Here is a 72,089-nt window from a genome sequence, read left to right as displayed (position 1 = left end):
TAAAGATTCAAACCACTCTGCAGTGTTGGTGTTTCATTCTGTCGCCAGCAAGTAACACAGAAATTTGAACTCAATGATAAAATAAAAAAATACCTACAATGCACAAAACAACAGTGCAGCCAATAGCCCCATAGATATGAGAATGTGAACTTGGACAAAGTTGTCCTGGGATAAATTCCCATACCATTTACAGAGGCTAAAATATATGGTCCTTGACACACATCAACAACAATGTCATGGTGCCCTTGACAGAGTCTCCAAAGCCAGAAAATAACCTGGAAAGACGTATCAGGCTCACATGATACTTTCTCTATCATAATCCTAGAACATACTGACCACTCTACTGGATAGCATCAAGTGGTGACTTTGTACAGAGCAAGAAAATAACATTAGGAATACTGTCTCCATCACAGTTTTCTGTTACCTACTAAATCCACTCCACAGAGACTCACTAGAGGCTGCCAATTAAACATAGGTGGATTATCACAGCAAGGAAACCAGATAAAATTTCAGACCCTCAGGAATATATTTCAAAGAAAATGAAGAGGTAAAATGATACGAAGTAAGGAGAATGGAACATCAGGAACAGTTGACATTCCCAGACGGGGTAGACCAGCACAAGAGTAAAACTAATACAACATGAAGGTCAGACATTACAACATCTTGAGATGGGACCATGCGCTCGACCTACAGATGGCAAGCTAAGAGCCTGCGAGATTCATATATGCTCCCCTCGTAGGATCTAGGATCAAAAAGACGATCTCTCTACCCACTCTTCCATTTTCCTAAGTAACAACCACAGAGGATCCAATCCACCAACTTGTCCCACTCCTAAACAGAAAAAAAACAGCCCTTTTGAGATACTCGTTTTTCTTTATATGTTGTATTTTTGGCTACTTTTACATCACTCCCCACTGTCCACAGCTTTTTCTCATGCTCCAATGTGGAGATAATATTCAGATCAGAAACAGAAATTCTGGGTCTCCCCTGGTGATCCAGTGGTTAAGACTCTGCATTTCCAATGCAGGGGGTGCAGGTTTGATCCTTAGTCAGGGAACTAAGATCCCACATGCAGAATGGTGCAGCCAAAAAAAAATAAACAAGCAAGCGAAAACAAACAATTAGATATTTAGCATTATCAGAAGAAAGAAATCTAAAGTGCTGTGCATTTTTTTAAACACTGAGCCAAAAGTCAAAAGGTAGAAAATAGGACATTGGGTTGTTTGGTATTTTTTTTAACATTTGCTACTGAGCTTTGTAGACAACCTCAGATATGACATGAAACAGACACAGCATCTGAAGAGGGTCAGTTTAACCTTCTGAAGCTGTGTCATGCCCCAGTCACCAGAATGCTCAGATGGAGGACATCAGCGCCTCCCAAGGGGCACACAGGGAAAATGCAGATACCCAAAGGCAGCTCTGGAAGGAAGTCATCCTTACCCACAGACAGCAGGCTCCTATAGGTCTCCAACATCACGTCCCTATACAAGGCCCTCTGAGCAGGGTCCAGGAATTCCCACTCCTCCTGAGTGAATTCGATGGCCACATCCTCAGAGGTCAGCCGTTCCTGAAATGAAACCACATGTCACCAAAAGGGTCATGAAAAGTTCTCATTTTCATGCAAAAGAGAAAGGATGGTAAGGGGCAAGGATTGACTTGGTTGAAGTATGTGTTCTAACAGATCCCTGCAGGGGTATCTGGAGAAAGTATGGATCTCTAATTTTAATTTCTTATGCTTTTTCCTAAGACCTTATGAGATCCTCCACTTAACATGGATTTTTTCATCATCATTGAAAATCCATGAAATATATAAAAATAAAGCTCAACACTGTTTTGGCTATATAGAAGTGTCAGATATTATGTTCTACCCAGTGAGTGCAACTCATTTTCTAGATGTGTACAGCATGAGTGGTGTCTTCAGAGATGACAAAGTCCACGGCACTTTTAATGGAAAGGTCAAAATTTTCAGGTATGATGTTGATAACAGCAGCAAGGACTAACAGTGTCTGAAGGCTTCCTGTTGCTCTAAATTACTGTAGTATTACTCTAAACATTAAATAAGTACTTTACAGGCAAGAATCTGTCGTCAATATAATAGCTCATTAAAGAACCATCTGTTCCCACCTTAGAGAAGAAAACCTGTGTCACAGACACTCTGAGAAACTCGACTCAGATCAAGAAGGTAAGAAATGTTACATGAAGCACCTGAACTCAGAAGCTTGGGCTCAGCAACTGAAGCTTCAGCATCTAATAGTTAATACAGAGAACATTACAAGTCCTTTGACAGAGGGCTCCTAAAGAAAACTTGAAAGAAGTCCAAGGTGAGCCTCCGCCCTGCCCCTCTGTCTTCTCTGCAGGGGGTGCAGCTCTTGGGCCTCGGGCCTTCATCCCTTGAAAATGGACACCTGTGACAAATTAGTCTCTACCGCCTCCCTGATTGGGAGAACCTCCCCACTGTTGAGTGATCACTGTCCACAGTGGTGGTGAAGGATTGGAGACACTGACCCATGAGAGCCACAGCAACTTGGCAGCCCCAGGTTCCCAGACCATCTCACTTATTCCTAGCCAAGCTTCCAAACCAGTGCCATTTCAAAGGACTTTGACACAGCAGCCAAGTTCCCTGGAGCTGGAGCTGCCACAGCAGGGGTGGCTGGCTCCAGGGCTGGAAGTGGGACTGTGTTTGGGAGCTTCATCACTGTTATGCCAGGAACCCTTCTCTGAAACAGTAGCTCTACTATACTATGCCATGGGCTTGGCCCTCTCAAAGGCCATGGGGCTCTTTTGCCTGATGGTGGTCTAGCTCATCTTCTTCATGATATGAAGGAGCTGTTTCCACCTCCCATAGTTTTCTCCTGTGTCTGCCCTGTATTTTCCCTTTCCTGTAACTCCCCAGGCAGCCTGGGGAAAGGGGTGGGCTCAGGGTTCGACAGAAGGAAAACAAATAAATACTGTATTAATATGAAAAAAAAAAAAGTCCAAGGTGAACAATGTGGAATGGCATGAAAGGTCATTATAGACGTGGATACAGAAACATAACTGTTAGTAACTTACTACTTAAAACACTAACACGATTGTTTAGAAAATTTCAAGGCCACAGATTATACTGATAACATAATTTCAACTGAAAAAAAAAGGTGATTTAAAAGGTAGTTTCTAAATCATGATGTCTTCTATCTAAACCACAGACTTGCACATGCATGCGTACTTATCTATAAAAAATTAACTGACATGAGAGGATTCATCTTTTGACAGATTTTGTCAACAATTTTATATCATCCTTTTATTCACATGTATTTCAGTATCCTTCAGATAATAAATATGTATCCTTTGTACTCAGCTGACTTTGTCAACAGGATTCTATACTAGGCTACAAAAAGAAAACTGGTAAAAACATTAAAAAAAAAAAAAAAGAATACTTGAACTCAATTCATAATAAAATTACCATATACAAAGATACAAGTTTATCCATTTAAATTTACATAGCAAGGCATTAACAGAAGCCAAAGACTTTCTTTGCTTTTTTTCCCATTAATAAAACAGTGATTTGAAATTAGAAGTCATTAGATTATGACAAAAAAGAATTAAAGTAAAAAAACTTCTCAGAGAATTAAAAATAATGGCAAAAAAGAATATGAAAAAAAAATTCAGTTATTAAGCAAGACTATCTGAAGAAACATCATGATAGGAAGGAAACATTCAATACATTCCCTCTGAAATTACAGTGGCACAAAAGGAGCTGTCCAGGGTGCCTGTCTTTCACCACCATAGGATGCACAAGAGCAGGGGCCACTAGAAGAAGTAAGAGGAGGTAAAACACAGGGCAAGAGACACAGAGTTTGTCAGAAAGTTGAAACAGGTAGTACTCACAAACCTAAGGACATGGAAAGGTGAAAAGTGAAAGGATGGAAAAAGACATTCCATCGTAAAGAGAGCAGGGGAGACTGTTATATCAGGCAAAATAAACTGAAGGAAAAAAAAGTGCAATGAGAGAAATATTGTATGATGATAAAACGGTCAATTTACCAAAAAGTTGTAACAAGTAAAAATATATATACATCTAACATTAGATATCTCAGAAAAATGAAGCAAACTTTGAACTGGCATGTACAGATCACACGGCCCAACAAAACCAGAAAACACATGTATCTCAAGGACACAGAAAACATTCTCTATGAGAGACCACGTTAGGCCAAATTAACCATTTTAAGAGACTGATACCGTAAAAGTATCTTCCCTAACAACAACGAAATAAACACAAGAAAAAAAGAAAATTTCTCAAATGTGGACATCAAACAACTCACTCTTACACCACAAATGGGTCTAAGAAAAATAATCACATGGAAAAATTTAAATATATGGATAAAAACGAAAAGACAACATTACAAAATTTATAACACAGAGAGAACACTGTACTAGAAGGAAAGTCTGAAAGGTTAAATGCTTACAGTAAAAAAGAGAAAAGATCTTAAACCTGAAATCTATTTTTAGACCTCTAGGAAGCAGAAAATGGAAAACAAACTAAACTCAAGTTTAGCAGAAGGAAACATGTAAATAAGAAAGATTAAACCAGAGATACAATAGAAAGTAGAAAAATATAAAAATCAACAAACCAAGAGTTGATGCTTTGAAAAAACTGTATAGGAAAACCCCCACCTAGACTAAGGACAAGAGAAAAAACTAAAAACAGATATGAAACAGGAGGGATTACAACTGAAAAGAAAGTTTCTAAAGATAAGGAAGTACTATGACCAATAATGCCTATAAGTGACAGTATATAGGAGATACTGGCAAATTCTTAGAAGCATGCAAACTATTTTACTTATTAAGAAATAAAAAAATTGAGAAGTGTTGAAAGTGAAAGTGATAGCCACTCATTTTGTGTCTGACTCTTTGTGACCTCATGGACTGTGGCCCACAAGGCTCCTCTGCCCATGGAATTTCTCCAGACAAGAAGACTGGACTAGAGAACAATTCCTTTCTCCAGGGAATATTCCAACCCAGGGAGAGAACCTGGGTCGCCCACAATGCAGCAGATTCTTTATGATCTGAGCCATCAGGGAAGCCCATTATAACTAGAGAGATTTAAAAAGTAGTCAGAAACCTCTAAGAAAAATACAGGACCAAATTCTACCAAACATTTACAGAAGAATTACCACTAATCCTGCTAATTCTATGGAGCAAGCATGATTCTAATAGTTTGCTGATTTCCCAAAGACACAAGAAAGGAAAACTAGAAACCAATACCCTTGATGAATACTGATGCAAAATTAAAATACTTGCAAACCAACTTCAACACATATTATAAAAATCTGGAGAAACAGACACAGAGAACAGATGGAGGGTGAAGGGGAGGAAGGAGAGGGTGAGATGTATGGAGAGAGTAACATGGAAACTTACATTACCATATATAAAGTAGAGAGCTAATGCGAATTTGACGACTGACTCAAGGAACTCTAAGGAGTCAAGGAGCCCCAAACAGGGGCTCTCTAACAACCTACAGGGGTGGGATAGGGAAGAAGATGGAAGGGAGGGGACATATGTATACCTATGGCTGATTCATGTTGGTATTTGGCAGAAAACAACAACTTCTGTAAAGCAATTATCCTTCAATTAAAATAAATAAATAAAAAGATCTGACACCATGACCAAGTGGATTTTATTCATATAAGGCAAGAAAAAGTCAACATACAAAAATCAATTAATATGACACACTACATTAACAGATTAGAGGGGAAAAAAAACAGGATCATCTCGAGGCAGAAAAAAACATTTGACAACAATTGACAACCTTTCAAGATGGAACACTCAACAAACTACAAACAATAAATTATACCAACATCAACATAATAAATGCCATTATGAAAAGAGCACAGCAATGGAGAAAGAATGAAAGCTTTTCCTCTGAGGTCAAGAAGGCGGCAAGGATGCACACTCTGCACTGCAGTTCAACAAAGCACTGAAACCCTTAGAGCAAGTAGATGAGAAAAAGAAATCAAAGGTCCCCAAATTGAAAAAAGAAGTAAATGTATCTTCTTTCCCACATGACAAAGTTTCATCAGTAAAAATCATAAAGATTACAAAAGAAAAATGTAATATCAAAAAAGATTCTTTAATAACCACACAAAGGGTCAATCAACCAATTAGCTCATTATCAAAACTGCCATGGCAATCTTTGTAGAAGCAGAATAAAACATCGTGAAAGTCAGAATTATTCAAAGAGCAAACAGCAAAACTCTTGAAGAAGGAAGATGGACGTCTTTCTATTTCAACACCTATTAAGGTAATCAAGGTGATGTGGTACTGGTATAAAAACAGACAAATAAATCAACTGAACAGAACACAGTACTCAGAAATAATTCTTTGTGTATATATATTTAAGGTATATTCACAAGGATGTCAAGATACACAAAAGGGAAAGGACAGGCTCAATTGATCTGATTCCCAGATTTAACCAGCTATTGTGCATACTAACATCTGACTTTCATGTGCAGTTTCCTTACCCTGGTTGACAGAGCAGACAACGCATCCAGATAGGCCCTAAGCAATCCCTGCTGCCCAACAGCACTGAGACCCCAGCTCCAACCCATGGGTGAGAAGCCCAGCTCAGGACGGTGCCCAGGGGAGCCTCCTCACAAGGGCCAGGTCACTGGGTCATGGGGAGATGGGATCTAAGTGGAGACGACAGGGCTGAGGGAAGGCCCCAGGTGAGTGTGTGTGTACAGGAGTCACACAGGACACTCCAGAGTCAGACACGATTAGTGAGTCCTGAGAAGGGCATTTCAGGAAGGACAGACTAAATATGACCTTACCTGAGATACAGCCACGCCTCACTCCTTTTTTTTCCTCTTCCTTAACTTCAGGGCTTCTTCAGGCAACACGAGTCTTCAGAGGTCTATCATGAAAGTTGAAAACATGCTGTTTAATGCTTAGAGTCAACACATTCCCTTCCTGAGCCCCAACCACACACACACAGGGAAGCCCTCACCATGAGGAACAGACAGTCCCCTGTGGCCACTGTCTCAGGAGGGACTCAGGACAGTCAACTTCCACAGAGAGATCAACATGGGACTTTCCCACACTTTCCCTTGGATCACACTCCCCTCCTGCTGAGGCCTCATGTACACAGCAGCAGGAGACACCTCTGCTGACCAGGCAGTCTCCTTCAGGTCACACAGCAGGCCCGATCCATCCCCACTCAGAACAGAACACCCCCTCCTCAGCCCAGATCTCAGCCCTCAGGACTGGGAGGGCTCAAGAGTCCTGATGCTCAGTGAGGACCCCAGACTGGAATCAGCTGGGCCATCTTAAACATTCTCGAGCTGTGGACCAACACAAACTACCTGAAGGGGAATCTTTGGTCAGAGAGTACAAAAACATGTGAGTTGGGAGCCACGATAGGCATTATTGACAAAATGGAGGCACGGCCCCAACCCCCTCTCCTTGTCCCGCAGGCACGGACCCGGGATGAAGGAGTTGGGTCTTGTGATTCTGACTTGTTTTTTCCTTTCCTCGGTTGAGTTGACTGAAAAGAATGTTAAGGTGCTTATTGCCCTTGAGAGGAGCATGAGAGGGCACAAAGCCTTCTGCAGTTGTGCCCAGAGAATAATCCATAAAGTTAACCATTGACATTTGTTCAAGGATCTTTACAAAGAGTGTTCCAGGATGATCACGTAGGCTGCAGCTTGAGGCCTTAGGAAGGATTGTCATCTGAGACCTATTTGTGAGGGAAATCTTTATGGCAAAGGAAGTTTGCTGAATTTAGGGTTTAGGAAAAATAAATAGTTAGAAGCTGAAAACTGAAGGAATGTGGTAGTGCTAGCATGTTTTACTATATCTTATACAGATTAGGAATTTCAGAGATATTAATAGCTGCTGCTGCTAAATCATTTCATTCGTGTCCGACTCTGTGTGACCACATAGACGGCAGCCCACCAGGCTTTGGCGTCCCTGGGATTCTCTAGGCAAGAACACTGGAGTGGGTGGCCATTTCCTTCTCCAATGCATGAACGTGAAAAGTGAAAGTGAAGTCACTGAGTCGTGTCCAACTCTCAGCGACCCCATGGACTGCAGCCTACCAGGCTCCTCCATCCATGGGATTTTCCAGGCAAGAGTACTGGAGTGGGGTGCCATTTCCTTCTCCTTATTAATAGCTATAAGTCTTTTTAGGAGATAGTGAGCTTAGGATGCTAGGGGCAAACAGGATTTAGAAAGATAAGAAACAAACTGAGGAATGTGGTATGCAGCCCAGACATAAGCATGAGTTACAATGTAATCACAAGTTAAAGTAACCAGGATGCTGAGAGAATCGCTGAAGCAGAAACTCTGTTTGAAGGGCAACAGTGTTTTATGGAGCCAATAAATCTGGGTGAGGGGAAACTGAAAATGCCAAACCTCTGACCTAATGCTTTTGTCAAAGTATAAAAGAGAACCTGAAGCTTGAAATAAACATGTAGTCCTGTACCTTGAGTCAGAGGCTGCATCATTCTCTGCCAACACCGCTCATCTCTTCAGGCTGATTCCTTGGCTGCTAGTGCTGGACTTGGTACATGTGTATGCAAAATGTGTCATCAATGAAACGTGAAGCCTGGACTGAGCACCATTCAGAGGAGAAAAGCACCCCCCCCCCCAATTCTTTTTATTTCCCAGCCTTACTAAGGTGAAACTAACAAAAATGGTATAAATGTACTGTGTACAAAGTGATCATGTGATAGACTCATACACTGAATAATTATTAATAACTGTGGGGGGCCAATCCATCGATTTCCTTTTAGATACTGGGCAACTTACTCTGTGCTTACTGAAGCCCCTGGCCCACTTCCTTCCTGATCCGCTTCTGTATTGGGACTGTCTGAACGAGCCAAAGGGTATTATTTCAGTTATTCTTTATGTTGTAACTGAGATTCTGTGCTATTTTCACACGAGTTTCTGATTGTGCCAGAGTCTCCCTCACCCCTTTTGGGGAGGAATATACTGAACAAGGTCCATGCCTCTGTTTTCATAAATATGGACCCCTCCCTTTCTCTCCCTCTAGTTGAACAAAATCCTAGAGAATGGGATGATGGAAAATCTGTGGGTCGAGCATAAAATGCTATTCCTCTAGTTGTCAAGCTCAAAGACCCACTTGTTTCCACATAAGAAGCAGTATCCACTGAAACCTGAGGTTAAGGTTTAAAGCACATCATCGAAAATTTAAAGGAGCAGGGACTATTAGTTCCCTGTAATGGTCCGTGCAACACTCCTATTTTGGGTACAAAGAAATCGAATGGTAAATGGAGACTAGTTCAAGATTTACAAATAATAAATGAGGCTGTATTTCCTTCACACCTCATGGTGCCTAATCCTTATACTCTATTGTCTGAAATTCCTGAATGACCCAAATACTTCTCAGTAATTGATTTGAAAGATGTTTTCTATTCTGTGCCTTTGGCGGAGAAAAGTCAATTTCTATTTGCCTTTGAAGACCCTATGCAGCCAGCTTCTCAGTTAACCTGGACAGTTTTGCCCCTGGGATTTCGTGACAGTCCTCACTTATTTGGACAAAGATCACGGGATCTACAAAACTTTAATAGCTCTGAAGCAGTGGTGTTACAATATGTAGATGATATTTTGCTCTGTGCTGAGACAGAGGAAGCTTGTTCAGGAGCCTCAGAAGATTTCTTAAGCGTTCTGGCAGGCTGCAGTTATAACGCATCAAGAGAAAAGGCTCAGCTTCATCAACAATCTGTTAGATATCTGGGCCTAATCATATCAGAAGGGACTAGGGCCATAGACCCTGAGAAAATTAAACCCATACTAAATCATCCCCTACCTATGACTTTAAGACAATTGAGAGGATTTGGGGGAATCACAGGTTACTGTTGCATTTGGATTCTAGGTTATGGGGAACTTGCCCGGCCTTTATATAAACTTATAGCTGAAACTCAGCAGGCCCAAACAGACAAACTGCTTTGGTCTTCAGATACTCAAAATGCTTTTACGGTTCTTCAGACTGGTTCTTCAGACTGACCTCCTGAAAGCGCCTGCTTTGAGCTTGCCCACAGGGTCAGGATTTAATTTGTTTGTCACTGAAAGAAAAGGTATGGCCTTGGGAATTTTGACACAAGCCCGAGGGCCTCACCAGCACCCTATTGCTTATCTAAGCAGAACATTGGGTGTAATTTCACGTGGGTGGCCCCACTGCCTAAGAGTAATTGGGACAGCAGCTTTATTAGTACCTGGAGCTTTAAAAATAATTAATTGATGAAATCTTACTGTCCTGACTTCTCATGTGAGTGGAATCTTAAATTCTAAGGTCACTATTTGGATGACAGACAGTAGGCTTCTTAAATATCAGTCATTGTTGTTAGAAGGACCAGTAACTAAGCTTAAAGTCTGTGGACATTTAAATCCTGCCACTTTCCTTCCTGAGAAGGAAAATGAAACACCTGATCACAATTGTTCCCAATTCCTAACTTTAAACTATGCAGCTTAGACAATCCTGACATGAAAGTATTTACAGATGGCAGTTCTTTTGTTCGGGATGGAAAGCATAAAGCAGGTTATGCCATGGTGACTGCTGAACAGGTTTTAGAAACAAAATCTTTCCCCCAGGGAACCAGTGCTCAGTTAGCGGAGCTTGTGGCTCTGACACGAGCTCTAGAGTTAAGCAAAGGGCAGCGAGTAAATATCTACATGGATTCTAAGTATGCTTATTTGACTATACATGCTCATGCTGCAATATGGAAAGAAAGACAGTTTAAAACAGCAACAGGAAAATCTATTAAGCATTTCAGAGAGATTGAGAGACTTTTAACTGCTATGCTGCTGCTGCTGCTGCTAAGTCACTTCAGTCGTGTCTGACTCTGTGCGACTCCATAGACGGCAGCCCACCAGGCTCCCCTGTCCCTGGGATTCTCCAGGCAAGAACACTGGAGTGGGTTGCCATTTCCTTCTCCAATGCATAAAAGTGAAAAGCGAAAGTGAAGTTGCTCAGTTGTGTCCGACTCTTAGCGACCCCATGGACTGCAGCCTACTAGGCTCCTCTGTCCATGGAATTTTCCAGGCAAGAGTACTAGAGTGGGGGGCCATTGCCTTCTCCGTTTAACTGCTATATATTGTCCTAAAGAAGTAGCTGTTTTGCATTGCAAAGGGCACAGTAGGGATGGGAGTAAAGCTGCTGAAGGTAATCAGTTGGCTGATTCTCAAGCCAGAAAAGCTGGTACTTTATGAAACCCCTTCACTGTAGACGCCTTTGATCTGGACAGATTCTGTGGAACAGGAAAAACCACAATATACTGAGGAAGAATTAGAAAGATATGAGAAAAGATGACCAAAGATTACAGATAAAGGATGGTTACAGTCTGAGGATGGAAGATTAATAATTCAAGTGCTCAAAGGAAAATTCTTAAGGGTTTACACCAGAGTTTTCATTTGGGTGCAGAGAGTACTTACCAGATGGCTTCTCGTTTGTTTGAAGGTAAAAATGCAATGAAAACCTTAAAGAACATTATCAAAAGGTGTGCGGTTCATCAGAAACATAACCCAAAGACTGAGAACCTAGCAATATCTGGATTACAATGAAGTGGAAAGTATTCTGGAGAGGGCTGGGAAATTGATTTTACTCATATGCCAAAAGCTAATTGATATTCTTGCTTACAAGTTTGTGTAGATACTTTTACTGGATGGATTGAGGCTTTTCCCTGTTGTAGTAAGCAGGCTAAGGAGGTTATAAAGATTTTAATCCATGAAATTATTCCCAGGTTGGGGCTGCCATGGAGCCTTCAGAGTGACAATGGCTCCGAGTTTAAAGCTGCTGTAACTCAGGGGGTATCTAAAGCTCTAGAAATAGAATATCACTTACACTGTTCCTAGAGACCCCAATCTTGAGGAAAGGTTGAAACATCTAATGACATTATCAAAAGACATCTGCGCAAATTAACTCAAGAGACGCAGGACAACTGGATTAAAGTCCTACCCACAGCTTTAATGAGGGCTTGAACTGCCCCCCAAAAGGAGGGACTGTCCCCCTTTGAATGTAGTTATGGAAGGCCTTTCTTACGCACAGACATCGTTATAGACACTGAGCCTTGGAATTAACTAGTTATGTAATTCAGCTCTCAGCTTTTCAACAGGGATTAACAGAACTCCAGGAGACGACTCCTGACCCAGCCTCTGAGTCAAGCAAGCCTCTATTTGAGCCAGGAATCGAGGTCCTCATAAAAACATTGGGATGTGGGGGCCCATCCCTCGAGCGGCTCTGGGAAGGCCCTTACCAGATTATTCTTTCTTCTCCCACAGCTGTCAAAGTGCCAGGAATTGATTCATGAATACATCACACTTGAGTTAAGAGGTGGCACCCTGACCAGAACTAAGTGACTTCACTTTACGTCTTTACTTTCTATGCTCTGACTTTGTACTTTTCAGATGCGCTTGATAATCTATGTGAGCCTACTTCTGCTGACTCCAAAAATCCTGAGTCTGCCGTCTGATCCTCAAGACAATGCCTTCCTGTCCTGGGCTCACTCCTATGCTGCATTCCACAATCGGTCTAACTGCTGGGTCTGTGGAACACTCTCCGCTTCATCAGTGGAAGGCTTCCCGTGGTGGACATCACCACTTCAAGGAAAAGACTTTCGCCAAGTGTGTAAATTCCTTCAACGACAATTACATGCGATACCTCTTCTTCATCTGATGACATCTACCAACCCTAAAATGGACTGGTGCAGCACTTTGTACTTTACCTATGGACATAATATGACTTTTAATTTTGATTATACATTGTCTCAGTTCAATGACTATTTTGCTACACATAAGGCAAGTAGGTCTGGATCTAATGGTTTTTTACCTGACGTTTATCAAATATGGGATGAGGTTATGTGGCTACCTCCTGAAAAAGGACGTTTAATATCTACTGCCCCTATATGCTGAAAACAAACAGAGCCATCCCCAAAAGTTAGCCAACAACTTAATTACAATGATTGGAAACAATTGGGATTTTTGCCTCAGGAAATATGCAACGTAATCATTCCCGTGTTTTCCAGCCCCAGTTCAGGTCCTCCCTTTGTCTGGCCAGGCACTAATTGGGACTGGATATCTCAGTCAGCTGGCTTGCTCCAAATGGGACTTATTGGATATGTGGCTCTTACCTATGGAGATGGCTTCCCCTTGGTTGGACAGGGAGATGCACCCTGGGTCTAGCCTTTACTCACGGCTTTATATTTTCAGAGCTCCCAGAAAAGCCTGCTAATTTACCCCACCTTAAAACTCGGTGGGCAAGGTCTGTATTTCACTGCTATCATTATTTGGCTGCAGTCTTTGTTTACTTTTTGGGAACTACAGATGTTATGCTACGAGTGGATGCTTTGACTAATTTTACTCAACAGGCATTACAAGATTCTCAAAAGGCTATTTCAGGTCTTAATGCTGAACAAGCACAAATTAGAAAGGTGGTTTTACAAAACAGATTGGCTTTAGATATTCTGACAGCTGCACAAGGAGGAACGTGTGCTATTATTCATACCCAATGCTGTACATATAAACCTGATATGAGCACGAATGTTACTCATTTTACTAAACACATGAACAGGATGATTGAGGCCATGGATACTCCTGAAGCCTCAATTGCCTCACTTTGGGAGACGTTAACTCGTTCCCCATGGTGGAAAACTATCTTAATTACAATAATTCTGATTGTTTTGTTTTTACTATTTGCTCCCTGCATCTGTAACTGTATAACTGGATTTGTTTCTAGCCGCATGAAAGCTTTCAAGTTACAAATGGTTGCTCAAACTCCTGCTACTGTTGCAGCTGCCTCCAGCTACTATTTGGGGCCCCTGGATCAGATATCCTCAATATGAGGATTAGGAGAATATGTTGCCTCGTCAATTTAGGGACAACGCCCCTTCTCAGCTCGGAAGCAGTTATGGAACGAAAACGATGCCCCTTTTCCCTAGGCAACATAATTCTCCTAAGAGTAAATGGGGGAATGAGAGGGTAACAGGCAGGAAGGCCAGGGGTCTCCAAATGGAGGAAATAGCCTGCAAGTGTCAGACATTTTATCTCCCTTAAGCGGCAGGAGGAAACAAACGCGATATTTTTTTTCCTTCTCTATACAAATTTAAAAGGAGGTTTCTCTTAAAATTTTGTGTTGCCATGATACCTGGTTTCACCTGAAGTTAACCAATGCCTTTTTCTTATGGAAATGTTTATCTTCGGCTATGCTAATGTCCTATGCACTTACCCCAAACTCTGTCTTCAAGGCGGTTCCGCCTTTTGGGCTCAGAACCTACTTGATAAACCAGTATGTTATACTCCGATATTGTTCCTCTAATCTACGTAAATGACACTATTTGTATGGTGCTCTGCCCTTCTTTAAGGTTCAAGTTAATCCTTTTACGGCCCAAGATAAACCATTTGGTGCCAACATTATCCCAAAATACATCTTATGGGCGAGGGGCCTGGTGCCATTCTAAGTTTTGAGACATTCCTTTCTTTCATTAACAGACTGCTGGTGACTATATAACATCCAGCTAAAGACTAGCAGGGGGGTACTCTTTCTGCCCCCTTCTGATGCCTATGTCAGAAGCTTTCTCTATCTCCCTTATACTTTAATAAAACTTTGTTACACAAAATCTCTGAGCGATCAAGCCTCCTCTCTGGCCCTGGATTGAATTCTTCTCCTCTGGGGGCCAAGAATCCTGGCGTTGTAATTCAACAACAACCTTTCACTGGTCCCAGCACCCTCCCCAAGATGTGGGCACAACATTTGCTAAGATCGATCCCCCCACAGAGGCCTGTGGGGGCATGTCCACATTTATTAAGGGATGGGGCCCCCTCCCTTTACGGCCATCAAGGAGGCTTCCTTCCCTTGTACAGAGAAGTCTTCTTTGACCTCAGGAGTGGGCCTCTTATCTCTTTACTCTCGCAGACTTCAGCTTCTGCCACTAGATTTGTCCTTGGAGTGTGTGAGTGAGAACACAGCTTCAGTTTCACTCCACTTGACAAATACCAGCTGTTCAGCCCAGAGGCCCTTCTATCTTCTATGTCAAATCCTGCTGAGAGACATGAACCCCAACAATCTTTATTGGGAGGCTAAAGGGTGAAGGTCTGTCTTCTGTAGCTTCTTCAGGCTGGCATGGGGCTCATAGACCCTACCTAGCTGGGGTCATGGAGCTCTCATCCTGCCTCATTCAGGGGCCCCAGGGTGACCTCTGTTGTTATCCCCACAGGATCTGTTCCGAAGAGTAGCTGGAACCATTATCTTGATGTCAAACCATCGTAATCTGAGTCAAACATAACAAGTGGATTAAAAAAGTCAGGGGCCAAAGATCTGTAATTAATGATCACAAATTATTGTGAGCAGGAGCTACAGCAGGAGTAAGAACCAGCTTACATTTTTTAGCAATTTTGATCCTGTCCAGATAGAGTCAGCACTGGTGGTACCCTCTCCAAAGGCATGGAGCCTTTTGCTCTGGTCTTACACACTTTTGATGTCATTGGTATTAGCCCAGAGTGACTGACATAGGTGTGACAGACTGTTTCAAGCCGTTGGAGGAGTGACAACCTGAACAGTACTGTAAAAAATCAACCACAATTTTTTCCCAGGAGAATAAGCTGGATTCCCAGTCCAGACCTGGCACTTCTAGAAGACCTGTTGCCCGGTAGCCAGTTGTCAGTTTTGTCTAAGTAGGTTCTAGCCGCTGACGTGGTATTCACATATTAATTCACATATTAGTCAGAGCAGTTGTCACTGTTACTGACTCTAGTGCTCCTCTAGGCATGAGAAGAGGCAAGAATCTGGGCTCATGAGACTGTCTGAAGGCCTGTTCTGCCAGCTTCCCCGGAGCATGGATGCGCCGTTCCCGATCTCCCCGCTCAGTGCCTTTCAGGGCTGCTGAAGGGCAGCCGCTGCAGCGGGTCCTGATTGAGTCCTAGCAGAGGCAGACGGCAAGTGCCACTTTTCCGTTGGCATGGCCACTTTGTAGCAATCTGACCATGGTTCTGGGGGTGCCTAATGTCCATTTTCTCCCATGGTGCTAGGAATGCTCATGCCTAGATCTGGCAAAGATTCTGCTGACGGGCCACTAAGTGCACTGTTACAGGACTAACAAAAAACATGAGCCAAGAGACGCTGGATCACCTGCCTCACCAGCCTCTATGGTCCATGAAAACGTTTCCTCTTGTTGCTTCTTCCCATAGCTAGAGTTTCACCGTTACCCTCACTGATCGTATATCATCATTTTATCAGAGGCTCACTCACACATTTGGCAACGCAAGAAACAGCTGTGCAAAGCAGGCAGGAGAGGAAACAGTGCAGCTAGCAGGGTCAGCAGGACCACAAGCAGGAATCTGAGGACCTGCTTTAAGCACAGTCAGTATGTCCCAGGTCCTCTGACTTAGTTTGTTAAATAACTGTAGCCTGGTGTTAATCTCCTGGTTGCAGACCATGGCGATCCTGACCCTTATCCAAAGACTGATTACTGAGATAAGTTTTAGAAATAAACTTAGAGAGTCCCTTACTAATTCAGTTAACTCTCATCAGCATTATAACATAAACGCAAGGAACTATGTCATAAGACTTTCTTAGTAAACATAGACCTTAATTAACAAAATTGGAATTTAATATTTAGTGAAACCTTTTTTATTTTTTTGTAAAGTTGCCTCTATTTCCATCAAACTAGGCCAAGACTAATTTGTTTCAAAAAATAAGTTTGGTGTGCTGACCACATAGACTTCTACACTGACTCTGTTGCAATTCCTCGAGTCTTAGACTAAATTCCCAAAAAGGCCTCTCGAGGCCAAGAATTTATTAATTGGTTCTACTTTCCCCCATTTATGAATGACTCACTAGAGAATAGAATTATCATTACTTTTTTACAACACAAATATTTCCAGTCTTTATATCTTCTCTCACTGACAGCACATATCCGACTTGCCATACACACTGAAACATTTTCCTTGTCACTTTAGTAGATCTTGAGTCCATAATTTTTAATCTTTAAAAAATTAACCCATAGTAAAAATCAAGAAGAAAGCATTTGTGAACTATTTGTTGCATTGGCAGTCTCTGATTAGCAAACTCAAGAACATATTTTAGAACCTCTAAAAACATGTATTTTTCCAAAGTACAGTTTTTCTCAATGTAACACAAAGCACATGTCTAATAGATATACGTCTATGTATAACTGAATGAAGTTCCTGGAAACCAAAAAAAAAAAAAAAAAACCACACACACACATCAGAAATCACGTCTACTCTAATAGAATATAAAAATTCAAATTATCAAAATAATAAAGAGTGGGGCATGAAGAAATCTTGCCACCTTGTGGCCACTTTGGGCAGCAACAATTTAAAACCTGTGAAGATGGGCCTGCAATATCCCCAAGCCTTCAGGGATGCAAGGGAAAAAAGCCTGTTGTCAAAGAATGACCTTAGGTAGATCGTGGAAAAAGAAGTCAAAACCTGGCAATTGGTCAAGAAGCCAACCTTGGGAGGTAAGTTTTACTCACACTCTTTCAAAGTAATCACATGGAAAGATTTCCGTATCACTGAAACTTCCTGCTGCTGCTGCTAAGTCACTTCAGTCATATCCGACTCTGGGTGATCCCATAGATGGCAGCCCACCAGGCTCCCCCATCCCTGGGATTTTCCAGGCAAGAATACGGGAGTGGGTTGCCATTGCCTTCTCCACACTAAAACTTACAGAAATTCAAATCAAAACTGCAATGAAGGTATCACCTCACTCTGATCAGAATGGCCATTGGTAAAAAGTCTGCAAACAAGAAATGCTGGAGAGGATGTGGGAAAACGGGAACCCTCCTACACCGATGCTGGCAGGGTAAGCTGTTAACTGTCAGCATGGAGGAACAGGCTGGAGGTTCCTCAAACTAGTGAAAAGACGATGAAATTACTACACTGCTTAACCCCATGCAGAAAAACATACGCCAAAGCAGAGATCTAAATGGACGGATGGATACTATAAAGCTCTTGAGGAACATATACAGAACATGCCTTGATATAAATCACAGCCAGTTCTTTTTGGATTCATTCTTAGAATAATACAATAAAATCAACAAATGGGACTTCATTAACCTTAAAAGCATTTGAGCAGCAGGGTAAACTATAAATGAAAGAAAAAGACAACCTTCAGAATGGGTGAGGAAAAAAAGTGTTTGCAAATGGAGATACAAGGAATTCATCTCCAAAACATGCAAACAGTCCATGTAGCTCAATTAAAAAAAAAAAAAAGAAAAAAGGAAAAGTGGGCCAAAGATCGAAATGGGAGTTTCTCCATAGAAGGCACCCAGGTGGACATAAAGTATGCAAAAAGATGCTCAGCATCCCTAATCATTAGAGAAATGTAAATCAAAAGTTCAATGAGATATCACTTCACACCAGTCAGCATGGCCATCTCAAAAATTCGACAACAATAAATGCTGGAGGGAGTCTGGAGAGAAGGGAATCCTCCTACCCCAGATGGAATGTAAATCAGTGCGTTCACTCTGGAGAACAGTATGGAGGGGCTTTCAGACACTCAGCAACAAAGTACCATGTGACCCAGCCATCCCATGCCTGGGCATGGATCCTGGGAAAACCAAAATTTCAAGATACTGCATGCCAACAATCATGGCAGCACTGGATACACTCGCCAAGATACAAAAGAAACCTGAGTGTAGAAGGACAGGTGAATGGTTAAAGAAGCCGGGGTCAGTTCAGTTCAGTTCAGTTCAGTCGCTCAGTTGTGTCCGACTCTATGCGACCCCATGAATCGCAGCATACCAGGCCTCCCTGTCCATCACCAACTCCCAGAGTTCACTCAGACTCGTGTCCATCGGGCCAGTGATGCCATCCAGCCATCTCATCCTCTGTCATCCCCTTTTCAGTGAGTCAACTCAGATACACAAACCCAGACATAATAGGATGAAAGAAAGCCACTTCCAGTCACAGGGAAGAGCCAGAGAGGATCACACTAGATGAACTAAGTGAGACAAGTATCACCTGTTATCACTTCTAGGTGGAATCCAAACATGGAAACAAATGAGCTTCTTTACAAAACAGTAACAGCTTCATATACTTAGTAAAGAATCATGTTACCAAAAAGGAAAGGCCAGGTGCAGGGAGAAATATATGTTGAGAATAACATATACACACTACTAGTTATAAAATAATCCATAAGGACCCACTGTAGAGCACAAGGAACCCTACTTTGACTGTATATAACCTATATGAGAAAAAGAACCCCAAAAGAACATATATACATCTATGTATAAATGAATAACGTTGCTTTACACACTGGAAAAAAAAACCCCACAACAGTGCAAATCACCTATATACTCAAATTCAAAATAAACATAACAGGAAAGAAAGAAAGACAAAAGAACTGCTGACTCTGTTCCCCTCGGGCCTTGGGGACCTGGGCTGGCATCACGTCCCTGGGGCCTGAGCAGGCTGGGTCCCCAGGCGGGGCTGTCCTGGGGCTGAGGGCGCTGGGGAGGATATGCCAGGCAATCAGCCCCCCACCCCGGTGGACATGGACTTCCTGTTCCCCTCTGCGTGAGTCCGCAATCTCCAGATCCTGTGGGACCCTCCTGCAGCAGCACTAAATCTAGTGCCCCCAAAGGACGGTGGGGTCTCTGGGCTGGAAGAGCTTTGCAAAGTGCCCCGGGCCCCGTGTCTCCTGGTGGTGGGGTTCCCGCCTCCAGCCTCCTTCCTTAGGGTCACCCCACTGAGAGGACAGGTCCCTCTGCAGAGTGGTGTTGCAATCATTGGGACCGCCTGGGGGATGAAGGGGAAGGGGGAAGAAGTAAGGAGACACAAGCCTTAGGGCTTCCCAGGTGGCGCTAGTGGTAAAGAATCCATCTGCCAATGCAGGAGATGTAGGAGAAGGGGGTTCAATCCCTGCGTCTGGAAGATCCCCGGGAGGCATTCTTATTGACAACCCAGAAACGAGACTTGCCCTAAGGCTCTGGTTGCCCAGGTAACCAGAGCGGGCATGAAGACATGCTGCCACTTTGTGGTCATTCCCTGTAACAAGCACTTGAAAACCGGGGCTATTGGGCTCGGCTCTAAATGACACCAGCCGAGGGGCCGCCGCGCCCATCCCGATGGCTGGAGGCGTCTGAGGGGCGGACGGAGGCGGCGGCGGCGGCGGGAGCGGACGCGGCAGGCGGGACGAGGCGTCGAGCCTTTTCTCTGTTGCAGACAGTTTTACATGTTTGGGAGAACAGACCAGCAGCACTTCTGAATTAAGATCTCAGATTCTTTGAGGAGGCTTTGAAGAGCACTAAGATTAGAAGATGAGTGAACTTGACCAGTTACGGCAGGAGGCCGAACAGCTTAAAGACCAAATTAGAGATGCTCGGAAGGCGTGTGCAGACGCGACTCTCTCTCAGATCACAAACACTGACCCTGCGGGAAGAATCTAGACGCGCACCAGGAGGACGCTGAGGGGACACTTGGCCAAGATCTATGCCATGCACTGGGGCACCGACTCCAGGCTTCTAGTCAGTGCCTCGCAGGACGGTAAGCTTATTATCTGGGACAGCTACACCACAAACAAGGTCCATGCCATCCCTCTGCGCTCCTCGCGGGTCATGACGTGCGCTTATGCCTCTTCTGGGAACTACGTGGCCTGCGGAGGCCTGGATAACATCTGATCCATTTACAATCTGACAACTCGTGAAGGGAATGTACGTGTGAATCGTGAGCTGGCTGGACACACAGGTTACCTGTCGTGCTGCCGTTTTCTGGATGACAATCAGATCGTTACCGGCTCTGGAGACACCACCTGTGCCCTGTGGGACATCGAGACTGGCCAGCAGACGACCACATTCACCGGACACACCGGGGACGTCATGAGCCTTTCACTCGCTCCGGACACCAGACTGCCTTTGGTGCTTGTGACGCTTCAGCCAAACTCTGGGACGTGCGAGAAGGGGTGTGCCGGCAAACCTTCACCGGCCACGAGTCCGATATCAACGCCATCTGTTTCTTCCCGCACGGCAACGTATTTGCCACTGGCTCAGACGACGCCACCTGCCGGCTGTTCGACCTCCGTGCGGACCAGGAGCTCAGGACCTACTCGACGACAACATCATCTGCGGGATCACCTCCCTCTCCTTCTCCAAGAGTGGGCGCCTCCTTCTCGCAGGGTATGACGACTTCAACTGCAACGTCTGGGACGCCCTCAAAGCTGACGGGGCAGGGGTCTTGGCCGGGCATGACAACCGCGTGAGCTGCCTGGGGGTAACTGATGACGGGATGGCCGTGGCGATGGGGTCCTGGGACAGCTTCCTCAAAATCTGGAACTAACCCTGACAGCAGGTGGACGCCACAGTGACTGGAAGACCGTTCCAGCCTTGGACGGTTGCAGATAGCATTTCCCATCTACCCTTAATAAAGCGGACGCCCTGCACCCCTCAGAACTTCAAAAGGGCAAGATCTTCCCCTCACTTATTGCTGAAACCAAGAGCACAATTCCCACTGAGAGAAGAATCTCTGTGCTGTAACTAAAACAAATCGTGCATTCCTTCTGGGACCATTGTCTTTGTTTTCCTTTTTTGTTTGTTTTGAATGAATTTAAAAGGAAATACTATAATAAAAATGTTAACAAGAAGGTAAAAAAATAAATAAATAAAATAAAATAAAATAAATGACACCAGCCCTAAAGAAATCTTCCGGGGTAAATCACATGAAGAGAATTCAAAACAGGGCTGACTTTCAAGAAGCCACTTTCCGGAGGTTAACTGTACTCCCCCGTAGAAGGTAAAAAGCCCATGGAAAGATACTCATCATCAGTAAGTAGTAAAGAAATACAAATTAAAACTACCATGAGCCATCTTCTCACACGGCTCAGAACGGCCATCCTCAAAAGATCTTCGAAGCTTAAGTGCTGCCGAGGGCGAGGGGAACAGGAAACCCTCCTACGCCGTGGGCAGGGTTGTAAATGGGTGGGTGCAGCCACGAAGGAAAATATCTGGAGGCTCCTTGAAACACAAAATAGAGAGTTACCACACTTTCCAGCAATACCACTCCTTGCTTTGATCTGGAAAAAATCCTAATTCCAAAGAATATGTACATTTCTATTTTCAGGGTAGCACTATTCACAATAGCCAAGTCAGAGCATTAACCAAAATATCCATTGACAGAAAAATGAAGACTAACTGGCCCATCTAGACAGTGGAATACACTCAGGAAAAAAAAAAAAAAAAAAAAAAAACCTACCATGAGCAGCAGCATGGATGTACTGAGAGATTATCACACTGAGGTATGAGACCAAAGGCAAACATCCTAAAATAGTACTGAAAGGTGGAAGCCAGAAATTCATGCAAATGAAATAATTTGCAAATAGAAACAGACTCAGAGTTAAAAAAGCCAACTCATGATTATTTTTTTAAAACGTTGCAGGAGGGATACACTAAAAGGGATTAAAATGCTCACATCACTACATATCAAACAGGTCATCTAAAAGACCAAATGAACAGCACAGCAAGTTGAAGGAAACACACTGTGATAACCTTCATGGGAAAAGATCCCCCAAAAGAACAGCGGTTCATCTATTTATGACTGAATCAAGTTCCTGTACACCTAAAACAAACAGAGTCGGAAATCAACTCTATCAGAAAAAAATAAATTACCCAAAAAAGTGGAGGATGAAAAATGATGCCGCCTTGTGGCTACTTTTGGTAACAATAACGGAAAAACCTGTGCTGACAGGTACAACAGGTACAAGAAAATACACCTGTTCTGAACAAATGTCCTGGGATAGGTCCTAGAAAAAGAATTAAAAACAGGGCAGATGGTCAAGAGGTCAAAGTAACTTGTTAATAGGCAGGACAGAGGACAGGGAGGAAGGTCCTTAAACAAGCAAAAAGAGAATGAAATTACAACACTCCCTACCCATTTAAAAAAAAACTCCAAATTAGTTAAAGAACTAAGTGAAGTGAAGTCGCTCAGTCGTGTCCGACTCTTTGCAACCCGTAGACTGTAGCCCACCAAGCTCCTCCGTCCATGGGATTCTCCAGGCAAGAATACTGGAGTGGGTTGCCATTTCCTTCTCCAGGGGATCTTCCTGACCCAGGGATCGAACCCAGGTCTCCCACATTGCAGGCAAATGCTTTTACCTCTGCACCACCAGGGAAGCCCCTTAAAGAAATGGAGAGACAATTACTCCCTACGATTAGAGGAAAGCATAGGAAAAACACGCTTTGACATAAATCACAGCAAATTCCCTCTGGATCCAGCTCTTAGGATAAAGAAAAATAGAAATAAGAAAAACTCAGCAAGGGACCTCATTAACCTTGAAAGCACTTACACAGAAAAGGAAAACATAACGAAAGAAAATGACAACCCTCAGAGTGGAAAAAAAGTTTGCAAGGAAATATATCAACAAGTAATTCATCTGCAAAACAAGCAAACGGCGCATGCAGCTCAAAACACACTCACACACTCACACACACACACACACACACACACACACACATACAACAGAAATGGGCCAAAGATCTAAATGGATATTTTTTCAAAGAATGTATCCAGATCGCTATAAGGTACATGAAAAGATGCTCAGCATCCCTAATGATTGGAGAAATGCAAATCAAAACGACAATGAGGTATCAGCTAAAATCACTGAGAGTGAGGATCCTCCAAAAGATCTACAAAGATTAAACTCTGCCAGGAGCAGGGGGAAAAGGATTCATTCTACCCTGGGGGCAGGGATGTAAATGGGTGGATGCGACCAAGAAGGAAAAAGGCATGGAGATTCCTTAAAACATTAAACATGGAGTTACTAACGTCCTGGAAGCCAACTCCTTGCCTTAGATCCAGAAAAACTAAACAATTTAAATGATATGTGCGTGTACCCTTATTTTTAGGACAGCACTATTGACTATATTGAAGACAGAGTGTCCAACAAAATGTCCATCGATACAGAAATGAAGGTAACTGGTCCATCTAGACACCGGAATACATTGAACCAGCAACAGAAGGAGAAAGTGGCATTGGCAGCAGCAGGATGGACCGAGGGGACGTAAGGAAAACACACCTCTCCTCAACTCGCGTCCTCGGGAGGGTCTGGGGAAAAGAATTCAAAACAGGGCAGACGGTCAAGAGGCCAATCTTGAGAGGCCAGTTTTAATCACACTGTTTGTTTGTTTTTTTTAATCAAATGGAAACCTTTCAACATGAAGTAATTTTAGAGAAATTCAAATAAAAACAACAACTAGGAATGAGCTAGTCCCAGTCAGAATGGCTCGTGTCAAAAACTCTACAAACAGTAAATGCTGGAGAGGTTTTGGAGAGAAAGAAATTCTCCTGCATTGATGCTAGTAATGTCCATTGTTAACCGCCAGAGCAGAGGATCCTGTGGAGGCTCCTGAAACAAGTGAAAAGTGAATGAAATTGCATCTCTCCCTAACCTCATCCAGAAAAGAAACTCCAAATCGATTAAAGAACTAAATGGAGGGATGGATACTCTAAACTTCTTGAGGAAAAAATGGGCAAGACAGGTTTTGAAATAAATCACAGCAAGTTCTTGGTTTCCCTCTTAGGATAACAACAACAACAACAAAACCTCAACAAAAGTAACTTCATTAACCTCAAAAGCTTTAGCACAGCAAGGGCAACCCTAAATGAAAGAAAAAGGCAACACTTAAATTGGGAAGAATGGTTACACTTGATTTGGAACACGTGTACACCCATGGCGGATTCATTTTGATGTATGGCAAAACCAATACAATATTGTAATTAGCCGCCAATTAAAATAAATAAATTTATATTAGAAATAAAAATAAAAACAATTTACTCATCTCCAAAAACATGCAAACAGCTCATTCAGCTCAACATCAGAAATCAATCAATAGAAAAAAAGGCCAAAGATCTAAATAGGCCTTTGTCTTCAGCTGGCATCCAGATGGCCATAAAGCACATGAAAAGATGATTCGCATCACTGTTAGAGAAATGCCCATCAAAGCTGCAGCGTGGTATCAACGCACACCCCTCAGAATGGCCATCTTCCAAAAGCTCTACGAAGTTTAAATGATGAGGAAGGCGAGGCAAACAAGAAGTCTTCCTACACTGTGGGCGGGAATGTAAAGGGGCGGGGGCGGCAATGAAGGAAAGCAGTGTGAAGATTGCTGAAACACATTAAACATAGTTATTGCATGATCGGGCAAGCCCACCCATTGCCTTAGGTCCAGAAAAAAACTAATTTAAAATGATACTTGCAACCCTATTTTCAAGGCAGCAATATTGACAATATTTAATAGAGAGCTTCCCCAGTGGCTAAGCTGGTAAAGAATCCACCTGCAATGCGGGAGGCCTGGGTTCGATCCCTAGGTTGGGAAGATCCCCTGGAGGTGGGAAAATAAATGTTTGCAACCGAAGTTAAAAATAAGGAATTCGTCTCCAAAGATGCAAACTGCTTACACAGCTCAAGATTTAAAAAAAAAAAAAAATGAACCCAGCAGGAATACAGGCTAAGATCTAAATGGACATTTTCCAAAGAAGGCATCTAGATGGCCATAGAGCGCATGAAAAGATGCTCAGGACCACACTTACAGAAATGTCAATTGAAACCTCGATGAGGTATCACCTCACACCCCTCAGACAGCTCCCCAAAGACCTACAAAAGTTAAATGATGCGAGAGCAAGGGGAACAGGGAATTCTCCTACACTGTGGGTGGGGAAGGAAATGGGTGGGTGTGGCCACAAGAAAAACAGTAAGGACATTCCTTAAAACACTAAACATAGACTTACTACCTGATCTGGCAAGGCCACCCCTTGCTTTATATCCAGAGAAAAGCATAATTGAAGATGATAGTTGCACCCCTATTTCCAGGGCAGCACTACTGAATCTCTAAGACAGAGCATCAACCAAAGTGTCCATCAATAGAGACATGAAGAGGAACTTGTCCATCTAAACACCAGAATACACTCAGCCATCAGAACAAATGGAAAAACATCATTCTCAGGAGCATGGATGGACTGAGAGTTTACAATACTGAACGAAGCCAGTATGAGAGAGAAAGCAAACTATCACACACATGGGGAATTGATAAATTCCTCAAATGAACCAATTCATAAACAGAAACAGCCTCACAGACTTAGAAACATAAGTTTATGATTATTTCTTTAAAAAGGTTGGGGAAGGGAGACAATAAAAGATGGATTAACAGATACACACTACTTACTGTCAGATCATCCAAATGAACCTACTGAATAGCACAAGAAAGTACAAAACACACTGAAGGAACCTATATGGGAAAATACTCCGGAAAAGAACAGAATAGATATACCTCTATGCATAACTGAATCAAGTTCCTGTCAACCTGAAATAAACACAGCAGAAATCAACTCTACTTCAATAGAAAATAGAAATTAACAGCAGTAAATAAATTCACTGAAATGAATAATTGTGCAGCATAAGCAAATGTGTCGCCTTGTGGCCGCTTTTCGTACAACAGCGAAAATCCTGGGCTGACGGCACTTCCTATTCACCAGGACTGAGGGGCTCTAAGGAAGAAACACCTGCCTGAAGAAATCTCCTAGGTGCGTCCGGGAAATTTTTCAAAACACGGCAAAAGATCACGAGGCCGATTTCCGAAGCTCGTTTTACTCACACTGGTATTAAAAATATCTCATGAGAAGCTTTCAAATTTGTGAAATGTTATCGCAATGTAAATCAAAACTACAATGAGGTATGAGCTCGTACTGGTCAGAATGGACTCTGTCAAAAACTCTTAGAAAAAATAAAGGCTGGAGAGGCTGTGGAGAAAAGGGAGCCCTCCTACGCTGATGCTGGGAATGTAAGTTGTTAACAGTCACGATAGAGGACCGGGTGGAGGTCCCCTTAAACAAGGGGAAAGTTAAAGCATTTACATCTCTGGCTAACCAATTCCACACAAACTCCAAATTGAATAAAGAGTTACCTGGAGGGACAATTACTCTAAACCTCTAGAGGAAAATACAGGCAGCACACACTTTACATAAACCACAGCAAGATTTTTTTTTTTTTTTTTTTTGGATCTACACTCAGAATATTTCAAAATAAAACTAAACTTTAAAAAAGCATCTCATTAACCTGAAAAGCTTTTGCAGAGTAAGGGCAACCCTGAAGGAAAGAAAAAGACAGCCCTCAGAATGGGAAAATAAACATTTGCAACTGAAGTTAGAAACAATGAATTCATCTCCAAAGACACAGAGTGCTCACACAGGGAAAGTGAAAGTCACTCAGTTGTGTCCGACTCTCTGTACAGCCCATGGAATTCTCCAGGCCGGAATACTGAAGTGAGACTCCTTTCCCTTCTCCAGGGGATCTTCCCAACGCAGGGAGGGAACCCAGGTCTCCTGCATTGCAGGTAGATTCTTTACCAGCTGAGCCACCAGGGAAGCCCCCACAGCTCATGATCAAAAAAGCAATCAGCCCAGGAGAAAGACTGGCAAAAATCTAAATGGACATTTCTCCAAAGAAGGCACCCAGATGTCCATAAAGCACATGAAAACATGCTCAGGACCACTCTTATAGAAATGCCAGTCAAACTGCAACCAGGTATCACTGATGCCCCTCAGAACAGCCATCCTCCAAAAGATCTCCAAGGGTGAAATGCTGCAGAGGGCAAGGAAAACAGGGACTCCTCCTACCCTGTGGGCGGGGATGGAAATGGGTGGGTGCAGCCACAAAAGAAAGCAGTATGGAGATTCCTTAGAACACTAAACACAGACTTACTGCATGGTCTGGCAAGCCCACTACTGGTCTTAGATCAGTAGAAAATCAAAACTGAAAATGATAGCTGCACCCCTATTTTCAGGGCAGCATTATTGACAATATCCAAGACAGAGCATAAACCAAAGTGTCCATCAACAGAGAAATAACGAGGAAATTGCCCATCAAAATGCTGCAGTCCACTCAGCCATCGAAACGAATGAAAGAAAAAGTCATTTTCAGGAGCATGGATGGACCGAGAGATTTATCACACTGAGTGAAGCCAGTCAGAGAGGGAAAGCAAAGGATGACATACAGGGAGAATCGACAGATTCCTCAAGTGAACCAATTCATAAACTGAGACAGACTCACAGACAAAACACGAGTTTACGATTTTTTGTTTTTAAGGTTGGGGAATGGGAACAATAAGAGATTGGGGCTTACAGATACACACTACTTATTGTCAGATAGATAAATGAAATGGACCTACTGAATAACACAGGGAAGTCTACTGAACACACTCAAAGAACCTACATGGGAAAAGACCCCCAAAAAGAGTAGAATAGATGTACCTCTATGTATAACTGAATCAAGTTCCTGTCAACCTAAAACAAACACAACGGAAATTAACTCCACTTCGATAGAAAATAAAAGTTAACCATAATAAATACATAATTGTGCAGCATAAGGAAATGCTGCCGCCTTGTGGCCACTTTCGGAACAGCAACGGAAAATCATGTGCGGATGGCAGTTCATATTCATCAGGACTGAGGGGCTCTAAGGAAGTAACACCTGCCTGAAGAAATGTCCTAGGTGCGTCGGGGGAAAAGAGTCAGTTCAGTTCAGTCGCTCAGTCGTGTCCGACTCTTTGCGACCTCATGAATCGCAACACCCCAGGCCTCCCTGTCCAACACCAATTCCCGGAGTTCACTCAGACTCACCCCCATCGAGTCAGTGATGCCATCAAGCCATCTCATCCTCTGTCGTCCCCTTCTCCTCCTGCCCCCAATCCCTCCCAGCATCAGAGTCTTTTCCAATGAGTCAACTCTTCGCATGAGGTGGCCAAAGGACTGGAGTTTCAGCTTTAGCATCATTCCTTCCAGAGAAATCCCAGGGCTGATCTCCTTCAGAATGGACTGGTTGGATCTCCTTGCAGTCCAAGGGACTCTCAAGAGTCTTCTCCAACACCACAGTTCAAAAGCATCAATTCTTTGGCACTCAGCCTTCTTCACAGTCCAACTCTTACATCCAAACCAGGGCAAAAGATCACGAGGCTGATCTCCAAAGCTCAGATTTACTCACAGTGTTCTTAAAAATGTCACATGAAAAGCTTTCAACTTTGTGAAATGTTATAGAAATGTAAACCAAAACTGAAAATAAAAAATGTAAAAGGAGAAAAGGAAAGATATACCTATTTGAATGCAGAGTTCCAAAGAATAGCAAGGAGAGATAAGAAAGCCTTCCTCAGTGATCAGTGCAAAGAAATAGAGGAAAACAATAGAATGGGAAAGACTAGAAATCGCTTCAGGAAAATTAGAGATACCAGGAGAATCTTTCATGCATAAATGGGCAAAATAAAGGACAGGACTGGTAAGGACCTAACAGAAGCAGAAGATATTAAGAAGAGGTGGCAAGAAAACACAGAACTATTAAAAAAAACCCCTAATGACCAAGATAACCACGATGGTGTGATCACTCACCTAGAGCCAGACATCCTGGAATGCGAAGTCAAGTGGGCCTTAGGAATCAACTCTATGAACAAACTAGTAGAGGTGATAGAATTCCAGCTGAGCTATTTCAAATCCTAAAAGATAATGCTGTTAAAGTCCTGTACTCTATATGCAGGGAAATTTGGAAAACTCAGCAGTGGCCACAGGACTGGAAAAGGTCAGTTTTCATTCCAATCTGAAAGAAAGGCAATGCCAAAGGATGCTCAGCCTACTGCACAATTGCACTCATCTCACACATCAGTAAAGTAATGCTCAAAATTCTCCAAGTGAGGCTTTAACAGTATATGAACTGAGAACTTCCAGATGTTCAAGTTGGATTTAGAAAAGGCAGAGGAACCAGAGATCAAAAGGAGGGGAACTCTAAAGGAAAAACAAAATAACCCTCAGGATAAAAAAAATGTTACAACCAAGGTGAAAATAAGGAATTCATCCCCAAAACATGCAAACAACCCATGTTGTTCAATTAAAAAAGTGGAGGAGGGTAATGATCTAAATGGATATTTCTCCCCAGAAGACATCCAGGTGGCTATAAAGCACATGAAAAGATGCTCACATTGCTAATTATTAAAAAAATTAAAATCAAAACTACAAGAACATATCACTTCACCCAGGTCAGAGTGGCCTATGTCCTGAGGTTTACTAACAAAATGGCAGAGAGGACGTGGATACACAGGAAGTCTCCTACACTGATGTTGGCAATGAAAGCTGTTAACAGTCAGGATGGACAGGGAGGAGCTTCCTTAAACAAGGGGAAAGGGAAAGAATTTACGTCTCTCCCTAACTGCTTACAGAAGAAAAAATCCAAATAGCTTGAAGAGTTAAATGGACGGAAGATTACTCTAATCCTCTTGAGGAAAATATAGGCAAACACACTTTGACATGAATCACAACATGTTCTTTTTGAATCTATGCTTAGAATAATTAAAACTAAAACAAAACTTTAAAAAGGCACCTCATCACCTAAAAAGCTTTTGCACTGCAAGGGCAACCTAAAGGAAAGAAAAGACAACCCTCAGAATGGGAAAATAAATGTTTGCAACAGATGTTTAAAACAATGAATTCATCTCCCAACATGCAAACTGCTCAGGCAGCTCATGATAAAGCTGCAAAAAAAACAAAAAACAAAAAACAAAAAAACCCCCCTATCAATCCAATAGAGAAACCACAAAGATCTGAATGGATATGTCTCCAAGGAAGGCATCCAGATGGCCATAAAACACATGAAAAGATGTTCAGGGTCACTTTTAGAGAAATCTAATCAAAACTGCAATGAGGTATCACCTCACACCTCGCAGAATATCCATCCTCCAAAAGGTCTACAAAGGAATCCTCTGCGTCCTACAAAGGTTAATTGCTGCTGAGGGTGAGGGTCACAGATTATCCTCCTATACCTGGGCAGGGGTATAATTGAGTGGGTGCAGCCACAAGGAAAAGAGTATGGAAATTCCTTAAAACACTAAATATAGACATACCATATGATCTGGCCAGCCCACTCCTTGCCTTAGACCCGGAGAAAATCATGATTTAAAATGATAGTTGCACCTCAATTTTCAGGGCAGTGCTATTGACAATATCTAAGACAGAGCATCAACCGAAGTTCTATCTAAACAGAAATGAAAAGTCACATGTCCATCTAAAAACTGGCATACACTCAGCCATCCAAAAGAATGAATGAATGAATGAATGACATTTTCAGGAGCATGGGTGGACTGAGAATTTATCATACTCAATGAAGTCAGAGATGAAAGAAGTATCACTTAGAGAGGGAATCTATAAATTTATACAGATTAACTAACTATAAACAGAAACAGACTCACAGACTTAGAAACCCTACTTATGACTTTTTTTTTTAAAAAGTAGTGACAGGGAGACATTGAGAGGTTGCAATTAACAAAAACACACTATTTATTACCATATAGATAATGCCAGTGGACCTACCAAATAGCACAGGGAAGTCGACTGGATACGCAGAATAGACATACATCTGTGTATAACTGAATCATGTTCTCGTAAACCTAAAACAAACACATCAGAAATCAACTCTACTCCGATAGAAAATAAAAATTAACCAAAAAAGAAAAGAGAAAGAGCGATACCAAGGGAACATTTCATGCAAAGACGGGCACAATAAAGCACAGAAACAGTATGGACCTAACAAAAGCAGAAGATAATAAGGAGAGGTGGCAAAAATACACAGACGAGCTATACTGAGTTTCCCCTGTGGCTCAGCTGGTGAAGAATCCGCCTGCAATGCAGGAGACCTAGGTTCAAACCCTGGGTTGGGAAGATCCCCTGGAGAAGGGAAAGGCTACCCACTCCAGTATTCTGGCCTCGAGAATTCGACAGACTGTATAGTCCATGGGGTCACGAAGAGTTGGACACGACTATTAAGGAGAGGTGGTGAAAATACACAGACGAACTATACTAACAAGACGTTATCACACCAGATAATCCCGATGGTGTGACCACTCACCTAGAGCCAGAAATCCTGGAGTGAGAAGTCAAGTGGGTCTTAGGAAGCATCACTATAAACAGAGCTAGTAGAGAGTATGGAATTCCAGCTGAGCTATTTTAAATTACAAAGGATGATGCTGTTAAAGTGCTTCATTCAATATGCCAACAAATTTGGAAAACTCAGTAGTGGCTACAGGTTGGAAAAGGTCAGTTTTCATTCCAGTCCCAAAGAAGATCAATGTCAAAAACTGTTCAAACTTCTGCACAATTGCACTCATTTTACATGCCAGCAAGGTAATGCTCAATATCCTTCAAGCTAGGCTTCAACAGTATGTGAATTGAGAACATCCAGGTGTACAAGCTGGATTTAGAAAAGGCAGATGAACGAGAGATCAAATTGCTAACATCCGCTGGATCACAGAAAAAGTAAGAGAATTCCAGAAAACATCTACTTCTGCTTCATTGACTATGTTAAAGGCTCTGTGTGGATCACAAAAAACTGGGAAATTCTTCAAGAGATGGGAATACCAGACCACCTGACCTGCCTCCTGAGAAATCTGTATTCAGGCCAGGAGGCAACAGTTAGAACTGGACATGGAACAATGAACTGGTTCCAAAGTGGGAAAGGAGTACATCAAGGCTGTATACTGTCACCTGCTTATTTAACTTATATGCAAATAACATCATACAAAATGCCAGATTGGATGAAGCTCAACCTGGAATCAAGATTGCCAGGAGAAATATCAATAATCTCAGATATGCAGATGACACCACCCTTATGGCAGAAAGCAAAGAGGAACTAAACAGCTTCTTGATGAAAGTGAGAGGAGATTAGAAAAAGCTGGCTTAATACTCAAAATTCAAAAAACTAAGATCATGGCATCCAGTCCTGCCGGGAACCAGTGTGAGGAATCCCACCCGTGACAAGGTCATGCGGCAGAGGCCTGAGTGGCAAGGCGAGTCAGGCCTCAGGTTTTCCCCCTGGTATTTCCTGAGCACGTGCCCCCCAAATAAGAATCTGCCTGCGTTATTGTATTGTGCTTTTCCACTCTTCTGACACAGTCTGGAAAAAGTTAACTCAGGGCTTTAGTCTTCTGCATTTGAAAGGGTGTTTCAATCCAAAACCCCTCTGCTGGCTTTCTAGCCTGCCTGCAGGACTCGTACAGCTGTGCATGTGATTGTTTGCGGCCTCCCAACCGCGGGAGGCACAGGAAGCTTAAAACATCCTAGGAATGTAGGGACTTCTGAGAAGTCAAAATCATTAGAATAGGACTGATTAAAGGTTTCATTTGTTGAGCCAATACTTGCTGCCAAATTTTCATATCTTTTAATTGAGGATATAGTTGGTATATAGAAAAAACAGGTAGTAGCCCTGGCATTAGCCACATTAGATCTTTGACTTAAGTACTTTCTTTGTTATAACCCACTGCACCTTTGTTCTACAGGAATGTAACTTTATTTAGTACTTTGAGGGTGATGCATTTATCCAGGAAGAGAGCCATGAAAATGTTTACAGGCCTCTTGGTCAGAAGATAATGTAACCACCTGAGACCTTTTGTATACGGGAAGGTATGCAAAAAGAAAGCCTGCGCTCAATGAGGGCCAGGACTGCTGCCCCTGCATAACTCTGCATATTCCATTATTTCTCTATGTACAACTTGGGGTATATAAGCTGATATTGAAAATAAAGTCTTTGGAGTCTTGCACCGATGCTGGGCTCCCCCATGCGGTTCTTTTCTCCCCCTTTTCGGCTGAATTCCCATCTGGAGTGGGGAGGCTCACCACGTCTACTTACTTGCCCTGGCTTCTAAGATCCACGCGAAAGAGAGCCTAAGGCGGGGCACCCTTCGATATTCAAGTGGGCGCCAGTGGCCTAATGTAGATGGTGCAAACCTCTTGTGTTGAGGTTTTATTGGTTTTCCCCGTAAACCAAGTTATTCAGCCTCTTTTTCTCCACCTAATTTTCCTACTATACTATTTCTTCCTAATCTAATCTTATATCTCTAAATAAATAAGTTTTTCCTCACCAACGCCGTCCCTGCTTCGAATTCCCTGGATCCACCAGGGCTAGACCTCAGCACAGTCCCATCTCTTCATGGCAAATAAAAGGGGAAACAATGGTAACAGTGAGAGACTTTATTTCCTTGGACTCCAAAACCAATTCAGAGGGTGACTGCAGCCATGAAATTAAAAGATGCTTGCTCCTTGGAAGAAAAACTATGACAAACCTAGACAGCACATTAAAAAGCAGAGACATTACTTTGCAACAAAGGTCCATCTAGTCAAAGCTATGGTTGTTCCAGTAGTTATGTATGGATGTAAGAGTTGGACCATAAAGAAGGCTGAGTGCCAAAGAATTGATGCATTTGAACTGTGGTGCTGGAGAAGACTCTTGAGAGTCCCTTAGATAGCAAGGAGATCAAACCAGTCCACCCTAAAGGAAATCAGTCCTGAATATTCCCTGGGAGGACTAATGCCGAAGCTGAAACTCCAATAATTTGGCCAGTTGATGTGAAGAGCTGACTCACTGGAAAAGACCCTGATGCTGGGAAAGACTAAGAAAAGGAGAAGGGGGTGACAGAGGATGAGATGCTTTGGTGGCATCATCAACTCAATGGACACGAGTTTGAGCAAGCTCTGGGAGTTGGTGAAGGACAGGGAAGCCTGACATGCTGCAGTCCATGGGGTCACAAAGAGTCGGACATGACTGAGCGACTGAACAACATTGTGGTTTCATGAGAGGAAGGTATTGTGGAATGTGAAAAGAGTTCAGGATGTGACTTCCCAAAAAACGTTATAGAAAGCACATTTACTGTAGTAGGCAATAGTTAAAACCCAGATCCTGAGATCTCCATCAGAATAACACTCAAACATAAGGGTGGACCTCTGTCTTTATGATGGAGAACTTCCCTGGTGGCTCAGAGGTTAAAGCGTCTGCCTCCAATGCGGGAGACCCGGGTTCGATCCCTGGGTCGGGAAGATCCCCCGGAGAAGGAAATGGCAATCCACTCCAGTATTCTTGCCTGGAGAATCCCATGGACGGAGAAGCCTAGTAGGTTACAGTCCATGGGGTCGCAAAGAGTCGGACACGACTGAGCGACTTCACCTTCACCTCTGTCTTTATGAGGAAGGCAGAATGATTTTATACCGGTAAACTTAGAGAGTGACCTCTAGTCTAGAGCGAAGGAGGCAGAGAGCTCAAGAAAGAGGAAGGTCAGAATCATGTGAATCATCAGGAAGCTTTCTGTCTATTCTCACCAACTCCCATTTATTCCTCAAAAGCAGACATCAGAAACTCTATTGAGGACAGAGAAGGACAGAGAAGATTCCAGGAGACATTCTACAAGTGAAGGAACCAAAATCCCGAGGGTAGATAAGGGATTCTGGAAGGCAGCTGTTCTCACCCGAGAAGGCCAGGTTCCCATAGTTCTCTAACATCACTTCCCTGTACAATTTCCGCTGATCGAGGTCCAGGCACTCCCACTCCTCTTGAAAGGTTGTTACTGAACCACAGAAGATGCCGGGATTCTTGGCCTCTGAAGGAGAAGAATTCGATTTGTGGCCAGAGACGAGGCTTCATCACTCAGAGCTTTTGTGTAATAGAGTTTTATTAAAGTATAAAAGAGATAGAGAAAGCTTCCGACATAGACATCAGAAGAGGGCAGAAAGAGTGCCCACTCACTAGTGTTAGCAAGGGAGTTATATACCTTTTAATTAGTTATCCCAATAAAACAAAAGAACGTCTGAAGATTGTAAAGATCTTACTAGACCCACTCCCATAATTTACATTTTAAGATAACAGGATTAGCCAGATTTTCAGGAAGGAGAAACTGTCCTCAAGCAGGATACATTGTTGTTGTATAATCCCTAGTACAGAGTTTAAACTGAGTTGTGTGATTGACTAAGACTAAGGAATGTAGACAAAAAGTCTGTCCTTTCCTACTCCTTGAGAATTCCAGACCCCTCTCTCCTTGGGGACCCCCAGGCTTCTTATCAACCTGCCTAGGAATTGACTCTCACTCTTGAGTGAAGTCTATGGCCACATCCCAGAATGTCAGCCATCCCTGAAATAGGAAGGACATATGCCACCTGACTGTGGGAAGACTTCCTAATGTGACCCAAGTTGAAAACAGCAAGTACAGAGAACTAGTTTTTCAATGAGAAGAGTGTCTGATGGTATACAATAATATACTTTTTTACATAGTAATATGCTCTAGCGCATTTCTAACCTGAAGAAAACAGGATGACATATGATCCACAAAGCCACTTGGGCTTCCCTGGTGGCGCAGATGGTAAAGCATCTGTCTGTAATGTGGGTGACCTGGATTCAATCCCTAGGTTGGGAAGGTCCCCTGGAGAAGGGAATGGCAACACACTCCAGTATTCTTGCCTGGGGAATCTTATGGAGAGAGGAACCTGGCAGGCTATAGTCCATGGGGTCACAAAGAGTGGGACGTGACTGAGTGACTAGGATTCATTCATTCATCTGGGAGAAAAATTATTAAATGTGATCAACAGAGGCATGTTTAGTTTTGAGGGCTTTCCTTGTGTTCCACAGGATAAATATCAGTCAAAGGAGGAATATGTTTAAAAAGCACATTGTGATTCAAGAGTTCTAGGGTGGGACCACAGTTTTTCATCTTGAACAAGCTTCAGTTCAGTTCAGTTGCTCAGTTGTGTCCGACTCTTCGGGACCCCATGAATCGCAGCACACCAGGCCTCCCTGTCCATCACCAATTCCCGGAGTTCACTCAGACTCACGTCCATCGAGTCCGTGATGCCATCCAGCCATCTCATCCTCTGTCGTCCCCTTCTCCCCCTGCCCGCAATCCCTCCCAGCATCAGAGTCTTTTCCAATGAGTCAACTCTTCGCATGAGGTGGCCAAAGGACTGGAGTTTCAGCTTTACCATCATTCCTTCCAGAGAAATCCCAGGGTTGATCTCCTTCAGAATGAACTGGTGGATCTCCTTGCAGTCCAAGGGACTCTCAAGAGTCTTCTCCAACACCACAGTTCGAAAGCATCAATCCTTCGGCACTCAGCCTTCTTCAAGTCCAACTCTCACATTCCATACATGACTACTGGAAAAACCATAGACTTGACTAGACGGACCTTCGTTGCCAAAGTAATGTCTCTGCTTTTGAATATGCTATCTAGATTGGTCTTAACTTTTCTTCCAAGGAGTAAGCGTCTTTTAATTTCATGACTGCAATCACCATCTGCAGTGATTTTGGAGCCCCAAAAAGTAAAGTCTGACACTGCTTCCACTGTTTCTCCATCTATTTCCCATGGAATGATGGGACCAGATGCCATGATCTTCGTTTTCTGAATGTTGAGCTTTAAGCCAACTTTTTCACTCTCCTCTTTTACTTTCATCAAGAGGCTTTTTAGTTCCTATTCACTTTCTTCCATAGGGGTGGTGTCATCTGAATATCTGAGGTGATTGATATTTCTCCCGGCAATCTTGATTCCAGCTTGTGATTCTTCCAGTCCAGCATTTCTCATGATGTACTCTGCATATAAGTTAAATAAGCAGGGTGACAATATACAGCCTTGACATACTCCTTTTACTATTTGGAACCAGTCTGTTGTTCCATGTCCAGTTCTAAATGTTGCTTCCTGGTCTGCATACAGACTTCTCAAGAGGCAGGTTAGGTGGTCTGGTATTCCCATCCCTTTCAGAATTTTCCACAGTTGATTGTGTTCCACACAGTCAAAGGCTTTGGCATAGTCAATAAAGGAGAAATAGATGTTTTTCTGGAACTCTCTTGCTTTTTCTATGATCCAGCGGATGTTGCCAATTTGATCTCTGGTTCCTCTGCCTTTTCTAAAACCAGCTTGAACGTCAGGAAGTTCACATTTCACGTATTTCTGAAGCCTGGCTTGGAGAATTTTGAGCATTACTTTACTAGCATGTGAGACGAGTGCAATTGTGCGGTAGTTTGAGCATTCTTTGGCATTGCCTTTCTTTGGGATTGGAATGAAAACTGACCTTTTGCAGTCCTGTGGCCACTGCTGAGTTTTCCAAATTTGCTGGCATATTGAGTGCAGCACTTTCACAGCATCATCTTTCAGGATTTGAAATAGCTCTACTGGAATTCCATCACCTCTACTATCTTTGTTCGTAGTGATGCTTTCTAAGGCTCACTTGACTTCACATACCAAGATGTCTGGCTCTAGATGAGTGGTCACACCATCGTGATTATCCGGGTTGTGAAGATCTTTTTTTTACAGTTCTTCTGTGAATTCTTGCCACGTCTTCTTAATATCTTCTGCTTCTGTTAGGTCCAGACCATTTCTGTCCTTTATTGAGCCCATCTTTGCATGAAATGTTCCCTTGGTATCTCTCATTTTCTTGAAGAGATCTCTAATCTTTCCCATTCTGTTGTTTTCCTCTATTTCTTTGCATTGATCGCTGAAGGCTTTCTTATCTCTTCTTGCTATTCTTTGGAACTCTGCATTCAGATGCTTATATCTTTCGTTTTCTCCTTTGCTTTTTGCTGCTCTTCTTTTCACAACTATTTGTAAGGCTTCCCCAGACAGCGATTTTGTTTTTTTGCGTTTCTTTTCCATGGGGTTGGTCTTGATCCCTGTCTCCTGTACAATGTCACGAACCTCATTCCAGCAGAGAATGAAAGGTTTGCAGGTTCCCTCCATTCAAGCATTTTAGGCGAAAAGCAGACACAGCCCCAGACCCAGGACAGAACTGTCATTTCCTCCTCTTCTTCCTCCTGCTCTGTCTTCTCTGAGGATGTTATGCAGCAAACACATCTCTGCATATTGAAAAACTACCTTCAAAGGCATCTGCACAGCTCTTTAACCTGCAACTACTTCACCTACAGACAGAAGTACCTTGAAAAGCTGAAAAAACCCACCTCTCCTGTCAGGTCTCAGGAGTGATTCAGGAACAATTACTTCCTACCTGGTGATCAGCCTTTTTTCTTGATTGTTCTCTCCTCAGAGAGAGCTCCTAACCCTCTGCCCACATAGATGTGAGCTGACTGATTTCCCCGGTCCAAGTCCAGCTAGACCAACCCTGCTGCCTCTTCTCAGACTGAAGCCAGGCCTCAGCTCTCATAGATGGGCCAGGAGTCACCTCCTTAACCCAGGCCTCCCATTAGAATCCCCTGGAGCACGTCCTACACACCACACTGATGCTCCCACAGGACCAAAATAGAACTCTGTGGGGAGGTTATCGCTTAACACTGGTCAGGTGATCTTGATAGGGAACCAGGCTGAAACCACTTACAAGGTTCTTTCTCAACCATTTCAGTGAATATGAACCCCTCAAGGTCAGGTCCCCACTCTAAAGTTATAAATCTGCAGGTCTGAAGAAGGGCCATGAAATGAGTCTTCAGCAAGTTCCCTGTTTATTTTGATGCTTCTCCCCCAAGACCCACACTCAGGAGCCCTGAGCTTCAGCCCTCACACTCAGCACACCTGAGACCTCTCAGGAGAGGCGGTTCTAGGGCAGGAATTTCTTAGGTCAAGGTTAGGACCAAGCAGAGGAAGCTCCAGTATTTGGGGTTCAGGCCTTTATAATAGACCTTGGGTGAAGTGCTGTGGGCTCCCCAGGCTGAGTGTGGATTGGCCCATTCAAAGCAAGAGGAACAGGAATTTGGTGAGCTCTGAGGGTGTCACTGAAGGGGGGCCTGAGCAGTAGACCCTGGGGTTCAGCAAGACTGCTGGTCTCAAGCTGGGTGGTCATCTAGTGCAGGTGTTCCCAAGACTGGCTGGTGTGAGTTCAAGGACCTGCAGGCTGCCTGCTCCCCAGACAGACGCTGAGGCAGCAACAGCATGGAGCAGTTCAGGTAAACTTTCAACAATATTCTGTATGATCCTTCTTAGAACCATCACAATGTCCCAGCAGTTCCAGAGAGGGGGAAATAGTACAATGGAGAAATGATGGGAAATATCCAATTAGTTGAGGCTTAAAGGCAGTATGGAAACTAACTGTTACAGATATCATCCCTCTGTGCTAACAAAGAGTTTATTGTTAGGTATTTTCCCTTCAACCATAAATCGGTAGGTTGACACTTCATTACACACCAACTTCATCACAAGAAACCATCCAGTTTTATTAACATGTCATATCACACAGTCAGAATAAAACCTTTTCCAACCCACTGTGTAACTGAGTAAAATACAGATTACAAGCATAAACAATGATATTCATTTCTCTGATACAATGATCTGAGAACTGTGATTCCTATGGTTACAAAATGGAGGTTAATTGTTTATGAAACAAGATATACACTAATTACATGACTTTTCTGTGACCGATTTCCATACATTTCTAGGGGATCAGAGATGTCTTTATTTGAAACATGTTAAGTAATATTCATGACTTCTGTTGATATTATAAAGATACATCAAGATTTCAGTGAAATGTCATTGTATTTTACTTAAAAAGCAAGTGACGTAACTATTGAAAATGTACATCTTACTTTAATATGTGGAATTACTCCCTGAACACTTACCTCATGGTGACCTATAGGGATGTTGGACATGAATGACTAACACCTCCATTTAGATGTACATGCTACATTACCGGGTCCTTAATCTTCTAATGGAGAATAAATGAAAATGACTTCTCCCTAGGATTGAAGGCCTTGTCTCATCTTTGAGATAGCAAACATCAAAAACATAACCTTGCATACACACCAGAAATGAAGCATAGCAGCATGGAGTAATGTGAAAGTTGAATCACGTTTATTTTAGTTTTCAAATAATCACAAATCATGTCAATATAAACAAAGATATACTGCTAATAATTGTACATTTCTAAATACCAACCTTCATCTCGTGATCCATACTAACATATCAACTTTCTATCTGTTTTAACTATGGATTACTATCTACAATACTTCTCCTGAAGAGGAACTTCAAAAAGCAGGATTGATGAAATGCTTTCTATTATCCGGGCTTCCCTGATAGCTCAATTGGTAAAGAATCTGCCTCCCACTCCAGTATTCCAGCCCGGAGAACTCCATGGACACAGTCCATGGGGTTGCAAAGAGTTGGACATGACTGAGTGACTTTCAGTTTTTCTAGTGTGCAATTTCTGGTATTTATTTAGATTTAATTTTTATTAAATACTTTTCTACATTTTCTTTATGTCATTCCTTATCTTTCTAAAATAAATGGTCTTGTATTTTCTGAAGTGTATGTTTAGGACAAACCTCTTCCATCACTTATTAGTAGGGTTTCTCTCCAGTACGTGCTCTCTGGTGTATAATAAGGTGAGAGCTCTATTAAAGCCTTTGCCACATTCCTTACATTTGTAAGGTTTTTCCTCCAGTATGAATTCTCTGATGTTGAGTAAGATGTGAGTGCTTGATGAAGGCTTTTCCACATTCTTTACATTTGTTAAGGTTTCTCTCCAGTAGGAATTCGCTGGTGTTGAATAAGACTTGAGTGGTGACTGAAGGCTTTTCTGCATTCTTTACATTTATAAGGCTTCTCTCCCGTATGGATTACTTGATATTTAAAAAGACATAAGTGCTGTCTAAATGCCTTGCCACAATCCTTACATTTATAAGGCTTCTCTCCAGTATGAATTTGCTGGTGTTGAGTAAGATGTGAGTTCTGACTAAAGGATTTCCCACATTCTGTACATTCATAAGGTTTCTCTCAAGTATGAATTCTCTGATGGTAAGTAAGACCTGACCACTGGTTAAATTCTTTGCCACAATCCTTACATTTATAAGGCTTCTCTCGAGTATGAGTTCGCTGGTGTCGAATAAGACTTGAGGGGTGACTGAAGGCTTTTCCGCATTCTTTACATTTATAAGGCTTCTCTCCAGTATGAACTGTCTGATGGTAAGTAAGACCTGAGCACAGGTTAAATTCTTTGCCACAATCCTTACATTTATAAGGCTTCTCTCCAGTATGAATTCTCTGATGGTAAGTAAGACCTGACCACTGGTTAAATTCTTTGCCACAATCCTTACATTTATAAGGCTTCTCTCCAGTATGAATTCGCTGGTGTCGAACAAGACTTGAGGGGTGACTGAAAGCTTTTCCGCATTCTTTACATTCATAAGGCTTCTCTCCAGTATGAATTCTCTGATGGTAAATAAGACCTGAGTGCTTGCAGAAGTCTTTGCCACAATCCTTACATTTATAAGGCCTCTCCCCAGTATGAATTCGCTGGTGTTCGGTAAGAGCTGAGTTGAGACTAAAGGATTTCCCACATTCTGTACATTTATAAGGTTTCTCTCCAGTATGAATTCTCTGATGGTAAGTAAGACGTGAGCTGTGGTTAAATTCTTTGCCACAATACTTACATTTATAAGACCTCTCTCCAGTATGAATTCTCTGATGGCGAGTAAGACGTGAGTGCTTGCTAAAGTCTTTGCCACAATCCTTACATTTATAAGGCTTCTCTCCAGTATGAATTCTCTGATGGCGAGTAAGACCTGAACACAGGTGAAATTCTTTGCCACAATCCTTACATTTACAAGGCTTCTCTCCAGTATGAATTCGCTGGTGTTGAATAAGACTTGAGGGATGACTGAAGGCTTTTCCACAATCTTTACATTTACAAGGCTTCTCTCCAGTATGAATCCTCTGATGGTAAGAAAGACCTGAGTGATTGCAAAAGTCTTTGCCACAATCCTTACATTTATAAGGCCTCTCCCCAGTATGAATTCGCTGGTGTTGAGTAACAGCTGAGTTGTGACTAAAGGATTTCCCACATTCTGTACATTTATAAGGCTTCTCTCCAGTATGAATTCGCTGGTGGATAGTAACAGCTGAGTTGCGACTGAAGGCTTTTCCGCATTCTTCACATTTATAAGGCTTCTCTCCAGTATGAATCCTCTGGTGTTCAGTAAGACGTGGCTTCTGATTAAAGGTTTTGCCACACTTTGTACATTTATAATGCTTCTCCCCAGTGTGAATTCGCTGATATCGACTAAGGTTTGAGTAAGACCTAAATGCTTTTTCACAATCTTTACATTCATAAGGTTTCTTGCCAGTGTGGATTTGCTGATCTTGACTAAGCTCTGAATTCTGATTAGAGGTGTTGCCACAGTCTGTACATTTGAAAGGTTTCCATTCTGAATGAATTTTCCTGCGTCTACTTAGACTGGATGAGTTAGTAAAGGCTTTCTCACATTTCTTACACTTGTAACTTTTCTGCAGATTCTGAATACTCTGCTGTTGAGTGAGATTTGAAAACTGATTAGAAACATCACCATATTCACTCTCTCCAGTATGTGTACTCTCATTTAGTGGAAGACCTGATGTTTGATAAAAGATATTCCTCCATGTGCTATTTTTAGAATCTTTGTCTGAAAACTGAGGTCCCTGATGTTTCATTGGGTTAGAGTCTTGTTCAGTTTTACACCCATTTTCATTGCATGAATGGCTTCTCACTCCATCGTAAATATTCTTGTAATTATTGGGGGTAGAGCTCTTACTTAAGGCCTGACTCGTGTTATTACACGTGAGAAGTTGTTCCATATTAGTCGTATCATGATGTGTATTGAACAATGATGGTGGGATTAACTCTCTTCCATTATTATCAACATTACACATTTTGGAACAGAGAGAAACTGTCTGTTGGTCGAAGAATAATGACCCCTTGCTTACAGATCCCTCAAACTGATTATATTGTGAGTTCTCCCCATCATTTTTAAATTTCTGGTTTTCAGACGTGCTTAAATGTATGTGTAATCGAAGCCTGTGTTCAGAGTGGTTTGCATGAGTATTTGCAGTAGAGATTGGATGACTTTCCAGATTTTCAACATTTCCCTTCAAAGAACATGTATGTTTCAAAAAATGATTTAAGCCTTTGCTTGAAGAGATATGCTGCTCTGCAGATGTTGATAACTGAAATGGGTGTTTTCTGCAGTTTGACTCACATTGCTCATTTCTTTGGGCAGTAGTGTCTGCATTGTGTGAAACTGTCTCGGTTTCTTTCTGTCCATATAAACATCTTCTGGGTCTTTCACATACCCCCGTATATTCCTGGTCTTTCATTAAATGTTCGTTTCCAAGGTGAGCTCTTTCATGTATTCCTAGGTTTGCTTTTTGGATTAAATTTTCTAATCTTGGATTCTTTGACATCAAACCATGGGTGTTGTGAGAAGACACAGCTGAAAGATATCAAATGAAAGTTTTATTATCTACTATTCTTATCTCCTGGGGCTGGTGTGAGCTCAGCTGGGACAGAAGGGAAAACTCATTCTCTGTGGGAAGAGAACATGGCAACAGTCTGTGGCAGCAGGACAGAGTGAGACCTGAACACCGGGTGCTGGTCCCAGCCCTGCCACCCAGCCTGAAAGAGTATCCACTGTTGCAGACAAAGGCTGGGTGCTGAAATGTGGGGTCTGGAGAGCAGACCCAGGCAGAGGACTGCTGTGTGCTGTGAGGAGACATCCTGAGGGGACGGGGGTGAGGGAGGAGCTCTATAAGCTAGAATGCTTGTGGAGGAAGCCTGAACCACCAGAGAGCAGAGCGCCATTGTTGAGTGATGCCCAAAGGGAAGACCCACCATTGCAGCCCCTCCTCCCCCAGCACTAGGAAGGGCCACTAACCCAGTGGGCTCTATTGAGCTCCAGCCACAGCCTCCCCCCATACACCTCCTCCACAATCAGCAGACTCCTGTGCTGTGAGGCAGCCACTGGAGCAGACACCTGTGGGTGGCCCACACACATAGAAGAAGCTGAAAGCTCACCTAAGCCCCTTGGTTAAGGAAGAAAAACTAAAGTTTCTCCTCATGGTTGCACAAATCATGCTTTTATACCTGCAACTGGCTTTGTAAACTCAGCCCCTACAGAGCATCTGAATGGACATCCAGGGCTCCCCCAGTCATGGGAGGTATAGCTTTAGCAGCTGTGGACTTTGTGGGGATGTATACTAAGGGGTGGGCCAGGCCAGAGTCCAAGCTGCCCACATAGCACCACAGCAGGTCCAGCTCCATGAATGCAATTCTGGGACCTGAGTTCACTGGATCTCTGCTGGTGTTCCAGTGAAACAACATCTGAGAGACACCAGAGCAATGTGGCAGCATGCCCATGATTGAAGGGGGGCCAAGAGCAGTGCCAACATGGGATCACATGAGATTCACACAGCACATGAGCACACCCAAGGTGAACATCCCCAGAGGAGCCATAGAGCCAAGGGGAAGCTCCCCTCAATATCCAGGGGAGGCTCGGGTCACAATAACAGCAATCAAAGCCCAGATCAAGGGGATAAGGGTAAAAGCCTGTGGAGCAACCTCACACCCTGGGGGGAGACAACAGAGCAAGAGGAGCTAGGATCCTGCAGCCTGCAGAATAGACCACAAACCCAGAAAATGTGACAAAATGAGAGGACAAAGAAGTATGATGTAGAGGAAGGAGCAAGACAAAAAGCTACAAGAACCACTAAATGAAGAAGAGACAGGCAGTCTAATGATTACTCTGTGACTTGAATGTGAACGTGAAGTCGCTCAGTCGTGTCCGACTCTTCGTGACCCCATGGACTGTAGCCTACCAGGCTCCTCTGTCCATGGGATTTTCCAGGCAAGAGTACTGGAGTGGATTGCCATTTCCTTCTCCAAGGGATCTTTCCCAACCCAGGGATTGAACCTGGGTCTCCCACATCATAGACAGACGCTTTACCGTCCGAGCCACCAGGGAAGACATATCAGATATTAAACTGATAAGAACAGATACTACACTTGATCTTAGCCAAAAGGCCGAGAAGCGGCCGCTGTGACTTAAGTCATCTTAAATGCAGATGCCACTAGGTGCCCTCTAATTCTTAAACCCACTTGTTATTTTAGCATGTTCTATATGAGGTTTCAATATAAAAATCATAAATGATACTGACATAGGTCTAATCAGAAAGCGAGGACATGAAGGACAAAGTCTGGGGAAGCGATAACAAGATTAATTAAATAAAGCAGCAGTTCTTGAGAAATTAAGAAATCGGACTTTAAAAATATGGTGGGAACACTATCAATGCTCTGTGGGGATCTAATTGGGAAGGAAATCTTAAAAAGAGTAGATAGCTACACATAAAATGGATTCTCTTTGCTGTACAACATTGTAAACCAGTTATACTCCAATAAGAATGTTTTAAAAAGATTCTCTTATCTAAACATTGTAATAGTTTGAAACTATTAAAAATATGGTGGGAAATATTTTAAGCTCTTATGCAAATTTATGTGAAAATTCTTTGAGTTAATTTAATATATTTAAGTCTTTTAGCATTGAGGCATTGGAGCAAATACACTTAACATTTCATGAGTTCGTATGAAGAAAATAAAAACTTTGAAGTAACCCTGAGATTGGCATTCTTTCTCTTTAGGGAGGTCTTGGTTTATGCAGTGAAGAAATTACTTGAATTTAAAATTGATCAGCTCACATTTGAAGTTTCCAGTGTTTTAGAAATTATGTCAGAAAAAAACAAAACAAAAAAAACCACCTCTGTCCCCAATATTCCTAGAACTTTGGCAGTATGTCTACAATTCCACTCACACACTGCCATCTAGAGGTAGAAACTTTAATAGGAGCGTCTTAGAGTTTCTCAGAAATGTGCAGTTTTCCTACGCTCCCCACCCCCACCCAAGAAATGGAATAGTAATCCATTCATACAGGTTGTCACAGGCCAAGATAAGGATTTCAGTTCTCACTGTGATTGAGAAAAGTAATCACTGGAGATGAATTCAGGAATGTTTTAAAGGGACAGAAGGGGGCAGGTGATATCCGCCTATGATAGCAACAGAAAGAAACCCAGACTTCTCTAAAATAATTTCCACTGACGCAGATCTTCCCAAACCACATGACAAAGGATGAATTCCTCACTAATCCTTGGATGTGTCGTTGACTCATCGGCTCCATCCATTCACACCTACCTGTGTATATGGCTGGCATCGCCAGTCTCCTTACATCCCAGGGAGTCTTCATTTGCTCCAGAAAGGTGACCAGGTCTGGCTTAGAGACCACAAAACCTGCTATAAGGAAAAGGAATATTTGTTTTGCTAGAGAATCATCAGTTTCCAACCTAATATATATTCAAGCGAGAAGAGAAGGCACATGTGCTAAGTCGCTCCAGTCATGTCTGACTCTTTGCCACCCTACGGACTGTAGCCCGCCAGGCTCTTCTGTCCATGGGAGTCTCCAGGCAAAAATACTGAGTGGGTTGCCATGTCCTCCTCCAGGAGTTCTTCCCAACCCAGGGATCGAACCCACTTCTTTTACGTCTCCTGCATTAGCAGGCAGGTTTCTTACAACTAGTGCCACCTGGGAAGCCCAGAGAAGGCATGGTAGAATGTTAATACAGCCTAGAAAATTATATCCCCAAATACTTTATTGAAGCACTTTTATAACTAACAAATACATAAAGAAAAGATCTTGAGATTCTAGTCAAGTACTACTAAGGCCAAAGTAAGTAAGTAGGAGAAATCTGATTTATAAAGGAGAGTGGCACCCTTTTATACCACAGAACCTACAGAATTACCACAAACCTAGAAGAAGGAGGCAGATTCCATCAAGGAAAAGTTAGAATCATAATGAATCATCATGAAGTCTTCTTTCTCAACTCATAAATATCCATTTTCCCATAGAAAGCAGGGATCTGAAACTATTATAAGGAGCAGAAGATTCTAGGAAACATTCTAGAAATACAGGAACCAAAACCCAGTGGGTAGAGAAGGGATTCTGGAAGGCAGTTATTCTCACCCAAGGAGGCCAGGCTCCTGTAGTTCTCTAACATCACGTCCCTGTACAATTCTCGCTGACTGAGGTCCAGGCATTCCCACTCTTCTTGAGTGAAGTCTAGGGCCACATCCTGAAATGTCAGCCATCCCTGAAATACAAAGTACAGATTCCATGTGGCCATGGGAAGACTTCCTAATGTGACCCAAGAGGAAACCAGCAAGAGAAATGGTTTTGATTTCGGAGAATGTCTGGTGTTACACAAGAATATAATTTTTACACAGTAATATTTTCTACCACATTTTTAACCCCAAGAAAAGAGGATGAGATATGATCCATCAACCACTACAGCAATTATTCTGATTTGGAAGATAAATTATATAATCAGATCAACACTGGCATATATATTTTTGAGTATTGTACTCAGTTGACAGAGGATGAACTGTCTATCAAAAGAAACAGGAAATATTTTTTCAAAGCACTTCCTGATCCAAATGTTCTGGAGTGGGCTCAATGTGCCACATTTTTCAAGGCTTCTTTGAACTAGTAATGTTGAAAATTCTGCTCCATGAGTGACAATGTGTGAACAGCAGTGAAGTAGAATAGTAAAGAAAGAATTCACATTTAACTTTGAACTTTAAGTGCTTTACAGATTTTACAGGTCTGATAGCATAGTAACCTCGGCAACAAGATTCATTTTAACGATCTGGTATATACTACCTTCTGACAGTTTTCAGAGACTTGAATGTATAACAGAAATAATTTAAAATCAATAATGTTGCTGTAGCATCTTTTGGCAAATATTTTAACAAACATTCTTTAAATGACAGCTTAAGGGACGGGGGAGCCTCTTGGGTTGCCATCTATGGGGTTGCACAGAGTCAGACACGACTGGAGCAACTTAGCAGCAGCAACTTTTACTTTAGTTTGTGACTCTAGACTTTAATAAAACACAGACAAATGCACAGAGCTAACGCTAATGCAAGTTTATAGAAATTTCTCTATTTGTAATAATACTAAAAACAAGAAAAGTGTTAGTCACTCAGTTGTGTCCTACTCTTTGCAACCCCAGGGACTGTAGCCTGCCAGGCTCCTTTGTCCATGGGATTCTCAAGGCACGAATACTGGAGTGGCTAGCTATTCCATGCTTCAGGGAATCTTCAAAAAAGAAAAAAAAAAATCAATCGAATGGTGTTAACATGTTCATGCATACTGACATACACTAAAATGGGACTGTATACTTACTAAGAGAAAAATTGTCATGTCAATAAAATCAGGAAAATTTTTAACTGATTGAAAATGTACATAAATATTTGAGGATGATATTGTTAGGTAGGTAGAATAGGGAAAAGGAGTCCAAAATGGCGGTGGCTAAGAGACAAGGAAGGTCCGAAGACCAGAGTGAAGACTTCAGGCAGAACAAACAGCACTCCTAGCTAAACCCAATTTGCATAGGGCAGGCCCAGGCCGAGGAAAAAACATATAAAAGGAGGAGCCAAAGCGCTTTCTCTCTATCTCCCACTTGCCTGCGCTCTTTCTCTCTTTCTCCCTCCCCCACACGCTTCTCCAGTCTCTTCTCTTTGGGTTGGCATGCCAACACGCTTCAAGGATGGATTCTCCTGCTATCTTCTAAATAAAATACAGCTGTAACACTGATTTGCCTAAGGGCTATAACACGGTTTGTCCAAGACCCGAGAGCTGTGATGTGCCGAGGGCTTTAATGTCCCTCACTACAAATTCTTGTTGTGACGAGACAAAGAACCGAGAAACATACACTCAGTGACAATATTATTTTAATTTTTTAAAATAGATGAGGGTGCAGACATACACAATGATTAAAAAAATAGACAGCTCTGGTTCTGAATTTTTTAATTTTTTTTTTCATGTCTGCCTGACCCTGTGCCTTTTTCTTTAATTTTAACATCTTTAATTCTTACATGCGTTCCCAAACATGAACCCCCCTCCCACCTCCCTCCCCATAACATCTCTCTGGGTCATCCCCATGCACCAGCCCCAAGCATGCTGTATCCTGCATCAGACATAGACTGGCGATTCAATTCTTACATGATAGTATACATGTTAGAATGCCATTCTCCCAAATCATCCCACCCTCTCCCTCTCCCTCTGAGTCCAAAAGTCTGTTATACACATCTGTGTCTTTTTTCCTGTCTTGCATACAGGGTCGTCATTGCCATCTTTCTAAATTCCACATATATGTGTTAGTACACTGTATTGGTGTTTTTCTTTCTGGCTTACTTCACTCTGTATAATAGGCTCCAGTTTCATCCATCTCATCAGAACTAATTCAAATGAATTCTTTTTAACGGCTGAGTAATACTCCATTGTGTATATGTACCACAGCTTTCTTATCCATTCATCTGCTGATGGACATCTAGGTTGTTTCCATGTCCTGGCTATTATAAACAGTGCTGTGATGAACATTGGGGTACATGTGTCTCTTTCAATTCTGGTTTCCTCGGTGTGTATGCCCAGCAGTGGGATTGCTGGGTCATAAGGGAGTTCTATTTGCAATTTTTTAAGGAATCTCCACACTGTTCTCCATAGTGGCTGTACTAGTTTGCATTCCCACCAACAGTGTAGGAGGGTTCCCTTTTCTCCATACCCTCTCCAGCATTTATTGCTTGCAGATTTTTGGATCGCAGCCATTCTGACTGGTGTAAAGTGATACCTCATTGTGGTTTTGATTTGCATTTCTCTAATAATGAGTGATGTTGAGCATCTTTTCATGTGTTTGTTGGCCATCCGTATGTCTTCTTTGGAGAAATGTCTATTTAGTTCTTTGGCCCATTTTTTGATTGGGTTGTTTATTTTTCTGGAATTGAGCTGCAGAAGTTGCTTGTATATTTTTGAGATTAGTTGTTTGTCAGTTGCTTCATTTGCTATTATTTTCACCCATTCAGAAGGCTGTCTTTTCACCTTGCTTATATTTTCCTTTGTTGTGCAGAAGCTTTTTATTTTAATTAGATCCCATTTGTTTATTTTTGCTTTAATTTCCAGAATTCTGGGAGGTGGATCATAGAGGATCCTGCTGTGATTTATGTCGGAGAGTGCTTTGCCTATGTTCTCCTCTAGGAATTTTTTAATTTCTTGAAAAATCTACCACTTGCATGGAAATATATTTTAAAATTTAACACAGTTGAACACAGATTAGCAGTAATATGATTCTTGTAAACATTTTGGAAAATACAGAAATGTGATGAGACTCTATCTGTGATGTGGCATGGAGTGTACCGGAAATGATCAGACCTGGGCTTGAGTGATGAAAATCCCCACTCCCAAATCCCAGCATCTCTACTAAACAGACAGAAGTGTGGTCAACTACAAATCGGCACTTGCCAAGAGCATCGCCAATGACTGAACAAGACCTTTTATAACTAACACCCAAAAGGGATGTCCTCTTAATTATAGGGGACTGGAATGCAAAAGTAGGAAGTCAAGAAACACCTGGAGAAACCGGCAATTTGGCCTTGGAAAGCAGAATGAAGCAGGGCAAAGACTAATAGAGTTTTGCCAAGAAAATGTACAGGTCATAGCAAACATCCTCTTCCAACAACACAAGAGAAGACTCTACACATGGACATCACCAGATGGTCAACACCGAAATCAGATTGATTATATTCTTTGCAGCCAAAAATGGAGAAGCTCTATACAGTCAACAAAAACAAGACCAGGAGCTGTCTGTGGCTCAGATCAAGAACTCCTTATTAACAAAATCAGATTTAAATTGAAGAAAAGTAGGGAAAACGACTAGACCATTCAGGTATGACCTAAATCAAATCCCTTATGATTTTACAGTGGAAGTGACAAATACATTTAAGGGCCTAGATCTGATAGACAGAGTGCCTGATGAACTATGGAATGAGGTTCGTGATATTGTACAGGAGACAGGGATCATGACCATCCCCATGGAAAAGAAATGCAAAAAAGCAAAATGGCTGTCTGGGGAGGCCTTACAAATAGCTGTGAAAAGAAGAGAAGCAAAAAGCAAAGGAGAAAAGGAAAGATATAAGCGTCTGAATGCAGAGTTCCAAAGAATAGCAAGAAGAGTTAGAAACCCTTCCTCAGGGATCAAGGCAAAGAAATAGAGGAAAACAACAGAATGGGAAAGACTAGAGATCTCTTCAAGAAAATGAGAGATACCAAGGGAACATTTCATGCAAAGATAGGCTTAATAAAGGACAGAAATGGTCTGGACCTAACAGAAGCAGAAGATATTAAGAAGACGTGGCAAGAATACACAGAAGAACTGTACAAAAAAGATCTTCACGACCCAGATAATCATGATGGTGTGATCACGCATCTAGAGCCAGACATCCTGGAATGTGAAGACAAGTGGGCCTTAGAAAGCATCACTACAAACAAAGCTAGTGGATGTGATGGAATTCCCGTTGAGCTGTTTCAAATCCTGAAAGATGATGCTGTGAAAGTGCTGCACTCAATATGCCAGCAAATTTGGAAAACTCAGCAGTGGCCACAGGACTGGAAAAGGTCCGTTTTCATTCCAATCCCAAAGAAAGGCAATGCCAAAGAATGTTCAAACTATCAGCAATACATGAACCGTGAAATTCCTGATATTCAAGCTGATTTTGGAAAAAGCAGAGGAACCAGAGATCAAATTGCCAACATCTGCTGGATCATGGAAAAAGCAAGAGAGTTCCAAAAAGACATCTATTTCTGCTTTATTGACTATGCCAAAGCCTTTGACTGTGTGGATCACAAGAAACTGTGGAAAATTCTGAAAGAGATGGGAATACCAGACCACCTGACCTGCCTCTTGAGAAACCTGTATGCAGGTCAAGAAGCAACAGAACTGGACATGGAACAACAGACTGGTTCTGAATAGGAAAAGGAGTATGTTAAGGCTGTATATTGTCACGCTGCTTATTTAACTTCTATGCAGAGTACCTCATGTGAAACGGTGGACTGGAAGAAACACAAGCTGGAATCCAGATTGCCAGGAGAAATATCAATAACCTCAGATATGCAGATGACACCACCCTTATGGCAGAAAGTGAAGAGGAACTAAAAAGCCTCTTGATGAAAGTGAAAGAGGAGAGTGAAAAAGTTGGCTTAAAGCTCAACATTCAGAAAACGAAGATCATGGCATCCAGTCCCATCACTTCATGGGAAATAGATGGGGAAACAGTGGAAACAGTGTCAGATTTTATTTTTGGAGGCTCCAAAATCACTGCAGATGGTGACTGCAGCCATGAAATTAAAAGACGCTTACTCCTTGGAAGAAAAGTTATGACCAACCTAGAGAGCATATTGAAAAGCAGAGAGATTACTTTGCTGACTAAATCCGTCTAGTCAAGGCTATGCTTTTTCCAGCAGTAATGTTTGGATGTGAGAGTTGGACTGTGAAGAAGGCTGAGCGCCAAAGAATTGATGTGTTTGAACTGTGGTGTTGGAGAAGACTCTTGAGAGTCCCTTGGACTGCAAGGAGATCCAACCAGTCCATTCTGAAGGAGATCAGCCCTGGGATTTCTTTGGAAGAAATGATGCTAAAGCCGAAACTCCAGTCCTTTGGCCACCTCATGAGAAGAGTTAACTCATTGGAAAAGACTCTGATGCTGGGAGTCTGGAGGCAGAAGGAGAAGGGGACGACCGAGGATGAAATGGCTGGATGGCATCACTGAGAAGATGCACGTGAGTCTAAGTGAACACCCAGAGTGGTGATGGACAGGGAGGCCTGGCGTGCTGCGATTCATGGGGTCGCAAAGACTCGGACACGACTGAGCGACTGAACTGAATTTAACAACAACAAGGGCGTTTGCCATCTGCCTCTGGGAAGAATGAAACTTTTGGTGCTGCAACTGACTTCAGTTCCCTCAACGGAGTTCACGGTGGATTGAGGCACTCTGCTCCAGGGAATCTGGTGGAACAGGTCTTTAGAGAGTCAAGTATTTTCAGGAACTGCTTTCACGATCCCAATCCTAGCATCTCTTCATATCTAGAAAAGCACTAAACCACTAAATGATGACTTCAGTTCCTCAGGACTGGCAGAAAACCTTCTGTAAAGTAAGTGCTTGATTGCACTGAACTCCCCCTTCACCAAAGTCACATACTGACCTTCCCTCACTATCTCTTTGGATCAGTTTCTCAGAGTTCCCTGAGATGCTGTCTCCTGGGCTGCTGTCCTCATTTTGCCCAAAATAAAAATTAATTCACATCTCTCAAATTGTGCATCGGTTTTAGCTGACAGTGTTCATTTTTCAAAGCAAAGAATAACTAAGAAAATATGGCATCTCCTTGTTACCTGTGATAGGGATATCCATTACTTTTTCTGTCCAAGATTCTTGTTGCAGACCAAAAAAAAAAAATTTCATAGCATGAAAATCTCACAGAAGCACCTGAACCACAGAGATCACCGGGTAAAAGTATATGAAAAAATACATTATCACTGCCAGGCATTTCGGCAATATTAAGAAAACCATGATCTCAATCTATCATGAAAAATGTCAGTTTTCTGCAAATTCCATATACCTCCCATGATCTGTAGCTTAATAGTCCATTTAATTAGTATATTTTTCTTATCGGTATAGAGGATTGTCTCTGCTACTTTAACTTCTGAAAAATTCTGGAATGCTAAGTTCATTCTATTAACAAGGGCATTTTCTTACTCCTGTTCCTGAGAGCTGAATTGCATCCACATGTAAATTCATCACGGCATTTCCTCGACTTTCCTAAGATCCTAACACTGAACCACATCCCAAAGGGAATCTCAGATACCAGTGCCTCCCCATATTGATCTCTCACAAAGGGAATGTATTCAACATTGAAAGTCACTATTTCATATTGAGAATTCATCATGCTCTATACAAAGCCACGATACACACAATGGAGAAAAGGCTCTGGAATATGAGGGAGACAAAACCTGAAGAGCTGGTTTTCACTATTTAAAAAAAAAAAAAAAAGGAAAAAATAAGAAGGTGATAACAAGCACTCCAGGCAGAAAACTTAGAAGCAGAGAACTAAAGGTTTGCAGATTCTCCACACAGGCATTTCAGGAGAAGTAGACACAGCCCCAGACCCGTGAGAGGACAATTACCTGAGAAGCTGCCATTTCCTCCTCGTCTTCCTCCTGCTCTGCGTCTTCTGTGGGGATATGACGTCTCAAACTCACATCTGCATGTTGAGAAAATACCTTCAAAGGCATCCATACAGCCGTTTAACCTGCAACTGCTGCAGTGAAAAAGAAGAAAACGTTTTCTTGTTTCTCTCACCCTTTTCTGAGCTCTTTTTTGACTTTCTGTGTTCCTCATCTGTAGTGGGCAATCAAGACTAACCTGATATGCTAATCACATCCTGCTGGTCCACTCTATTTGGGGATGTTCCTTTTGCATTAGAGAGCAGGCTGCAGAACAATTCACCAGAGACAATGGGCCCTACTTCTGGGCTACCTGACCCAGCCTAGGAGGGTTTTGAAAAAATGCAAGAGGAAACCTCACATTTGGCACATCTGAGACCTCAGGAAGGAAGGATTTAGGGCGGGAACGTCTAGAAGCAAAGGTCAACCTGATTCCCTGGGGAGGGGCTCTTTCTAGGATGGGTGTGGTGGTCCTTGGCCTGTGCCAGTGAGGGGAGTGTTTGGTGGGAATCAGCTGGGGGTCTTGGGTTCCTACCAGGCTTTACTTGCAGAATTCTTCCCAAAGATCTCCTTAGTTTTTTCACCTCCCTCTGCAGCCTGGGAACACAGGTTTTCACAAAATGATTTGCATTTTGACCACCTCTCTGCAGGTGTGGCACCTCCAACTTCAGAGACCAGGAGCCTGGAGGTGTTTCCATCACAGCTTTCTTTGAAAATAAACCAGAGGCAGCAGGAGGCCTGGCGAGCTGCAGTCCATGGGGTCACAAAGAGTAGGACAGGACTGAGCAGCTGAACTGAACTGACCTGAGCAGGACACGCTAGATTAACAAGTGTGTGTGGGCAGAGATAAACGCCTTTGAAAATGATGCCCTAAATGCTATCTGATGACCAACCAAGGAAATAATGATCGGTGTTGTCGTAAGTTACATTACACACAAATTAACACGTGAGAACGCTGTTCTACTTCCTGTGTGTGTTTTTCTAGGTTTTATGAATCAACTGCTACAGTTTGTTGTCTGCGCCATTTAGAAAGCTCTATTTTCTCACATCTTTATAGTATAATGACTAAGGAAAAATTAAAGATAGAACCATGTCCAACTTTCTAATATTATATATTCTAAAAAATATTCAGTATGCATGCACCAGTATCAACTTTGTAGAATATTTAGTTTCACAGCAGAATTGAGAATAAAGTATCGACGTTTCTCATATACCTCTTGTTCCCACACGTGGACAATCTCCCTCCTTACCTTTCCCCCCCAGAGTGAGCATTTGTTACCACTGATGAATCTACAAGGACAGTAAATAGACAAACTCTTTAGTTTACCCTTAAGTTTTTCTTTTAGGGATGTGCACTCCATACCTCTGGATAAATGTATAATAACATGTGTCCATCACAACAGTTTAACACAAATTATTTCACGGTCTTGAAAGTCCTCTAGATTTAGGATATTTATAGTCCCTCCTTTGAAACCCAGGGCAACCACAGACCGTTTTAATCATGTCTATATTTCCTATTAGATTCCCAGGTGACTGAGTGGGAAGAAATCTACCTGCCGATGCAGGAGATCCAGGTGATGCAGGTTCGATCCTTGGGTCAGGAAGATCCCCTGGAGGAAGAAATGGAAACCCACTCCAGTATCCTTTCCTGGGAAATCTATGGACAGAGGAGCCTGGCGGGCTATAGCCCCTGGGCTCACAAAGACTCAGACACAACTGAGCACATATGAACATTTACCTACACAAAAGTGTCATATTGTGAAATTCCTACTTTCTGTAGCATTTCTGAATGGGCTTCTTTCACTCCGTAAAATGCACGGAATGGTTGTCCATGTATTTTATGCCTTGAAAGCTTAACGTCCCAAAGCTTAAGAACTACCTCTGTGCCTATATTCCTGCTCAGTAAATAAGTTCATCAACAGCATTTTTTTAGATTCACATATATCTGTTAAGACAATATTCCTGGAGAAGGAATTGGCAATCCAAAGACAATATTTGCACAAATATATAAAACAGATGTGTGGTCATGGCAGGAGAAGAGGGGGACAAACTGAAAAGCCTCACTGACACACATACACTACCATGGCTGAAATGCTGGGGAAGACTCTTGCGAGGCCCTTGGACTGCACGGAGATCCAGCCAGCCCATCCTAAGGGAGATCAGTCCTGGGTGTTCATTGGAAGGACTGATGCTCAAGCTGAAACTCCAGTACTTTGGCCACCTCATGCAAAAAGTCGACTCAGTTGAAAAGCCCCTGATGCTGGGAATGATTGAAGTGGGGAGAAGGGGACAACAGAGGATGAGATCGTTGGATGGCATCACCGACTCAACGGACATGAGTTTGAGTAAACTCTGCGAGTTGGTGATGGACAGGAGGCCTGGCTTGCACAGGGAGGCCTGGGGTGCTGCAGTCCATGGGGTCGCAAAGACTTGGACATGACTGAGCAAGTGAACTGAACTGAACTGACAGTTAAAACAGATAGCTAGTGGGAAGCTGCTGGATAGCACAGGGAACTCAGCTTGGTGCTCTGTGCTGACCAGAGGGGTGAAATGGAGATCACGGGAGGGAGGTTCAAGAGGGAGCAGATTCATGTATACTTATGGCTGACTGATGATGTCATACAGCAGAAACTAACACAATATTTGAAAGCAATTATATTCCAATAAAAAATATCTATGCATCTCAAAGACAGGTCACCCAGTGGTGGAGAATCCATCTGACAGTGCAGGGGACATGGGCTTGATCCCTGGTCCAGGAATACTCCACATGCTTTGGGGCAACTAAGCCTGTGTGCCACAACTGCTGAGGCTGGATGGGGCAACTTGCTCTTTTAGATGAGCAACAGGCAAATGAAAGATGCTCACCAGCGCTAAATAATAAGAAATGCAAAACAAACCTACAATGATGCATCACCTCATGCCAGTCAGAATAACAATTAGCAAAGAGCCCACTAATGACATCATAAACGCTGAAGAGGCTTGGAGATCAGGGAACCTCCTATAGGGCTGGACGGAATGTAAACTGGGGCAGTCATGGGGGGGTGGACAGTGTGGAAGTTCCTTAAAAAATGTAACCTCCTGACATTTAAGGAAATGAATACCAGGAAAAATAGACAAAACAGATTAATTGACAAATTGACAAGTTTTGCAGTTTTTAGTCAACCATCTGCAATTCTAAAACGACCAGTTTTGATCTAGCATTTCTAAATTATCTAAGTTAAAAGTGTACGAATATACATACACTCAAATATTCCTTCTTGGTTTTCTCACCGCTAACGTATATACCATCAGATATTTATATATTGTATTCAATGTGTGTTATATAAATTATATGATGTATATATCTTCAGAGATTTATATATTGAATTCAAAGTATGCCAAGGCCATGAGAAAAGAGTTCCTTTAAGCCTAGACAAGAAACTTGTGCTAAGAATTATACAGGGTAAGATTTTATAAATCTTAGTTCAGAACTTTGCCATCATGGCTTTTAATTATGCTTTTTGTGACTTTGTTAAATTGACATTTGCTTAAATGAGCCCCTGAAAAGTTTCAGCTAACAGAAGAACAAAGGACAATTGAAGCAGGTGAGTTTATGACTCTAGGTCCTGAGAGAAATCACAGGAAGCCTTGAGGGCCCCTGAGGAAGGTCAAGGCTAGAACCAGGCAAAGAAAGCTCCAGTACTTGGGGTTCAGGCCTTTCTAAGGAGCCCTGGGTGAAGTGCTGTGGGCTCCCCAGGCTGTGTGTGGATCGGTCCATTCAAACCAGAGGGGTAGGATTCTGGTGAGCTCTGAGGGTGTCACTGAAGGGGGGCCTGTGAAGTAGACCCTGGGGTTTGGCAAGACTGCTGGTCTCCAGGAAGGGGGTCATCTAGTGGAGGTGCTCACAGGACTGGCTGCTGTGAGTTCAAGGACCTGCAGGCTGCCTGCTGCCTAGACAGACGCTGAGGCAGCAACAGCACGGAGCAGTAACGGAAGCTCTCAACAGTACTCTGTACGAACCTTCTTATTTGAACCATCACAATGTCCGAGTAGTTTCAAAATGAGAGAGGAGATACAACACAGAAATTGTGGGAAACATATGAATTATGAGAGTTTAATACCAGTAAGGAACTAATTTCTACAGATGCCATCCCCCTGTGCTACAAATAGTTTCTTATAACGTTATCTTTCCCGCAATCTTAAATAGGTGGGAGAGGTTAATGCTGGTGGTGCATTTACCCTTCCTTCATTCCACATCAACTGTAACACTAAAAAACCATTCACTTTTATTGATGAACATACATTAATTTTACACAGATGGAATAAAACTTTTTACAACTGTTGTTTGATCCTTGATTAAAATACAGATTACAAGCTTCTAAATACTTTCCTGTGTCTCTGATGAAATGATCTGTGAATGTGATTTACGTGGTTTACAAAATGGAGGCTAATTTAGTAAACATGGATGGACATTAATTATATTAATATGACTCTTCCAGATAGTTTTCTATACTTACATCAGGTAGAAGAGAAGATGTCCTTATTTCAAGCCTGCCAGGTAATATGCATGATTTCTCAATGTTGATCTTATAAAAAGACCTTCTATTTTCATGAACAATCCTTGTTTTATGCTTAAAAAGCAACTGACATAATTATTGAAAACTTAGAGCAAACTTCCATCTTACTTTGAATTATTCCCTGAACACTTACATCATGGTGACAACACAGATGTGTGACTTCAGTGACAAATACCTCCAGTTAGAAGTTTAGTGTGCATATAATATTACTGTGTTCTTAATCTTATAAATTGCAGAATAAATATAAATGATTCCCACCTAATATAGAAGGGCTTCTCTTACAACTAAGGTAACCACCATCAAAAACAGACGTTCATATATATAGTAGAAACAAATCACAGCATAATAACTTGAGAGTTGAATGACATTCGTTTGGGTTCCTTGATGATCTCAAATAACGTTAATATAAACAAGGATACATGACTAATAATTATACCTCTGCAAATATCCATCCATTCATCTTGTGATCCATATGAACATATCAATTTAGTACATGTTTTAGATATGGAATACTTGCTACAGTGTTTCTGTTTAGAGTAATTCAACAAAAGTGGTACTAATGAAATGCTTTCTAGTATGAATTCTCTGGCATTGATTTACTTTTGATGTTTGATTAAACACTTGTCTACATTTTTGTATTTCATTCATGCATCTTTCCAAAGTAAACACTCATTTTTTCAAAATTGTATATTTAGGATCTATCTTTTTTATCACTGATTCATTTCTAGGGTTTCTCTGCAGTATGTATTCTCTGATGGGGAGTGAGGTGATAGCTGTGATGAAATCCTTTGCCACATTCCTTATACGTCTAACATTTCTCTGCAGTATGAATTCTCTGATGTCGAGAAAGACCTGAACTCTGGGGAAAGGCTTTGCCAAAGTCTGTACATTTATCAAGTCTCTCCCCAGTATGGATTCATTGATGTTGAGTAAGATGTGAACAATGGATAAAGGCTTTGCCACATTTTTTACATTTGTATGGTTTCTCCCCAGTATGAGTTCGCTGATGTACAGTAAGACTCAGGTGCCAGTTAAAGGCTTTGCCACATTCTGTACATTTACAAGGTCTCTCCCCCGTGTGGATTCACTGATGTTCAGTTAAAGTTAACTCTGCTAAAAAGCCTTGCCACACGCTGTACATTTATATTTTGGCCATCTGATGTGAAAAGCTGACTCATCTGAAAAGACCCTGATGTTGGGAAAGATTGAAGGCAGGAGAAGGGGATGACAGAGGATGAGAATGGTTGGATGGCATGACCGACTCAAAGGACATGAGTTTGGATAAACTGCAGGAGTTGGTGATGGACAGGAAGACCTGGCATGCTGCGGTTCATGGGGTCGCAAAGAGTTGGACACGACTGAGCGACTGAACTGAACTGATTCATGTCAATAAAATCAAGATCATTTTTAATGAGTTAAAATATATACATCTACTTGTGAATGATATTCTTGGTATATTTTAAATACACTAGGGTGTAAACATATACAACAGTATAAGATAAATTAGATCTCTTGGTCCTGAAACTTTAATTTCTTGACAAACTGTATAAGATAAATTAGAGCTCTTGGTTCTGAATCTTTAATTTCTTGACAAACTGTATCATTTTGTTGAGCTGTATCTTAGAAATTCAACACAGGTGAAAACAGATTAGCACCAATATGATTATTGCAAATATTTTGGGAAAAAAAAAAGTGAATAAGAAGACTATGTGTGATATGAGCGTGGAGTGTACTGGAAACATCAGACCTGGGCTTGAGTGATGAAAATGCCCACTCCCAAAACCCAGTGTCTATCATCAACACAGTGAGCGTTCATTTTCCAAGAGAAACCAAAAAGATGCAAAATTTCTCCATTAACTGTGAGGGTTTTCACACGTTCCCCACTCCATTTTTCCACAGTCTTGTTTAAAGACAGAGGGAAAAAATGAACTTCATAGCCTGATAATCTCAGAGAAATCACCAGAGCCAGTGGACAGCATCTGTCATGGTGTAAATGAATCACACGGAAGATGCACTATCAGAGCCTGGGCATTTAGGAAAACATAAGGAAATTATAACTTGAACCTAACAAAAAGATACCAGTTTTATGCAAAATTCATTTTATATATACTTCCTCTGTTTTGTATCCTAACAGTGTGTTTAACTAGTAAGCCTTAGCATCACAGAGGACAGTGTCTCCTAGTTTTCTTTTTATTTCTGAATTTTTTGAAAAGTTCTGGATCACTGACTTGATTCAATATACAAGGGCATTTTCTAACTCCTAAAGAGCTGAATTGTATCCACGTGTGAACTCATCATGACATTTCCCCTACTTCCCGAAGATCCCAACACTGAACCACATCCCAGTGGGAATCTCAGATACCAGTACCTCTCCGTGTTGATCTCTCACAAAGGGAATATGTTCACCAGCTGAAAGTCACTCATTCAGGTTGGGAATTCATCATGTTCTATAGAAAGCCAGGATACAGACAATGGAGAACAGGATCTGGGACACAAGGGAGAGGTGGTCTAAAGAGCCGGTCTTCACTATGATAAGAAGAAAAGGGAAAAATAAGAAGTGGATAACGAACACCCCAGGCAGAAACATTAGAAGCAGAGAACTAAAGGTTTGCGGATTCTTAGTCTAGGCATTTCAGGAGGAAAACCAGACACAGCCCCAGGCCTGGAACAGAACATGGACCTGAGAAGCTGCCATTTCCTTCCCTTCTTCCTCCTGCTTTGTCTTCTCTGGGGATGTCATGTAGCAAACACACCTCTGCATCTTGAGAAAATACCTTCAAAGGCATCCACAGAGCTCTTTAACCTGCAACTACTTCACCTACAGACAGAAGGACTTGAAAATCTGAAAAGACCCACTTCTCCTGTCCTGTCTCAGGAGAGATTCAGGAACAATCACCTCCTACCTGGAGACCAGCCTGTGAACTTATTTCTTGATTGTTCTCTCACCATAGAGAGCTCCTAACCCTCTGCTCACACAGATGAGGTGAGCTGACTGACCTCCCTGGTCCAAATCCAGCTAGACCAACCCTGCAGCCTCTCCTCAGACTGAAGCTGGTCCTCAGCTCTCACAGATGGACCAGGAGCCACGTCCTTAACCCAGGCCTCCCCTTAGAGTCCCCTGGAGCACTTCCTACACACCACACTGATGCCCCCAGAGGACCAAGAGAGAACTCTGTGGGGAAGGCACCAGGGAGGTCCTTTCCTAACACTGGTCACGTGACCCTGATGGGAAACAGATGGAAATCACTTGGCCAATGGTTCAGATTCTTTCTGAAACATTTCAGTGAATATGAACCCCTCGAGGTCAGGTCCCCACTCTAAGAAGTTATGTATCTGCAGGTCTGAGGTGGGGCCATTAAATACGTCTTTAGCAAGTTCTCTGTTCTGATGCTTCTTCCCCAAGACCCACACTCAGGAGCCCTGAGCTTGAGCCTTCTCACTCAGCACAGCTGAGACATTTCAGGAGGGGAGGGTTTAGGGTGGTAATTTCTGATGGAGGTCAGGCTAGAACCAGGCAGAAAAAGCTCCAGTTCTTGGGGTTCAGGCCTTTCTAAGGGACCCTGGGTGAAGTGCTGTGGGCTCTGCAGGCTGAGCGTGGATGGGTCCATTCAAACCAGAGGAGCAGGAATCTGGTGAGCTCTGAGGGTGTCATTGAAGGGGGGCCTGTGCAGTAGACCCTGGGGTTCAGCAAGACTGCTGATCTCAAGGAAGGGGGTCATCTAGTGGAGGTGCTCACAGGACTGGCTGGTGTGAGTTCAAGGACCTGCAGGCTGCCTGCTCCCCAGACAGACGCTGAGGCAGCAACAGCACCGAGCAGTCAGGGAAGCTCTCAACAGTACTCTGTATGATCCTTCTTATTAGAACCATCACAATGTCCCTGCAGTTATGAGAGGGTAACAGGCAGAAAGGCCAGGGGTCTCCAAATAGAGGAAATAGCCTGCAAGTGTCAGACATTTTTATCTCTCTTAAGTGGCAGGAGGAAACAAAGTAGCGATATTTTTTCCTTCCCTATACAAATTTAAAAGGTTTCTCTTAAAATTCTGTGTAGCCATGACACCTGGTTTCACCTGAAGTTAAGCAATGCCTTTTTCTTATGGAAATGTTTATCTTAAGCTATGCTAATGTACTATGCATTTACCCCAAACTCTGTCTTCAAGTCGGTTCCGCCTTTTGGCTCAGAACCTACTTGATAAACCAGTATGTTATACTCTGATACTGTTCCTCTAATCTATGTAAATAACACTATTTGTATGGTGCTCTGCCCTTCTTCAGGATTCAGGTTAATCCTTTTATGGCCCAAGATGAACCATTTGGAGCCAAGATTATCCCAAAATACATCCTATGGGTGAGAGGCCTGGTGCCATTCTAAGTTTTGAGACATTCCTTTCTTTCATTAACAGGCTGCTGATAACTATATAAAATCCAGCTAAAGACTAGCAGGGGGGTACTCTTTCTGCCCCCTTTTGATGCCTATGTCAGAAGGTTTCTCTATCTCCTTTATACTTTAATAAAACTTTATTACACAAAAGCTCTGAGCAATCAAGCCTCGTCTGTGGCCCCAGATTGAATTCTTCTCCTCCGGGGGCCAAGAATCCCGGCATCCTAATTCAACAACAACTTTTCATCTTGGGGGCTCATCCCCGATCCTTCAGGACAAGGTAAGGATGCTTGGAGCTCTAGTTCTTTGTTCTCTTAGCGAATACGTTTTCTGCTGTGCTTTACTAACTCTACGGTGTGCTTGTGTGAATGAATGACATGCCCTGTGTGAAGCAAGTGAGGAGCCCTGCTCTGCGGTTCCACAGTGATCTCATATGGCTGATGGCAGAAACCTGTCGGGGGTTTCTGCCGACCTGCCAAGGCCAAGAGGCACCCAATGTCTCCTTTGGGAACCGACCAGAAATGGGCAAACTGTGTGGACCAAACTCTCCTTTCTCGGTCAAACCTTTCGGTCTCTTTGACCATTTCATAACTCCTTGGGAATTAGAAGTACTAACCTAATCTATTGGATCATACACTTTCAAGGGACTTGTGATCTATACTGTTACTGTGTACTGTGGCAAAGTTGGATTGGTAGTCAAGAAAGCGCCTAGCCTTGCTAGGAATCCAGAAGTTCACAAACTAGATGGGGCTTTAGCCCCCAAAACATCTCGGAGGTTAAAGGTTACTCAGATTGGGACTGAGTGGCTTTTTTTCCTTTGGTAACACTGGCTCTTAGTGGACTAGAGGAGGCTCTTATACTGGTGTGGTGATGCTTGAAAAGAACATCCCAGCTTTATGTTCGTATCGGTCTTATTGTGGTCAGGAATATACTCAGGGTCGTGCACAGGCACTCAGGTGACGAATGTTTCCCCCAGCAGTCTTAGCTTGGGAGGCATTCCAGAAGGTTACTCTGATTGCACCCCGGGTGGCATCAGAGGCAAGCAAGGTTAAAGGTGAAGAGCTGGACGTCAGGTAGAGATGTTATCAGGTCTAACCCTGCTACATCCCCACTCCATCTCGGTGGTAGAACCAAGAGGGTCGAGGACAGCGCCTGCGTCGGTAAGGGACAGACTAAGTCCGACCAGGAAGGAAAAGCTTTTGGTGTAAAGTCTGTCTACAACCCCATCTAGAGCAGGGAGGGATGCATCCGGTAGAAAAATGGCGCTGTTCCCTTTTTTTCTCTCTTACAGATGGGAGCTAACAATTCCAGCCTCACTCCTTTGAACTGTATCCTGGAAAACTGGAATAGATTCGATACCCAGGGCTTAAAGAAGACACACCTGATCTTCCTATGCAATATTGCATGGCCACGGTATCCATCGGAGGACGGCGAACGGTGGCCGGTTGGAGGGTCTCTTAAGTATAATACTGTTTTACAATTAGACCGGTTCTGTAAGGAACAAGGGAAGTGGGTAGAAGTAGGATATGTGTTGCCCTTTTTCTCTCTGCGAAATATGCCAGACTTATGTCCTAAGGATATAGATTTGGGAGTGAAACCTTCAGCTCCCTCCTGTCCTCCTACTCTGCAGAACAGCCAGAGAGACTGAGGAACAGCCACACAAGCTGTTGCCTCTTCATGAAACACCGACCGGGAGAAATAATCAATCTCTGAGAGTTAATAAGCCTTTTTCTTATCAAGAGATACAAAGAATCAAGGAGGACCTGGGAGACTATTTAGAGGACCCAGAAAAAATATATTAGAGCTTTTAAAGGTGTTACTCTGCTTTATGACCTTACTTGGAAGGATGTGATGTATATCTTGGGACAAACGCTGACTCCCGACTCAAAGACTCGAGTTTTGGGAAAAGCGGTTGCTTATGGAGTTGAATGGCTTGGTAATGAATCAGTAGGTAAGAGAGAGGACAAGATAGAGGCCCTCCCTACTGGGAATCAGGCGGTCCCAACTATAGAACCAGACTGGGACTACAACTCAGCTAAAGGTGAAGGACCTAAGCTACTCCATTTTGTTAACAGAAAAACTCCATTTTGTAAGGATCCAGGAAAAGAGCCTTTGAAAATCCAAGAGCCTTTGGAAATCCCCTGACCTGACCTCACCCCACCACCCTCGAGCCAATCAGACCCCAGACCAAAATCTCCTGACTTAGTAGTCTACCTAGGTAATGGGAACCAATCAGAACCCGGGGCCAGCCCGGGAAAATAAGAACCAATCAGAAACCAACACCTAACCCTTCCACAGAAGGTAACCAATTAGATGTCTCCCAACCCAGAAACTCCTGTTTTTCAAATTTCTCATATATAATTTCTCCTATATAAGCAATTTCTCCTATATAAGCAATGTAACCCAGAACTCGGGGCTCCTCCCTATAGCCGCTACATCGGTATCGGGTGGGAGCCCCAGCTCAAGCTTGGTAATAAAAACTCTCTTGCTTTTGCATTGGATATCGGCTCCCTGGTAGTCATTGGGAGATTTCATGGCTTGGGCATAACAAAGGAAGATGGGATGTCATTTTGTCAGATGTATTCTTGAAGGACTCAGGCAGGCGCATTCTAAGCCTTTAAACTATAGCAAATTGGCAGACATAGAACAGGAGGAGAAGGAAGCTCCTAGATAGACTAAGAGAAGCTCTTCGCAGATTCACTGAGATTGATCCCGAAAGTGAAGAAGGAAAAGTGATCTTAAAAGATAGATTTATCACTCAGTCAGCTCCAGATATCTGCCATAAGCTACAAAAACGGGCGTATGGACCAAATCAGTCTTTAGATACTCTGTTACAACTGGCTCAGATGGTCTATTACGGTAGGGAATATGAGGAAAAGAAAGAAAGGCAAAGACAGACAAAGGAAAAGGCGGAAGCCTTCGCAATGGCTATGAAAAACACTCTTAAGCAGCCAGAGAAAAATGCCCAGAGGAACCCAGGTGAAAAGGGATGGGCTTGCTATTACTGTGGAAAGGAGGGGCACCTCAAGTGGGATTGCCCTCAGGCATCTAACCGACCCCAGCTCCAGGTCCGGTCTGCAAAGGACCACACTGGAAGAGAGACTGCCCTCAGAGGCGTAGGTCTCCGGGGTCGGACTCTCAAGACAATCAGGACTGAAGGTGCCCGGGGGTCCCCACACAAGCTCCCGTCCTAATTACACCTGAGGAACCCTTGGTATTAATAATTGTGGGGGGCCAATCTGTCGATTTCCTTTTAGATACTGGGCAACTTACTCTGTGCTTACTGAAGCCCCTGGCCCACTTTCTTCCCGATCTGCTTCCATAATGGGACTGTCTGGACGAGCCAAAAGGTATTATTTCAGTTATTCTTTATCTTACAGCTGAGACTCTGTGCTATTTTCACACGAGTTTCTGATCGTGCCAGAATCTCCCTCACTCCTTTTGGGGAGGGATATACTGAACAAGGTCCATGCCTCTGTTTTCATAAATATGGAGCCCTCCCTTTCTCTTCTTCTAGTTGAACAAAATGTAAATCCTAGAGTATGGGCTGATGGAAAATCTGTGGGTCGAGCACAAAATGCTATTCCTGCAGTTGTCAAGCTCAAAGAGCGACACTTATTTCCACATAAGAGGCAGTATCCACTGAAACCTGAGGTTAAGGAAGGGTTAAAACCCATCATTGAAAATTTAAAGGAACAGGGACTATTAATTCCCTGTAACAGTCCTTGCAACACTCCTATTTTGGGTATAAAGAAATCAAATGGTAAATGGAGACTAGTTCAAGATTTACCTATAATAAATGAGGCTGTAGTTCCTTAACACCTCATGGTGCCTAATCCTTATACTCTATTGTCTGAAATTCCTGAATGAGCCAAATATTTCTCAGTAATTGATTTAAAAGATGCCTTCTATTCAATGCCTTTGGTAGAGGAAAGTCAATTTTTATTTGCCTTTGAAGACCCTACATAGCCAGCTTCTCAGTTAACCTGGACAGTTTTGCCCCAGGGATTTCATGACAGTCCTCACTTATTTGGACAAAGTTTGTCACGGGATCTACTTAATAGCTCTGAAGCGGTGGTGTTACAATATGTAGATGATATTTTGCTCTGTGCTGAGACAGAGGAAGCTTGTTCAGGAGCCTCAGAAGATTTCTTAAACTTTCTGGCAGGCTGTGGTTATAAGGCATCAAGAGAAAAGGCTCAGCTTTGTCAACAATCAGTTAGATATCTGGGCCTAATCATATCAGAAGGGACTAGGGCCATAGGCCTTGAGAGAATTCAGCCTATACTAAATCATCCCCTACCTATGACTTTAAGACAATTGAGAGGATTTTTGGGAATCACAGGTTATTGTCGAATTTGGATTCTGGGTTATGGGGAACTTGCCCGGCCTTTATATAAACTAATAGCTGAAACTCAACAGGCCCAAACTGACAAACTGGTTTGGTCACCAGAAACTCAAAAGGCTTTTAAGGTTCTTCAAACTGCTCTCCTGCACGCTCCAGCTCTGAGCTTGCCCACAGGGTCAGAATTTAATTTCTTTATCACCGAAAGGAAAGGTATAGCCTTGGGAGTTTTGACACAACCCCGAGGGCCTCACCAGCGACCTACTGCTTTTCTAAGCAGAGAATTAGATGTAATTTCATGTGGGTGGCCCCACTGCCTAAGAGTGATTGGGGCAACGGCTTTATTAGCATCTGAAGCTTTAAAAATAATTAATGGACGAAACCTTGCTATACGGACTTCTCATGATGTGAGTGGAATCTTAAATTCTAAGGTTAATATTTGGATGACAGACAGTAGGCTTCTTAAATATCAGTCATTGTTAGAAGAACCAGTAACTAAGCTTAAAGTTTGTGGAAATTTAAATCCTCCCACTTTCCTTCCTGAGAAGGAAAATGAAAACACCTGATCATGATTGTTCTCAATTCCTAACTTTAAACTACGCAGCTCGGGAAGATCTAATGGATACCCCATTAGACAATCCTGACATGGAAATATTTACAGATGGCAGTTCTTTTGTCCGGGATGGAAAGCGTAAAGCAGGTAATGCCCTGGTGACTGCTGAACAGGTTTTGGAAGCAAAATCTCTCCCCCAGGGAACCAGTGCTCAGTTAGCAGAGCTTGTGGCTCTGACCCGAGCTCTAGAGTTAAGCAAAGGGCAGCGGGTAAATATCTACACGGATTCTAAATATGCTTATTTGACTTTACATGCTCATGCTGCAATATGGAAAGAAAGACAGTTTAAAACAGCAACAGGAGAACCTATTAAGCATTTCAGAGGGATCGAGAGACCTTTAAATGGTATATATTGTCCTAAAGAAGTAGCTGTTATGCATTGCAAAGGGCACACAGCAGGGATGGGAGTAAAGTAGCCGAAGGTAATCAGCTGGCTGACTCTCAAGCCAGAAAAGCGGCACTTTAGGAAACTCCTTCACTGCAGATGCCTTTGATCTGGACAGGTCCTGTCGAACAGGAAAAACCACAATATACGAGGAAGAATTAGAAAGATATGAAAAAAGAGGAGCACAGATTACTGACAAAGGATGGTTACAGTCTGAGGATGGACGATTAATAATTCCTGAAAATGCTCAATGGAAAATTCTTAAGGGTTTATACCAGAGTTTTCATTTGGGTGCAGAGAGTACTTACCAAATGGCTTCTCATTTGTTTGAAGGTAAAAATGTAATGAAAACTTTAAAGAACATTATCAAAAGGTGTGAGGTTTGTCAGAAAAATAACCCAAAGACTGAAAAGCTAGCAAAATCTGGATTACACAGAAGTGGAAAGTATCCTGGAGAGGACTGGGAAGTTGATTTTACTCATATGCCAAAAGCTAATGGATATTCTTGCTTACAAGTTTGGGTAGATACTTTTACTGGATGGATGGAGGCTTTTCCCTGTCGTAGTGAACAGGCTAAGGAGGTTATAAAGATTTTAATCCATGAAATTCTCCCCCGGTTTGGGTTGCCAGGAAGCCTTCAGAGTGACAATGGCTCCGCCTTTAAAGCTGCTGTACCTCAGGGGGTATCTAAAGCTCTAGGAATAGAACATCACTTACACTGTTCCTGGAGACCCCAATCCTCAGGAAAGGTTGAAAAAGCTAATGATATTATCAAAAGACATCTGTGCAAATTAAGGCAAGAGACGCAGGACAATTGGATTAAAGTCCTACCCATAGCTTTAATGAGCACTCAAACTGCCCCCAGAAAGGAGGGACTGTCCCCCTTTGAATGTATTTATGGAAGCCTTTCTTACGCACAGACATTCTTATAGATCCTGAAGCCTTGGAATTAACTAGTTATGTAACTCAGCTCTCAGCTTTTCAACAGGCATTAACAGAACTCTGGGAGACGACTCCTGACCCAGCCTCTGAGTCAAGCAAGCCTCTATTCGAGCCAGGAACTGAGGTCCTCATAAAAACTTTCGGATCTGGGGGCCCATCCCTCGAGCCCCTTTGGGAAGGCCCTTACCAGATTATTCTTTCTTCTCCCACAGCTGTCAAAGTACCAGGGATTGATTCGTGGGTACATCACACTCGAGTTAAGAGGTGGCACCCTGACCAAAACTAAGTGACATCTTTTTATGTCTTTACTTTCTATTCTCTGACTTTGTACTTTTTAGATGGGCCTAATAACCTATGCGAGCTTACTTCTGCTGACTCCAAATATCCTGAGTCTGCCATTTGATCCTCAAGACAATGCCTTCCTGTCCTGGGCTCACTCCTATGCTGCATTCCACAACTGGTCTAACTGCTGGGTCTGCAGAGTGCTCCCCTCTTCATCATGAAAGGCTTTGGTGGTGGACATCTCCACTTCAGGAAAAAGACTTTCTCCAAACCTCCGAATACCTTCGACAACAATCATATGTGATGCCTCTTCTTCATCTGATGACATCTACCAGCCCTAAAATGGACTGGTGCAACACTTTGTACTTTAACTATGGACACAACATGACTTTTAATTTTGATTATACATTGCCTCGGTTTAATGTCTGCTTTGCTACACATAAGGCAAATAGGTCTGGATCTAATGGTTTTTTACCTGACATTTATCAAATATGGGATGAGGTTATACGGCTAACTCCTGAAAAAGGACGTCTAGTATCTACTGCCCCTATATGCTGGGAACAAACAGAGCCATCCCCAAAAGTCAGCCAACAACTTAATTACAATGACTGGAAACAATTGGGATTTTTGCCTCAGCATGTATGCAATGTAATCATTTCCGTGTTTTCCAACCCCAATTCAAGTCCTCCCTTTGTCTGGCCAGGCACTAATTGGTGCCGGGAGCCACTGTGAGGAATTCCACCCATGACAAGGTCATGCGTCAGAGCTCTGATGGCAAGGCTAATCAGACCTCAGGTTTTCCCCCTGGAATTTCCTGAGCATCCACCCCCTCAAAAAATAAGAATCTGCCTGCTTTGCCACTCTTCTGACATTCTCTGGAAAAAAGTCAATTCAGGGCTTTAGTCTTCTGCATTTGAAAGAGTGTTTCAATCCAAAAACCCCTCTAATGGCTTTTTAGCCTGCCTGCAGGACTCCTACAGCTGTGCACGTGATGGTTTGAGGCCTCCTGACCACAGGAGGCACAGGAAGCTTAAAACATCCTAGGAATGTAGGGGCTTCGAAGAGTCAAAATCATTAGAATAGGACCGATTAAAGGTTTCATTTGTTGAACCAGTATTTGCTGCCAAATTTTCCTATCCTTTATTTTTAGATATAGTTGGTATATAGAAAAACAAGTAGTAACCTGGTATTAGCAACATTAGATCTTTGAGTTAAGTACCTTCTTTGTTATAACCCACTGCACCTTTGTTCTACAGAGATGTAACTTTAACGCTTTAAGGAGATGCAGATTAAAGGAAAACACTTCAGGGGTAACGAAATTAACATTCATTAAGGAAGAGAGCCAAAAAGTGTTAACAAGCCTCTTGGCCAGAAGATAATGTAAATCACCTGAGACCTGTTGTATACAAAAAGATATACAGAAAGAGTCTGGGCTGCTAACGCTACATAATTTTGTATTACCCATTGATCTTTATGTATAATCAAAAGTATAAAAGGCCTTGAAGGACAATAGAAGGAGAGCCAGTCGCTGGACTGGTTTCCTCCGTGTCTCCTCTTTAATTTCAGGCTGAATTCCCATCTGGGACGTGGAGGCTCACTATGTCTACTTACTTGTCCCAGCTTTTACGATCCATAAGAGAAAGATCCCAAGGCGGGGCACTCTCCAATATTCATACCGGTGCCGGTGGCCTAATGTAGATGGTGCAAGCTCCTTGTCTGGAACTTTATTGGTTTTCCACGTAACCCAAGTTAATCAGCCTCTTCTCTCCACTTAATCTTCCTACTACACTATTTCTTCCTCATCTAATCTTATATTAACAAATAAGTTTTCCTCGCCGACTCCGTCCACCCTTCGAATTCCCTGGATACACCAGGGCTGGACCCCAGCAAATTCAGACTGGATATCTCAGTCAGCTGGCTTGCTCCAAACAGGACCTATTGGATATGTGGCTCTTACCTATGGGC

General features: G+C 42.5%; 3 pseudogenes; 1 reads left to right on the top strand and 2 right to left on the bottom strand.

The window, feature by feature from the left end:
- Window positions 1-20,210: 20,210 nt before the first annotated feature.
- Window positions 20,211-21,288, top strand: LOC128064127 (guanine nucleotide-binding protein G(I)/G(S)/G(T) subunit beta-1-like; annotated as a pseudogene).
- A 19,825-nt stretch (window positions 21,289-41,113) lies between these two features.
- On the bottom strand, window positions 41,114-54,693 carry LOC128064125 (zinc finger protein 420-like; annotated as a pseudogene).
- Window positions 45,429-45,561, bottom strand: LOC128064234 (uncharacterized; annotated as a pseudogene).
- Window positions 54,694-72,089: the final 17,396 nt, after the last annotated feature.

The sequence above is a fragment of the Budorcas taxicolor genome, chromosome 18 (assembly GCF_023091745.1).
Source record: "Budorcas taxicolor isolate Tak-1 chromosome 18, Takin1.1, whole genome shotgun sequence".
Taxonomy (NCBI): Eukaryota; Metazoa; Chordata; class Mammalia; order Artiodactyla; family Bovidae; genus Budorcas; species Budorcas taxicolor.
This window is presented reverse-complemented; position numbering and strand designations above follow the sequence as displayed.